This window comes from Lathyrus oleraceus, chromosome 7 (genome assembly GCF_024323335.1).
Source record: "Lathyrus oleraceus cultivar Zhongwan6 chromosome 7, CAAS_Psat_ZW6_1.0, whole genome shotgun sequence".
Lineage (NCBI taxonomy): Eukaryota > Viridiplantae > Streptophyta > Magnoliopsida > Fabales > Fabaceae > Lathyrus > Lathyrus oleraceus.
Window position 1 is genome coordinate 226,203,182 of NC_066585.1, and position 72,089 is coordinate 226,275,270.

Consider the following 72,089-nt stretch of genomic DNA (forward strand, 5'->3'; position numbering starts at 1 on the left):
ACCAGCATTTGGCAAGTTCTGCACAGCTTGTGCCATCGCTTGCATTGCGGCAGCCATTGCAGCGTCATTCCTTCCAGCCATTTCAACTTATCAATACAACACAACTTAAAGTTAGATTGGTAACAATACACAATTATTAGACGGTAACGACACGACAACTGGCCGGACAGACCGACCTGCTCTGATACCACTAATGTAACACCCTTCTAAAATACCCCAAATATTTAATTAAAAACAATAACAACAAATATATATATCAGAGTAAATACGCAAACAAGGGTGTCACATAACAACATTTCACAATTTCACCATAAAAATCAGTCATGCTCATTATTTAGTTCAACACAAACACTTCTTGCAAAATACGCAGCGGATATAAGTCATTCAACATCTGTAATACATTACACAAAAAATTATTCAACAAGTTAAAACATCCCGTCCCGATGTTACATCTATCAGAGCATGACCCACTACATAAACCACACTAGACTCCAAGCACTAGCTTCTACTCACTCACTGCTCGTTACCTGAAAAATAGTGTAAAGGTGAGTTCCTCAATCGATATAACAAATATTATAACTTATCATGTTATGTTAAGTAATCTTACACGTTAATCACCCTAATCATATCATGCATTCAGTAACGGCACATCAACTCAAATATCATACTTAATAACAACGTAAAATGCAACTCAATAACAACATAAAATGCAACTCAAATGAGACTCGACTCGTCATGCATGTGGTACCATTCGGAGTAAAACTCCCAACTTAAAATCATTGCCATTTTAGTGGGCATCAAGGCATAAGCCTTCAACTTTCAACTTAAAATTTGCCAATCCAGGCCAACGTGGTGTGAGCAAAGCTCCATATTTTTGCCAATCCAGGCCAACGTGGTGTGAGCAAAGCTCCGACTTAATGCATATGAATGTATATGGCATGTACGACTTGAAATTTCAACAACATAATAATAACAGCAACACAACAACGTTTTCAACAAAAATCAACTTATAATCAACTTTGGCTCATCAGCCTACAACTCATTATTTTCAACAAAACAACTTATAATCAACTTTGGCTCATCAGCCTACAACTCAGTATTTTCCACAAAAACAACTTATAATCAACTTTTCAACATATTTGTATAAACATTTCACAACATAAACCCAACAAGTTTACTCATCACAATTAACTACAATAGGCCAATCACCAATTGTGTTCTCAACATAAAAATTAACCATTTTTCCACACTGCAACAGTGTTAACCGGTTAACGCCCTGGGTTAACCGGTTAACGCAGGACAAAACACATTTTCTGGCAAAACGCAACAGTGTTAACCGGTTAACGCCCTGGGTTAACCGGTTAACGCAGGCAAAACAACACATTTTCACAAAATATAACAGTGTTAACCGGTTAACGCCCTGGGTTAACCGGTTAACGCAGGCAAAACAGCAGTCCCTGCGCTAACACAAGGCAGAATGCAGAGTTCTCCGCATTTTCCGCCGTTGGAGGACTTCCGGACCTCCGATTCAACTTCCGTAAAAAGCTACGTTATCGGAAAATTACGACACATACAATTATCGATTCAATTTCAGTTTTCCTATACTTATTCGTCACAATTATCTCCGCATCCTAAATCCCAATTAGGGTCAATTCAACGGTTTCTCACTACCCATGACATGTTAATCGATAATACCCATTAAACGACGATAAACCCCCTTTACCTGATTAATCCGGCAAATCTTTGAGCTCCAAGCTTTTCTCTCTTCAACCTTCAGCCCTTGCTCTGTCTCTTTGCCCTTTTCCTCTTTCACGATCGTTCTCTGTTTCACGTGAAATTTTCTTTTCCAAATGAGAATCTTTTTCCTTATTCCAACTTATATATTTTCCAAAATAATAATAATAATCCAAAATTCCAATTATTTAATTAAATTAATAAATAAAATATTAATTTAAATTAAATAAATGTCTTATTTATCTTGGGGTGTTACAGTGATAATCTTAAAAGTCCATCGGTTCTCAATGAATGTATTTTGTTTTTAAATGAGTTTTGGCTGAAAATTATAAAGGAGAATTTGAGGTTAGTTTTATTCAAATGGCAAATTGGTTAAAGGCACAAATTGCACTTGGGGTTACTTTTCCCATTCTTGAAACAAATTGTATATATTTGAATTGACGCATGATTAGCTCAGACGTGATTTACAAGTCAATCATCCAAAAAAGAAAGTTTAATGTGCACTCAAGATACACTCCAAAGGGTTTAATCGTATAATTCGGTTTAGTCGCCTAATTCCTTTTAAGTAGGACGAATGCACAATCGAAGATGTACGGAAAGTGTTGGAGGATCCATGCCTGAAAATTATACATATGGATTATTAGTAATGCCTGAAAATTGGTAGGGCAAGTGTTATGAAAATGATGTAAAAACAGTAAAGGATGTCAATATACTACCATCAACAGCGTGAAGCTAACTGTCATTTGTTTGGTCTTCTAAAGACAACCTTTAGCTAATTTGGAGTACAAGTAGATCAAACAAGTTGTCCTTCTAGTTGTACACATGAATCCACTCAAAGTCAGTGAAGTATCTGAGATAAATCAAATTCAGGTAATAGGCATTCTTATCCACAAATATGGACGTGCCAACCAAGTATAACATATATGTCCTCAATGCATATGCTCTATTCTCCATAACATACTCATCATCACCATCGACCTGCTATAGCACAGTCAGTTGATGTGCATACATCCTCTACAAATCTAGCATGACACTCTCACGTGTTTTCTATCTCTTTTAGGGCATCATCTGGATTAACTCCCAAATATTCTACCATCATCTCCAATGCATCATCTCTGGTAATCCTGGAGTGGTCTAATAATCTTCCTCTAATCGGAAGATGCAACATGCATGACACATCGTCCAGTGTGATGGACATCTCACCATGTGGAAGATGAAAATATGATGTCTCATAGTGTCATCTCTCAATGAACGTATATATCGTACCATGGTTAATAGTAAAATAATTGGTCATGTATAAATCTTGCAGCCCAAATAGATATATCGTATCGTGAAACCACATTTCATCAGGTTGTTGCAGCCTCACAATCTTTAGACCATGGTTGATGCATTTTAAAGCATCGTGGTATTGCAGAAAAATATATTATCGTGAGAATGTTCGAATATCATAACACATTTGTTTCAGAGAATAAATACAAATAGATTTTATCTCTTTGTCCCGCATATGTATGGCAACATGGTCCACATATAGTGACACCTGTGATAAGTTATACACGCCTCCTCTAAATTCCTCAGAAACGAATGCATTGACATTAGGTTCCTCAACCTGGAGGGCCTCAACCTGGATGGGTGGTGCTTTCGAGGCATCAGGAGATGACACGTGTCTCCTCCGGGAAGACGAACCCGGAGATGCTTGAACCCTAGAAGTTTGCACCTCCGCATCAACCAAACTAGAATCGACCGATGGTTGTGAGGGTCAAACTCTTTCCCTGTAAACCGGTGCATGTTGCGACACTCTATTTTGCCTCATTCGATCTTGGTTATCAACCATGTGGCCTATAATTAAATCATATAAATAATACATAATAGAAAATACCCTAGATGAAACCCAACCAAAATCAAGTCTAACAATGCATATACCAAATACAGAAATGCATTTCTGAATTTCTAGAAAATCAAATTTTGAACAAATACGGAAGTGCATTTTCGTATTAACCTACAACTTAGAAAAAATTAAAATGACAAAAATGCAAGAAAATCCAACATTCTCAAAACACATTGATTATCTAAACTACCTATTAGACACATTGTTCAGTAAAACTACACATCTAAACAACCTATTACACAACATAATATTCAATTTCTACAAATGCATGTATAGAGAAATAAAAAAGTTATCAAATATGAGTTTGATGTTGGACTTTTTGATTGATTGGATGTTAGGAGTAAAAACTTAGAAGTGAGTTGAGAGAGTTTGAGAGAACTTGAGAGTTTAAAAGAGTTGGCGAGTTTGAGAGAGTATGGTGGAAATGAGGAAGGGGATGGTATGACTCGTTTTTGATTAAAAACTTGTTTGAATATGCATTTCCATAAGGTATACGCAAATGAATTTATGTATTGATTTTTAGCATAAAATTAGGGTATGACTCACTTACGAATGAAGTGTGTGTGAATGGGGCGTGTCCGAAAGTATATTTCTGTATTCAAAGGGTAGTTTTGATTTTTTACTAAGGTGTGAGAGCAACCCTTTTGATGAGAAAAGTAAACCCCTTGCATTTTTATCACATTAATTTTCAAATGGTTAGTCCATAAAAAGTGGCTAGTATCATTAATGAGTTACATGTATAAAGTATTGACTAAAATTTGTGCGAATAAATTAAAAAATAGTAATTGACAAAATGACTGTTAGACATGACAATAGAGTGGGTAAATACGGTTTTTACCTTCTCCAAACATAAATCCGAATACTTAATCAATATTTGTCACCCGTTTTGATCCTTGTTGGGGATGAAAAATTGAATCCCAAACCTGTGGATTTGGGTTGGGTTGGGTTATTCCTATTCCACTCTCATCTTTTAGGTATAGTCAATTTTTTAATAGAAATAGTATTTTTCCTCAATATTAAATTACATTTAAAAAATCAAAATAATATCAAAATTTTCCAAACATGCATTTTAAATAATAAAGTAAAATACAAAATACAAAAGCGTTGACGATATAACTAATATTCCAAATAGACAAAACTAAATAATTAAGTGCAAATAGATATAAACGAGTCGGGTTTGGGGTGAGCACTAGTGTCTCAATTATCTAACTCATTCTCATATTTTGTAATCGGAAAAAACTCGAAGTCAGTCAAAGTGGGTTTCCCTCGTCAGACACAAGGAGGATTTCAGTGGGTATCCATAAGTTCGGATTTGGATGTCAGGTCTAATGACAATAGACTCTCAATTGACTTTTGTAAGGAAAGACAAATGTTATATGATATTATTGTGACAAGATCCATTTTATAAATTTCTTTTTAACAACTTTTGTGCTTAATGGTGGTGGAGGTCGCTAATGGATAAGAAGAATTTTTTATTCAAAGACTAAGGTGTCAAATAAAGGTTGAAGATGATTTTTTTTTTGGGGGAAAGAGGAGTATGGTATCAAGGTGGTCGAAGAATTTGATTAGTTTTAGAGAATAGATTTTTCTAAACTCAAGTGGTTGGTTTAAGATAATGTTATGAGATTGTCTGGTGATGGAAAAGATACATTATTTTGAAAAGGTATGGGGTTATCACCCCTCTCTATGATGACTTATCGATACATAGTAATGTTTCAATGTTTGAGATTAACATGTTGTGGTGGTGGAGTGGCGATGGAGGTGACGTCAACACCTATTTGCATGGAAGGGGAGGAAAAGCCTAAAGAGTGTTGTTTTGTGCGGGATAAGATTGTTTTGCATGTGAATGTTTTTTATAAATGGATATGGAGTCTTGATCATGTCAAAAGGAATTCAGTCAAAGAAGCATATCAATTATTATCTTTCATGTCTTAGGAAGATCTTTTGGTGCGTAAGCAACTTATTGAAATAACTTTGTTTTCTTAAAAGTTTCTCTTTGTTTGGAAATTTATTAATATCATATTTCTGATTAAGAATAAGGGTTAAATATGCGTTTAGTCTATATAAACAGGCTAACATTCAATTGTAATCTCTCTAAAATTTTCCTTCAAACAATCTTTCTCGTAAACTTTTCGTCCATAAAATAGGTCCCTCCCGTCAATTTCCACTAACGAAGGCTTACGTGGAACATGTTTAATTAACCAACATGGATTATTTTAAACTTATTTGTCCGCATGGATGTTATTTCGATAAGGTTAGATAAATAATTAACCAACATGAATCCAAAAGTCTTAAACCATTCCACAATATTTCTCACAAAATCCCTAAAAAAATCTTCTTCTTCAAGATGTGTAGTCCCTTCCTTCCTTCACAGTTGCATGCTTTTAGTGGTCCTATTTCAAAACCTTATCGTTGTTGTGACCCCTAATTCCTTTTAGATGCAAGCGTTCTTATGGTCCTAATTATTCGCAGCTTGTGGTCCCAAGCATTTCAATTTGATTTATTGCGTAATGTTAGGTAGTAATTTCTATTGCACACCGTATTTGACCTGATTTGATAAACTTTAACCCTAAGTGAATTAACTATACATGACATGGGTAAATTTAAGATTGTTTTCTACATAAAGGGATGTTTTTTAAAATACCTTGACTTAAGATATGAGGGTGGGCATGTTTATGCATATAGTGGTCAAGATCCGGATTATTGGTATTATTTTGAAGTTGTGATTTAGTCAAAGGGGTTAACCCTAAGTTTGATTTTTGAGGTGTTAAAATTTGGTGGAAGAATGATAGTGGTTCTTTGGAAGAAGATTTAAAATCATTTAGGGATGATGAAGATGCTTCTGAGTTAGCTATTTATCCTTTTGGAAATAATTGTAAAGTTGAGATTTATACTGAGCCAAAACCAGTTAGAGGAGAGGCCACATTTATGGATAGGGTTGGAAAGAAAGGAAAGGTGAAACATGTGATGAAGAGGTTGACAATTTAAGTGAATCTAGTGATGATGAATATTTGAAGGGTGTACATTTTGATGACAGTGAGGAGGAGAGGATGAAAGGGTTTGATGAAGGTGGTGATGGTGAACCTAGAATTGAAATGGTTGCTGATAGTGAGACCCCTGGTGTACCACCAAAGAACATATTTATCATACAATAGATGAGTAAGGAACATGTCATTGAAGAGGACTACATGACTGACGAACTTGATAATGGGGAAGATGATAACAGTGAAGGAGAATAGCGATCCAAAACGCAGCGGAAATTAAAAATTTCTCCTTTAGTGATCCTTACGAATGGGCATGATCAGTGATAGAATCGTTACCTCTTGTGGCGATTGAAACCCTTGATGCATATCGAATGAGTGATCACGAATGTTGAATAGTGACAACGCCTCTACTCAGTTCATACGAATGAATTCCTTCAGTCTTAGTGCTAGCTGCTACGAATGAAGGCTTTGAGTGAGAGAAAGAGAGAGAAATGGAATTTTCAGCTAATCCAATGCCTCTGCACAAGGGTTCTATTTATAGAACCACTTGTGTGGGCTCCAAGCTAATAAGCCCACTTAAGTGTATGTATATCTTATGATATACCAAAATCACTTAAGTGCGTGGTACCTTACCATATTTCGTATTCTACTTAAGTGCACCATATCTTACGATGTTCTATAATTCACTTAAGTGCATCGTACCTTATGGTGTTCCTTATTTACTCTATATCTCATTAATCCGTCCTTTTGTGTGTGACCCTGTAGGTTCTCGCGACATTGGTAATTATATTAAATCACGTATTTAACATAATAAACAGTGAGCGGTATCTAGAAACACATCACTGCTACCCAAGACACGAAAATGTCATGTCATCTGACAAATCCTTTTGTGATAATACTTATGTGTACAATTACCCTTTTGCCCTTATGTCTATATTGAACACAAGGCATAGATCGTGTCATCCTTGTCTAGTTTAATATTGGGCCCTTAGACATTTATCATATTACCCAGGATGGGAAAATTCTATCTAGGTCACTCATGTCTGTCAACATGCTTCATGGAGTACCCATCAATTGTCTTTATGGTCATCCATTTACGAACAATGTTTGATCAGAAATAAGGCACTCGACTCTACATCTAGGGTCCATAGTGGTTTCAGGTCGAAGGGTAGTATATACCACTATCACCATGAGAATAACTTATGACACTTTGCATAATATTCTATATAGTATTCTCATAGCGGGTCAATCTAGTATAAATATTACTCTTAATATGCATACCTATGTTTAAGACTTGATAACTCCTTATCCATGACCCATGAGATGTGATCATCAGTCTATATACATAATAGTCTTAATGCTTTAATTTTATCCCACTTTACAACAAAGCTCGACTACTGATACTTTAAGAATAGTGTCCTTATGTTTAATGGGATCTCATGATTAAGTAACACTTGATACATTAAATGGACTAGCTATTCTATAGACTTTATTAAACAAACATAATAAAAAAAAGCCTTTTATTATTAATAAATAATTCAATACAAGTACCAAAAGTATTGGCCTCTAGGGCTTACACCAACAATCTCCCACTAACACTAGAGCCAATCAAGCATACCCCTAATGCCCATAGATCTAGTATGGCCATCATGCTTCTGCTACGCAAGAGGCTTTTCCAGTGGGTCAGCAATATTGTCAAGTGTAGCTACTCTGCACATTTTCACATCTCCTTTATCTATTATCTCTCGAATGAGGTGATAACGCCTAAGTATTTGTTTGGATCGTTGGTGAGATCTAGGCTCCTTAGCTTATGGGATAGCACCATTATTATCATAATAGAGATCAATGGGATCCACAATGCTAGGAACTATGCCAAGTTCACTAATGAACTTTTTGATCCCAACAACTTCCTTTGTTTCACTTGAGGTAACAACATACTCGGTCTCAGTTGTAAAATCAACAACTGTATCTTGCTTTGAACTTTTCCAGCTCACAGCGCTACCATTTAAGAAAAACACATAACCAGATTGCGATTTAAAGTCATCCTTATCTGTCTGGAAGCTAGCATCAGTGTATCCAATTACAACAAGCTCTTCCTGACCTCCATATATCAAGAATGAGTCCTTAGTCCTTAGTCTTTCTCAAATACTTAAGGATATTTTTGACAGCAACCAAATGAGCATCACCGGGATCAAATTGGTACTTACTCGTTGCACTTAAAGCATACGAGACATCTGGTCGAGTACATAACATGGCATACATGATATATCCCATTACATATGCATATGGAATCTTATTCATGCGATCCTTTTCTTCCTTAGTTGAAGGGGATTGTGTTTTTGATAGACATAAGTTATGTTGCATAGGTATGAATCCTTTCTTGGAATCATGCATATTAAAGTGTCTCAGCATTTTGTCTATGTATGTACTCTGACTTAGGCCATACAGTTTTTGTGATCTATCTCTATAGATCCTGATTCCTAATATATAGGCTGCTTGATCGGAAAAATAGCAAGTGTACTATTTTTACCGATGTAGTAATAAGGAGTTTTATTTCCAAGTATCGATCTCAGGGATTGCGTAGGAAATACTTATTTAACTTTGATTCTATCAGAACAAAAAGATAATGGTTTGGTTGTTTTTGGAATTTCAGCAATAAACACAAAAGACAGTAAAAATGTAAGTGATTAAGATAAAACATGCTAGGGTGGGTGGTTGATTTAACCAGTTAAGAATTCAGTCAAGATTTCCTTAATACACATGAAACATCCAATTTCCTAACCTCAGAATGTTCTTCCTTAAGTCCTCAAGGAAGCAACTATTAAACTACCAATTCTTATCAAATGTCCATTCAATAAATCCTTGGTTTTAATCATAAATAAAATCGAGGTTTGCGGTGGTTTACAAAAGTTACTAGTCCTAGATGATGCATTCATAAACCCAATTGTGTGAAAATCCTAACAATCACAATCCTGTTATTGAAAGTCATAGATCAATTTGTATTTGTCCGATACAAAAGCATAATAACATCACACAATTGAATTGAAATAAGTAACATGGTAATAAGGAAATCATTAGTTCAAATTCATAACATACGATCAAATCAGGACCACCCCCTAACATAGGAGGTTTAGCCTCTCATAGTATTAAACGAAATCATAGTATGAAAATTAAACATTACAAAGAACTAGGAGATTTTGATCTTCAATGGTTGAAACCCTTGAATCTCGCCGTCTTCGAATCCTCCGCAGTAGCTATCTTCTCAATGCAGTGTTTTCTTTTGTACGTCAAAAAGTGTTCTCTACTTTCTCTTTCAAGCCTTCTAATAGCTTCAGATGAATCTCTTCCAAGTAAAAGGTCCAAACTACCCTTAATGAGCAGAATAGGTTCACAAAGCGAAAGTTGAGGTTTCCAAGTCGCGCCCAACAACACGGGCCGTGTGTGTACACACGGGTGCCCGTGTGTGCTCTCCAAAATGGGCATCTTCAAATCAAGCTATAGAGGCAACAACACGGGCCGTGTTCCTCCACACGGGTGCCCGTGTTAATGCATTGTTTTAAACAACACGGTCGTGTGTCACCACACGGGTGCCCGTGTTGATCTCTGTTTTTCTTCTCCCATTTTGCTTTGCCTGACCAACAACATGGGCAGTGTTGTAGCACACGGGTGCCCGTGTTGATCCACTGTCTCTTCATATCTTTGCCTTTCTGAGTATCCATAACTTCACTATTAATGCTTTTAAACCTGTGCAATGGCCTGTAACAATAACACTACCAAACGAAGCGTAAAAGAGATCTTTTTGACATAAACTTGTAATCAAATGCAATGCGATACCAAACCAATAAAACATGATAAATAACTCTGAAGCAACTATAAACAAACATAAATCTTACCAAAGTGATGAAAATATGTCGGATTAACGGTGGGAATTCAATGGAAATGGTGACCGATCACAACCCCAAACTTGTCTCATTGCTTGTCCTCAAGTGATGTATTGAGTCCAAACAAAGGTCACCCACGAATTCATTTTCCACAATACAACCTAGTCTTTCACAATTTGTGTTATTCCTTTCCAATCGAGTTTCAGGTCTCTCCGACTCAGGCAGTTTGCCACATTTCCACATCAGAAGCCTCGTCACCTGCAATCTTTTCACACACTCATAATATCTCTCATGGTTAGGGTGTGTACACTCACAACACAGTATGCAATACCAAACTCTTAAATTTGAATACATTCTAATGTCACGACAAGAGCAAATTCCACACACTTTACGAGGTCTTTTTGGGTTGTAACGGGGCTTGGGTACGGTGGGATAAACAAAAAAAATGGATAACAAAGGGGTTTTGAACTCCACAGTCATGTTGTGTGATTTTTATTTCTCTTTTTCTTTTGCATCAAATAAACTCTGGGGGTAAATTTTACTCTTTTGACTCTTTTTCTACTCGAATTTTTGTGAGCATTTTGTAGGTGTGAGAGTCTTAGGTATCAGCAAGTGCGTTTTTCTCTTCTTTTTTTCTTCTGTTGGACATACACTAATATTTTCTTTTTGTATGATCTCTTATTATGCATTTGCCCTCTCTTTCAAGATTTCCACCCCAAACTTAGTTTTATGCACATCATGCAATTCACAACAATCATACCGAGTAATGGAAAAAAATGAATGATTAATAGTTAACAGGGGGTTTATGATGAATAAAATGGCTAAGGCTCAACGGGGTTTACGAAGGGAAACATATAGATAGGGAAAGCAAGAAAGGCCCTGGCTAACAAACAACTTGCCTCAGTGTGTGTTGTCATGCTGTGAAGTGTCAAAAGGACATACGCAAACTCAGAGTGGTAAAGTCATACCTGGATGAACTCTCATGCTGATGTTTAGTGTCTGGCTTTTTATAATCTCACCATGTTGGTTAGCTTTACAAGCTCTGAAGCCTCCTCGTGTTATGTGGTTTCTTTTTTGACTCGGTTCTTCCATGCCGCTCTCTTGGTCCGGTGTCACCAAATTGTGTCCGACTTTATTTTCTCATGGTTGCATCAACTTCCGGGGTGCCTTATCAGCATAAGTTCGAGGAGTGTCTTTCATCCACTACCATTGATTCCGGGATTCGTCCAACCATTTCTCATCACTCTGTACACACAAGTAAACCACAAAAAAAAAAAAACGAAAGCAAAAAAACGATGAAGGAAAACATGAACAAAATGAAAACGAAATAAAACATGAAAGGAAAACCCCCCCACACTTGAACTAAACATTGACCTCAATGTTTAAATCCAGATACAAAGGGGTCTCACAGCGACTACTGTTGTTTTACTGCACTTGTGTGGTTTCCTTCCATTTTGAGGTGTTTGTGACTTTGCCCTTCTAGTTCTCCTCCTCCCTTACAACAAAATTTAGCACACGCAAAGAAAAAGAAAAACAAAATAAATTAGAAATCAAACGCGTGGGTTGCCTCCCACGAAGCGCTTCGTTTAACGTCACATGGCTCGACAGTTCATTTCCCTTATCATGAGGGGTATTTCAGGTTCAAAACCTTGTTGCACATCTTGTCTACAACTCGGACGTTGTCTCTTTTATCAGTATGGACTCCTTTGTGCCACGATTCCTTTTTAACCTTCCTTTCGGTGTTAGGAATCTTTTCGTTTCGGGTGGCTACTGGTAGTGGTGAGACTTTGATAGTATTCAATGTCCTGATTAAGCCTACTTGATACTGAGATTCTGCATCTTCCTCCATCTCCTGGTCTTCAATAGCCTTCAATGTTATTTCCTTGTTGTGAACTTTCAAGGTTAACGTGCACTCATCCATGTTGAGCTTGCATCGACTCGTCTTCATGAAAGGTCGACCCAGAATGATAGGTGCCTCATTGTCTTCAGGTATGTCTAGGATTACAAAATCGACTAGGAAAGTCAAGTCAGCTATTGTTAGCAGCACATCTTCAGCCAGCCCATAAGCATCTTTTCTTGAGTGATCCACAAACTTCAGATTGGTCTTTATATCACTGATATTTTTAATACCCAGCCTGTGATAGATCGATAATGGCATTAGATTCACACTAGCTCCAGAATCTATTAGTACCTTTTTGAAGGTTCTTTCTTTGATTGTGCATGGTATTGTGACGGTTCCTGGATCCTTTTGTTTGTTAGGAATGTTCTGCTCCAGGGAGTTTGGATTATATTGTTCCTTACCAGATACCTGTTCTTCAGTAGTTGGTTTCTTTTCAGCCATTACCTCTTCCACGAATTTCTTGTACATGGGCATCCTTTCAAGTGCTTCAAACGAAGCCATATGACCCTCAATCCTTTTAAACATTGTCATGAATTTCTCCAAGTCTGACTCACTAGGTTCCTTATTTGTCATTCTCTGAGGATAGGGCAACTTAATCACCGGTTTAGTTCCTTTGGTAGTTTCTTCTTTAGTCGGCTCGCTTGGTGATGTAATTTTTTTCTTTTTAGCCGCCTTTTTCTCTGTTGTCGTGACAGTATTAATATTCTCCTGACCTCTCAGATTTTGAACTGTTTCACTTGGTAGGGAACCTGGTGTTTGAGAACTTGCCAGTTGCTGGGATGTCTGCCCCAGCTGAACTTCGAGATTCTTTAGGGATGCGGCGGTGTGTTTCTGATTGTTTCTAGTCTCTTCTTCAAATTGCCCATTTTGAGCTGCCATCTTTTCAATTGCAATCTCCCAATCTGCCTTCTTTGGGACTTGTTGTTGCTGTTGCTGATATTGGTTTTGATATTGACCTTGTACCTGCTGTTGCACATTCCCGTTCTGATCCTTCCATGCAAAGTTGGGATGATTCTTCCACCCCGGGTTGTATGTGTTGGAGTAGGGATTGTTTTGCTTTAAAAACTTGATATCTTCTATCTGCTGTGGTGTTGCAAAAAAATGAACAGTATTGTGTGGTCCATTACAAATGCCACACACATCGTTTGGTGCCTGTTGTACTTGAGCCACCTTCTGAGCACCTATGTTTAGTGCCTTCAACCTTTTCTCTACCTCTGCAGCAACTGCTTCTTCAATTTTCACTTGTTTGTTTGTTTCGAGCTTCAAATCAAGAATTGCGGATTTGCTTGACACTCTATCATACAGCTCCAGATGCTCATTTGAGGCAATTGCTTCAATTATCTTCTTCATACTCGTGGCTGTTGCAAAGTTAGCTGAGCCACCAGCTGCTAAATCAAGGATTTGTCTTGTTTGAATTCGGAGACCATTAACAAACATTTGCATCTGCTCGGTTTCATCCATGTTGTGAGTAGGACAAGCCACTAGGATTCTCTTGAATCTCTTATAGGCATCCCCTAGTGACTCACCCTCCTTCTGCTTGAAGTTTAGGATCTCATATCTTTTTCGCAGTGACACTGATGCAGGAAAATATTCATGCAAGAATGTTGTTTCCATCTCCTCCCATGTAGTGATACTTCCAGCAGGTAAGGAATAGAACCACTCTTCGGCTTCATCTGCTAAAGTGAATGGGAACATACGAAGCCTTATTGCTTCTTTGTTATGTCCAGGCATTTTCTGCGTTGTGCTCATAGTTAAAAACCTTTGGAGATGCTTGTTGGCATCTTCATTCACTCTTCCAGAAAAGGACCGCCTTTCGAGTTGATTAATTGTGTTGGGATGCAGCTGAAATTAGTCTACATTTACCGGTTGGTTTACAATTGTCAGACGACCACCCGGAGTGTTGTTTCCACCATAGTCACCGAGAAGTCTCTCTGGTGGTGGTGGTTCTGCAGCCATGGCCTCAGGAACTGTTTCCGCGTCTGAATCTGAATTCTCTGAGTGCACTAAAACAATTTCCTCCTCTGCTTTCTCTGCTAATTCCAGTTTTTCTCGCTTAGCTTGTCTCAATCTAGCGCGAAGAGTTCTTTCTGGATCTGCGTCAAAAGAAAAATTCGCTAAGGCCTTACCTCGCATAAACAAGTTAGACAAATATTAGAATTGAATAACAAGGTCGTCACAGATAAAATTTTGGTTGACGAGCAACAAAATTTCAATAGAATAAAAATTAAAATAGGTATTTTGGCAATCCCCGGCAACGGCGCCAAAAACTTGATCGGAAAAATAGCAAGTGTACTATTTTTACCGATGTAGTAATAAGGAGTTTTATTTCCAAGTATCGATCTCAGGGATTGCGTAGGAAATACTTATTTAACTTTGATTCTATCAGAACAAAAAGATAATGGTTTGGTTGTTTTTGGAATTTCAGCAATAAACACAAAAGACAGTAAAAATGTAAGTGATTAAGATAAAACATGCTAGGGTGGGTGGTTGATTTAACCAGTTAAGAATTCAGTCAAGATTTCCTTAATACACATGAAACATCCAATTTCCTAACCTCGGAATGTTCTTCCTTAAGTCCTCAAGGAAGAAACTATTAAACTACCAATTCTTATCAAATGTCCATTCAATAAATCCTTGGTTTTAATCATAAATAAAATCGAGGTTTGCGGTGGTTTACAAAAGTTACTAGTCCTAGATGATGCATTCATAAACCCAATTGTGTGAAAACCCTAACAATCACAATCCTGTTATTGAAAGTCATAGATCAATTTGTATTTGTCCGATACAAAAGCATAATAACATCACACAATTGAATTGAAATAAGTAACATGGTAATAAGGAAATCATTAGTTCAAATTCATAACATACGATCAAATCAGAACCACCCCCCTAACATAGGAGGTTTAGCCTCTCATAGTATTAAACGAAATCATAGTATGAAAATTAAACATTACAAAGAACTAGGAGATTTTGATCTTCAATGGTTGAAACCCTTGAATCTCGCCGTCTTCGAATCCTCCGCAGTAGCTATCTTCTCAATGCAGTGTTTTCTTTTGTACGTCAAAAAGTGTTCTCTACTTTCTCTTCCAAGCCTTCTAATAGCTTCAGATGAATCTCTTCCAAGCAAAAGGTCCAAACTACCCTTAATGAGCAGAATAGGTTCACAAAGCGAAAGTTGAGGTTTCCAAGTCGCGCCCAACAACACGGGACGTGTGTGTACACACGGGTGCCCGTGTGTGCTCTCCAAAATGGGCATCTTCAAATCAAGCTACAGAGGCAACAACACGGGCCGTGTTCCTCCACACGGGTGCCCGTGTTAATGCACTGTTTTAAACAACACGGCCGTGTGTCACCACACGGGTGCCAGTGTTGATCTCTGTTTTTCTTCTCCCATTTTGCTTTGCCTGACCAACAACACGGGCAGTGTTGTAGCACACGGGTGCCCGTGTTGACCTGCTGTCTCTTCATATCTTTGCCTTTTTGAGTATCCATAACTTCACTATTAATGCTTTTAAACCTGTGCAATGGCCTGTAACAATAACACTACCAAACGAAGCGTAAAAGAGATCTTTTTGACATAAACTTATAATCAAATGCAATGCGATACCAAACCAACAAAACATGATAAATGACTCTGAAGCAACTATAAACAAACATAAATCTTACCAAAGTGATGAAAATATGTCGGATTAACGGTGGGAATTCAATGGAAATGGTGACCGATCACTGCTTCACCTGGGTCCTTCATAGAAAATCATTTCCCCAACCAAGATTTACTTCTTACAGGGTAGGGACATCGTTTCCAATGAGTAATATGTCATCTACATATAATACCAGGAAGACGATCATGCTCCCACTAATCTTATTGTAGACACAAGGCTCATCTTCATTCTTGATGAATCCATATTGTTTTACTGTTTCGTCAAAATGAAGATTCTAGCTTCTGGAAGCTTGCTTCAATGCATAGATTGATCTTTGTAACTTACATATCTTTTGGGCTTCTTCTGGTATGTCAAATCCTTCAGGTTGTGTCATGTACACATCCTCAAGAAGATTCCCATTAAGGAAAGCAGTTTTGACATTCATCTGCCATATTTCATAATCATGATATGCAGCGATAACAAGTAAAATCCGAACAGATTTAAGCATTGCAAATGGTGAAAAGGTTTCATCATAGTCAACCCCATAAATTTGTTTATATCCTTTTGCAACCAGTCTTACCTTATAGGTATGTACCTTACCATCCATGACAGTCTTCTTTTTGAAGACCTACTTGCATCCTATAGGGTTAACTCCTACAGGAGGCTCTACCAAGGTCCAAACCTGGTTTGTGTACATGAAGTCCATTTCAGATTTCATGGCTTCTAGCCACTTCTCATACTCGGGACCAGTTATGGCCTCTTGGTAGGTCACAGGCTCATCTTGATCCATGAACAATACATCACCTTGATCAGTTATGAGATATCCATATCTCTCAGGTAGGTGATGTATCCTGCTTGACCTACATTGGTCTTGTTCTACTTGAGCAGGTCGCTCTTCCACAACTACTTGTGTTTCCTACTCTAATTCCTCCGTAGGTGTATCAATGCTTTTTTATTCTTGAATTTCTTCAAGCTCTACTTTCCTCCCACTGATTCCTTTGGAAATAAAATCCTTTTCTAGGAAAACTCCAGCTTAGTTGAAATTTTTCATTTCACATAAACTTCGCAACCCCAAATCTTCATGTAAGACATATGTGGTTTCTTACCACTCCATATCTCATATGGTGTCTTCTCAACCTTTTTGGATGGAACACGGTTAAGTGTGTAAGCTGATGTCAATAGTGCATGTCCCCAAAAGGAGTTTGGAAGATCGGCGTGACTCATCATGGATCAGACCATGTCTAACAAGGTTCGATTTCTTCTCTCAGATATACCGCTCCATTGGGGTGTTCCAGGAGGCGTAAGTTGGGATAGGATCCCACACTATTTCAGATGGTCATCAAACTCTAGGCTTAAATACTCACCACCTCGATCTGATTGAAGAGTTTTAATATTCTTACCAATTTGGTTTTGTACTTCATTCTTGAATCCCTTGAACTTTTCAAAGGACTCTGATTTGTGTTTCATTAAATACACATAACCATATCTACTGAAATCATCAGTAAATGTGATGAAGTACTGAAAACCTCCTCTGGATGGTATGTTCATTGGTCCATATACATCAGTATGTATGAGGGCCAAAAGATCATTATCTCTTTCACCTTTTCCTGTGAATGGAGACTTTGTCATCTTTCCAATTAAATAAGATTTGCATGTCTCATATGATTCATAATCAAAAGAGTCTAAGAGTCCATCTTGATGGAGTTTGGAAATGTGTTTCTTATTTATGTGGCCTAATTGACAATGCCAAAGGTAAGTTGGATTTAACTCATTAGGTTTCATCCTTTTAGTATTAATGTTATAAATAGGCATTTCAAGATCAAGGACATATAGTCCACTGTTCATTTGTGCAGTAGCATAGAATATATCATTCAAGTAAATGGAGCAACAATTGTTCTTTATTATAAATGAAAAACCAAACTTGCCTAAACAAGAAACAGAAATAATATTCCTGCTAATTGCAGGTACATAATAACAGTTCTCTAACTGAATTATTAAACCACTAGGTAAAGTCAATACATAAGTTCCTACGGCTAAAGCAGTAACCTTTGCTCCATTGCCAACTCGTAGGTCAACTTCACCTTTTGCCAAATCACTACTCCTTTTTAGCCCTTACACATTGGTACAAATGTGAGAACCGCATCTAGTATCTAATACCCATGATGCAGAAGTAGATAAATTAATTTCAATAACAAAAATACCTGAAGTTGAAGGCTCTACTCCATTCTTCTTATCTTTCAGGTACTTTGGGCAGTTTCTCTTCTAATGTCCAGTCTTACCGCAATGGAAGCAAGTGTCTCCCTTTGCTATGCCTCCACTAGGCTTCAAAGCAGGAGCAATGAGTTTGGGTTTTGCAACTTCCTTGCCTTTCCCTTTATCACCCTGCTTGGTGGGTCTTTTGTTCTGTCTCATTCCATTTCCGATCATCAGAATGGACTTCCCTTTTGACTTCAGATTCTGCGCAGCAATTCTTAACATGGCTAGCAGTTCAGGAAGAGATTTGTCTATATCATTCATATTGAAATTAAGGACAAATTAACTGAATCTATCTGGAAAGGATTGTAAGATCAAATCAGTCGCAAGTTACTTTCTGAGGGGTAAACCCAACCTCTCAAGGTTCTCCACATACCCAATCATCTTGAGCACATGGGGACCTACAGGGGCTCCCTCAACCAACTTGCCTTGAAAAAAGGCTTTTGAAACTGCAAATCTTTCATGCCTTGCCTGCTCTTGATAGAAAATCTTCAGGTGTTCGATCATATCGAATGCTGCCATGTTCTCATGTTACTTTTGCAACTCTGAGTTCATGGTAGCTAGCATGAGGCAAGCAGTTTCATTTGTATCATCGACATGCTTCTTATAAGCATGCATATATTTTTTCCTTAGGTGCATAACTAGGAGGTTCCTCTTCAGGAATAGGTTTCTCCAAGAGATACAACTTTCTATCATGTTTGAGGATAATCCTTAGATTTCGGTGCCAATCCATAAAATTTGTCCCAGACAATTTTTCCTTATCAAGGATTGATCGCAAAATGTTTTTAGAGGTGTTTGTTGTCATGGTAATCTACATGAAAATAATGAAAATATAAGTATTAATAGCATATCTAATTATGCCTTTAATTAAATATGCTCCCACTATTTTACTCAAAACAAATGACCCTCACCATTTGATTCGGAAAATCCCGCTGGAAGATTTTCTAGTGGGTCGAGACCCACATTTCACTTTGTTTTAAGTCCACACAGGTGGATTACATAAAAATAGGTTATTTAGGTAGAAACTCCTTCCAATTGTATTTAATACAACTCTCGAATATTTTAGTTGGGTGAATAACTCCTTATTCCAATCCATCACATGGATCATTTCCAACTCTTGCTTCTAAACGTATATAATCTTATTATAATTTGTTTAGTTAAGTTTGACTCATTGTTTTAGCAATTGGATATTACAATTATCCTATCGGACCTTACAAATATAGAACATGCACCTCGCGTAGCCGAAATCTACATTATTCGATACTAGTCTTGATGAGTGCTAAAACTTGGAAAGCATAAACTTAATATTTAATTTGAGGGAATTTTCAATTATCCTGATCTCACCGACTTATTTATCATATAAATCGTCTCTCACATGCACCAACATACATACAAAATGAAACAGTCATGGCCCCTAGCACAAATATTCTCCCATACCAATAAGAGAACCTAAGCTAACTTAATAACGATCTAAGCTTCTCCAAGAAAGATCTTCAAGGTTGTCCTACTTTGATATTGTATTCTTCTCTTTCTTCATAATATTACATTACATAAAAAAAACTCGTTTTACATACGAGGGAGTGAGATGAGAAAAGAAGTTACATTAAGAGATTAAAAGAGAGGCACGATACGCACGTCGTATTTTAAAATCCCAAAACAAAATAAAGGAAAACTAAGGCCATAACCGATCACCACAAGAAAATAATAATAAACACATTATTATTATTAATTTAAATTATGTTAATTAAATAAACCAAATTAAATTTCGGCGACCGATCACACCACTGAAGGAGAATAGCGATCCAAAACGCAGCAGAAATTAAAAATTTCTCCTTTAGTGATCCTTACGAATGGGCATGATCGATGATAGAATCATTACCTATTGTGGCGATTGAAACCCTTGATGTAGATCGAAGGAGTGATCACGAACATTGAATGGCGACAACGCCTCTACTCAGTCCACACGAATGGATTCCTTTAGTCTCAGTGCTAGCTGCTACGAATGAAGGCTTTAGGTGAGTGAGTGAGAGAGAGAGAGAGAGAGAGAGAGAGAGAGAGAGAGAAGCGAAATTTTCAGCTAATTCAATGCTTCTACACAAGGGTTCTATTTATAGAACCACTTGTGTGGGCCGCAAGCTAAAAAGTCCACTTAAGTGTATGTGGCCCATATCTTATGATATACCAAAATCACTTAAGCGCATGGTACCTTATCATATTTCGTATTCTACTTAAGTGCATTGTACCTTACGATGTTCTATAATTCACTTAAGTGCATTATACCTTATGGTGTTCCTTATTTACTCTATCTCTCATCAATCCGTCCTTTTGTGTGTGACCCTGTAGGTTCTCGTGATATTGGTAATTATATTAAATAACGTATTTAACATAATAAACAGTGAGTGGTATCTAGCAACACATCACTGCTACCCAATACACGAAAATGTCATGTGATATGAAAAATCCTTTTGTGATAATGCTTATGTGTACAATTACCCTTTTGCGCTTATGTATATATTCAACACAAGGCATAGACCGTGTCATCCTTGTCCAGTTCAATATTGGGCCCTTAGACATTTATCTTGTTACGCAGGATTGACAAATTCCATCTAGGTCACTCATGACCTCAGCATGCTTCGTGGAGTACCCATCAACTGTCTTTATGGTCATCCAGTTACGGATAATGTTTGATCAGCAATAAGGCACTCGACTCTACATCTAGGGTCCATAGTGGTTTTAGGTCGAAGGGTGGTATACACCACTATCACCATGAGAATAACTTATGACACTTTGCATAACATTCTATATAGTATTCTCATAGCGGGTCAATCCAGTATAAATATTACTCTTAATATTCATACCTTTGTTTAAGACTTGATAACTCCTTATCCATGATCCATGAGATGTGATCATCAGTCTATATACATAATAGTCTTAATGCTTTAATGTTATCTCACTTTACAACAAAGCTTGACTACAGATACTTTAAGAATAATTTCCTTATGTTTAACGGACTAGCTATTCTAGGGACTTTATTAAACAGACATAATAAAGAAAAAGCCTTTTATTATTAATAAATATTTCGATACAAGTACCAAAAGTATTGGCCTATAGGGTTTACACCAACAAATAGTCGTGATGAAAGACCTGATGTAATTAGGTTCAATGAAGAAGATGCTCTTAGTAAGGATTTTACTTTCAAGGTTGGACTGTAGTTTTCTTCATTGAAACAGTTTAAGAATGCTATACTAGAGCATAATGTTCTAAATGGCAGGGATGCGAGGTTGGAAAAAATGATGCCAATAGATGTAGGGTGGTATGTAAGGATAAAAAACATGTAATTATATTTTCTTGTGCAATAGAGTTTTAACATCCACAACATTTTGGATAAAAACATTGTTTCATAAGTACAAGTGTGGAAGACAGCTTTTCAATAAAAGTGGCAAAGTTGAGTGGGTTGCAAAGGTTATTGTTGATGGGTTGAAGAATAACACAAAAATGAAGTTAAATGAGGTGGTAACAGATGTTAGACTTAGGTATGTAACTGAAATCCCAAGATGTAGAGCTTTCAAGGTAAGGCAGGTTGCTAGACAAGTTGTAGAAGGAGACTCTAACAAATAGTTTAGCTTGTTATGGTCTTATGGTGCTGAGTTGAAGATGGGTTCAAAAGGAAAAACTTTTAAGGTCAACATTGAATATCCAACCACATGGTTGCAAACAAGATTTACAAGGTGCTACATATGTTTTGATGGGACCAAGAAGGCTTTGACAAAAGCATGTTGACCATTTATTGTTTTAGATGGATGTCATCTGAAACATAAGTATGTTGGTATATTATTGATCGTTGTTGGGAGAGATCCTATTGATCAGTATTTTCCTATTGCTTTTGGATTTGTTGAGAATGAAACAAGAGATTCATGGAGCTGGTTCATTAGGTTTCTTCTTGAAGACATTGGAGAAAACATATGGTGTTTCATATTTGACCAGCAAAAGGTATGTTTGATTCACATTAACTATGTTTCATATCTGCATATTGTTATGATTTTTTAAGCTAAATGAACTTGTTTTTTTTTTGTTGCAAAGGGCCTGTTTCAAGTGTTTGAAGAGGAGTGCCCAAGTATTGAACATAGATTTTGTCTAAGGCACTTATATTCCAACTTCAAGAAGAAGTTTGGAGGAGAAACATTGTCTATGGATCTTGAAACTTATTTTGAGCATCATGAATCCAAGATGCTTCAAATCAAGGAGGTCAGTTTGGAAGCATATGAATGGTTATAGAGTATTCCCAAAAATAAATGGTGTAATAATGCCTTTCCTTTTTTCTCTAAGTGTGATGTGTTAATGAACAATCTAAGTGAATCTTTTAATGCAACAATTTTGTTACAAATAGACAAACCAATAATAACCATGTTTGAGTGAATAACGAATTATCTGATGGGAAGGTTTTCCACCCTTAGAGAAAAGGTAGATGAGTATAAGGGAGATATAATGACCAAACCATTAAGGAGATTAGATAGATAAATTGAAAAAAATGTTAGTTGGAAAACAACTTATGCAGGTAGGCTAACTTCTCCAGTTACACATGTCCTGTTTACTGATAGTTTTGTAGTAGACTTGGAAAAACATACATGTCCATGCAATTACTGGGATTTTGTGGGCATACCATCTAGACATGGTGTGACTGTAATCCATAGGAAAGTTTACAACCCCATGAAGTATGTGCATAAATGCTATCGCAAGAGCACATATGAAAAATGTTATAACAGAGTGATCACCCCCTTAAATGGCCAAAACAAATGGCCTAAAACATATGATCATGTGATATTATCTCCCATGTTTAAAGGGGCCCAGGTAGGCCAAATAAACTATGCATGAGAGAACCAGATGAGGTAAACTAAAAACAAAATGGAAAAGGACAAAGACCAGTTATAGGTGCAAAACCTACTTTGAATTAGGACACAACAAAAGGACGTGTAAGAAAAATAAGCAAATTGTGTTTGTTCCAACTGAAAATGCAACACAAGATATGCCTACACAGGCCAGTCAGACTTCCAAAGTCCAAATGACACAAAAAAAGGGTAATGTTATAACTGTATCTTATGCTTGTGTGTAAATGTCTTTATTTTTAATTGTATCCCTAACAGTGTATTTATTTCTACCAGGGGATGCCTAAGGGGTCTATGAAAAGTATCACTACTCAGACTACAACAAAGGGTAGAAAGGTTCAGACAAAGAAAGAAAGGTGGAATCAACTTTCAATAATGGACCAATAATCAATGAGGAATCAATTGTCAATGAGGAACCAAACAATCAACGAGGAACCACCTGTCAATGAGGAACCAACAATCAATGAGGAATCAACAAAAGCTACAGGTTTGGAAATGTATTATGAATGTGATGCTGATACTTTGACATCATTGCTAAGTGATGAAGATGTTTTGGACATTTAACCTTTAAGCATTGACACATCACCTATCAAGCAAAATGCATCAAAGTCAAATGATGTCAGGATTTTCTTTGTTAAAAAACCAAAAGTATGTAAAAACAATGCTTTCAATCCACCAGGAATTTCTTCACATAAGCCAAGTTCAAGTGATCATGTGAGTGTATATACATTTTGTGTGCATAATCCTTGTTTATTGATCTTACTTATGCATATTCATTATTATTCCAGATCAAAAGATTTATACCAAAGAAAAGAGTGAAGAATAATGTCGATGTGACAGGTGCAAACAGAAAAAAGTGACACGCTGAGGACCCTAAAAACAAGGAACATATTTGGCATTGGTAAAAAGCCTGATGATCCATTAATGATCACTGAAGAGGAACCCCTAAAAGGTGTCAATCGTGGTGATAGAGGATCAATGCGGGGAATAGATTAGCAATGGGCTAACTCAATGAAGAGTATTTGAAGATCCATTTGAAGATGTTTATGTTTTGTTTCATTATTGTCACCATGTTGTGAAGATATTTATGTTGATATTTATGTTTGTGTTTTGAAGATCATTTATTGGTTTTTATGTAATGACCACCATGTCGTGGAGACATATGTATTGTAATACAATGACCACTATGTTAGGGAGACATATGTATTTTAATGTAGGGATCACCATGTTTTGAAGCCATATTTATGCTGACATTTTGAATGGTGAAGACATTTGTGTTTTAACATTTCTGGCCAAATATTTGTTTGGCCATACTATGTAAAATATGTCAAAATAATGCCAAATTATAGGTCATACTTTGTCCAAATTATAAGCCAAACTAATGCCAACATATAGGCCCCCTTATGTCCAAAATATATACTATACTATGTCAAAATAACATAAACAATTGAATTGAATAAACTTACATAACTGAATAACATTTCACAAACAAATGAACATTACATAAACTATTGAAGGACTTTTCATAATCAATTCAACAACATTACACAAACTATTATAAAAAAATTCATAAGAAATTCAACAACATTACATAATTGAGCAATACATTTCAATATATCCTTCAACATTTACACTTCAAGAACAAGTACATGTTAAGCATAAAAAAATACAAGATATATCGCCTTCAATTTTCCATAAAATATCTCCGACTTGATCTTCATCTTCAATTTCTTATTCATCTTTTTTGAAGATTCATACAACTCCTTCAACATTTCAACTGCTTGCATCTCCATCTTGCTCTCATATTTGCTCAAATCTTCATCTACACGTTCATAAGCATATTTTTCCTTGTGTTATATATTCATCCTATATGAATAAATTGTAAGTTTCCTCAGTTTTCCAAAATGGACACCTCCAGAAAATTCTCCCTTTATTATGTTCGTTCTTGCACTAGTATGATATCATACGAGCATTACACTCACACCTTCTCCTTGAACGGTTGCTAACACTTGTGAAATAATAAGAAAGTGATTTGCTTCACCTTGATAAAGAGGACATTTCATGAGTTATTTTTTATCGATTTTGTGGGGAAAAAGAATGGAACGGCGCCATGAAGTGAAGAAGAAGAAGAAGAATGAGAGGATGACCTGGAGTGATGATGAAGAAGAATGGGACGAATTGCAGTGAAGAAGAAAAAGTTTGTGCAATTAGGGTTCTAAATTTCACACATTTAAATAACAAAAATAATTAAATAAAAAAATCCATCGTATCATAAAAAAAATCCATTTGGACCTCCATGTATGTAACTGTTAAGTCAATTTGACGGGAGGGACGAAAGTTATGGACATAAAAGTTTACAAGGACCATTGTTTGAAGAATTTTTTTGTAGGGACTAAAATTAAATATTAACATATTTATGAGGACCCCTGACATATTTAACCCTAAGAATAATTTAGTTAGACTTAACATTTTAGCTTATAACACTCAGACATATTTAGAAGGATGCAATTATAATTATAAGAAAACTCTAATAATTTTTCTTCCCACTTTGAAGATTTTTTTGAGAGATGTGTTCAGCAACAATCAAGTGGTTATATGTTTCTTTTGCCCTACCTAATAAGGGGTTTTCTTAATTCACCATATATGCTTCTTATGCACCACGCGAAATTCCAAAAATTTCCCCAGTTTTCAGAGATGCATCTCCACACACACCAAATGGTCAATTAACATTAAAATATTCCGGAGATGCATCTCCGGAATATTTTGGAGGTTAAATCGTGTCAGACTCTTCTCTTTCCTCATTTCACATTACTCAAAATTCAACTCAACTTTAACTCTCAAATTTCTTCTCTACACAAAGTCAAGTTTCATTCAGGAAGGCTCAAGGGAACATCAATCTTCATCTGTAACATCATCCATTTTCATCAAAAACATCAGTTTCTTCTAAGGTATTTGAGTTAGCGATAAATGTTTGAGTTTTGGTGTAAATGAGTAGAAATCAATGATTAGGGTTAGAAATGAGTAGAAATCACATTTAAGATAGTTTAGTCATATTGTATTAGTTGCTTGTTGGTTGAAATTGATGATCAAAACAAATTGTTTAGCTTCATTGTGGTACATTACGCCATTGACGCGACATCTGAGTTGTAGAAAATTTCGGAGATGGATCTCTGGAATTTTTCAGCGGTTTAGTTTTCTAGCAACTGTTGATGCATCTCCGTAATTTTTCAGCGATTTAGTTTCCCAGAAACCGGATATACATCTCCGGAAATTACTTAGTCTTTTTTTTCTTACTTGTGTTGTTTGTCTGCACTAATGGTCTTCCTTACTTTAACTTACATGCATAATGGTTGATAGACGTGATAGATTGAGGCATGAGGGTTACTCAACACGCATCCGTTCGGCGAGAGAAGAGTCAACAAGTTCTGGATGCTCTTGGTCTCTCTGGTCAGGCAGAGCCGTCTACTTCTGGGGCTCATGCTTCTACTCATGTCACTTCATCTTCTTCTTCCTATATGAGACAGGATTCACCATCCAACACATCACTCCCTCATCCCATTGCAGGCGTTAGGTTTCACCAGTGCCACTTCCTATTGTAGATGCTTCTGATCCACTCCCACCTCCTATTGTTGATCTAGTATCAACTCCAGAGGGTGCGGCTCCTATGGATGTTGAGCCAGAGGCTTTTGGAGGTGGTCCAGTTGATTTGGCATGACTGCCTCTGTATCCAGACCATACTGCCAGGCATATATGGGACAGAGAGGTAGCATTAGTTGGATTTTTTATTTATTTTTACGTTAATTCTAATTTCTGACATTGATTATTTTTTACACTGGTTATTTATGACAAATTTCAGGAGCGTGATCCACATAAGTTTCTTAACCACAGGAGGAAGATTGATGCATTGCCTCATCCGAACGAGGAATCGTTTCAGTCAATTTTGTCCTTATCTGGCCTGTGGGACTTGTGCATGACCAGTTATATTACAGTCAGCCATTGGATGCTTAATACATTCGTGGAGAGATGGCACTCAGAAACATCATCGTTTCATCTCTCGCTTGGTGAGATGTCGATCACACTCGACGACGTCTCGTGTTTGCTACATCTTCCAATCAAGGAAAGATTCCTAGATCATGGGAGGATTAGCAAAGATGAGGCACTCGAGATGATGGTAGAGTATCTGGGGTTTGATCCATGGAGGAGATGGATGAGTTAGATAAGATCAGGGGTGTTCATGCTAGATTTGTATAACTGAAAAAGGTATATGAGGATGCGTTCCTAAATGCACAACAAGGTGATGGTGATGATGAGCATGTGGCGCTCCACATATCGCATGCATTGAGAATATACCTGCTTTATTTGGTTGGCACTACGATTTTTGTGGACAAGAGTGCCACCTATTCAGACGTCGTCTACCTACATTACTTTGTAGATTTCAAGCGGATTCATGAGTACAACTGGGGTGCGACTTGTTTGGTCTAATTGTATTCGAAGCTGAGAGAGAGTTGTATGTAGAAGACAGAACAGATCACAGGCAGTGTCACACTACTGATGATAATAATTATTTGTCTTTTAATGTTTCTTTGCCATTTTCATTTCATGTTTGCAAAGTCATTATTGATGATTCGTGTGTTCCAAACTTTTCATTTCAGGGTTGGATCCTCCAGCACTTCCCGCACATCTCTGGTTGGGCGAGTGTACCTGATTACACTAGGGATATGCCGCGTCCTATTGCTTTAATCCCGCTCAGATGGAACCAAGTGACCGGGCCCTGTAGAGTCTATCTTTGACCGTTTGGTTGCTGAGGACATGCAGTTCAATAATTATATTGATCACCGTGAGACACGACCATTTGATGAGATAATGATATACTCTGGATGGTTGGCATGCAAATCATATCTCATTGTTCCTCATCTTTCCGAGTGCGTCATACGATAGTTCGAATATACCCAGACCATTCCCAGACACTCTGTTGTCTCTACTCCTCTTGCCTTGACACACATACAGATAAATGACATGTTTGATAATTATGAGTAAGGGTGGAAAAACGGGTCCGGTCTGTTGGGCATGCCCGTTTTTCCCGCACTTTAGTGTGGGGCGTGCCAAGAATTTAGGTTCTCACCCTCTAATGTGCCCGCTCTGCCCCGTCCAGTTTTTCTCGCGAGCTTTTGCAAGCACGTGCATTTGTATAAATTTTTGCATTTTTAGGCTTAAAGAGTGCAGTTCCCGCGGGCTTTCCCCGCCCCATCCTCACCTTTTTGCAGGGCGAATCTAAGTTTTAGGCCTACATCCTTAACAATGACCGCCCCGCCCCGTTTTTTGCGGGCTTTTGTGGGGCGGGCCTAAACGGGACGGACATTCCCGTTTGTCACCCCTAATTATGAGAGTCATCTGGTACCAGAGGAGACACGTGCTACCATAGTTGAGAGCGACTAGAGCTACGTCGAAGGGTACATCAGATGGTTCTTTAGGGTGTCACATCTGTATGTGGTACAGGTTGCTCCAGGAGACTCGCCAGGACCAGCTCATTAGGAGATAGTAGAGGAAGAGCATGCACAACTAGATCATGTCGAGGATGTCTTGCCTAGGTGTCATTGCATAGTGGAGATTATGCAGACAAGAATTGACAAGGGTATCTTCTATAATGGGTATGATGTGAGGTAAGTCCTATATGCCGTCATGACGGAGGCACGGGGGAATTGATGTACCGGAGACAACGATGAGGGACATGTGAGAATGATGGCCGAGGAGGTAGAGTTGGCAGAGGAGGTAGATGAGAGGTTATCAGACACACACAACAGTCTCTTATTATATAGTTGTAGTACTATGGTTTGTACTTTATTTTGACGGTCTTACTACTTTATTGATCTCTGTTGTACGACATTTTCAACATTTATTGATATTTTATTTTTGTATGACATCTTTGGTCCATATGAAATTATGTACGTATCTGAACACAGATAAACAACATATAACATGAAACACCTGTTCTGATACGTTTCAGATGTATCTCCAGAATATTCACAGAGATGCATCTCAGGTACAATTCAAACGTAAATGACTTATGAGTGAGATGTATTGAATGTTTTAAATTATTCTGAAGATCCATCTCCAAAATATTTCGTTTATTTAAAAATTAATACATTCGAAGATACATCTCCATAATATTTCATTTATTTAAAAATTAATACATGATGCATCTCCAAAAAAAAATTAGGAGCATTTAAATAATTTCGCGCGATGACTAAGAAGTATTATAGGTGCATTAAGAAATGTTCTTCTAATAATATGTAACTCTAAACCCATCAATTATGTGAGCCTCACTTAGTGCATTTGAATGGAAAGAAAGAACTCCGGATCAAAGACTTTGTCGGATGAGAAGTTGTTCATAAAATTAAAAAATTTGAGCTCATTGATCATTACTATTTCATTCATCAGAAATGCTAACAAAACACAAAAACAAACGACAAGTGGTGGATCTTAATAGATGCGGAAGAAAGCCATAACATCCTTCATCTTCATATATAGCCTAGTGATTAAGTAAGGAGTTCGACTCCTGATTTCACTAATTTTGTATATTTTTTTAAAACATTTATTACTGGAAGTAGAACCTTCATACACAAAATTTATCACCACATCAACTAACAATTTATAACAATTATATAATTCACCTCTTCACTCTCATACTATGCTTGGTTATAAACATAATAATAGTATCAATGGGATTGCTTATTTAAACTTTGGCATTTATCCCACAAAAGCGGTACATATTTTAAAAGAAAAATTTAGGTTTTTCAAAAACAAAAAAACATTTCTGATTCAATTACTTCAAAGTTCTGCAGGAATCAACAAGGATTGGCTTTCAACCTTTAACCAGGTGGCCAACTCATCTGTCTCCCACCTAGAACATGCAAGTGCAAATGATACACACTTTGGCCTGATCAGAAAAAGAAAAAGAGATCAGTGTGACAGAGAAAATAAGGTACCATATCATTATTAGCAAGAGAAAAGGTTTTGAGAAGAGAAAGAACCTACAGGCACTGGCACCACTGTTAATAACAACACGAAATCCATCGGCGATACCTTCTTTCTCAGCTACTATTTTCGCTGCATAGAGAAGCTGACCGAGTATCTCCCCATGTCTAGCATCAGCCTGCAAGCAGATTTATTTTTGTGCGTCAGATCAAAATGCTTCCTGCTATTACTATGCAAAATAACTTGGTCAAAGCGAATAAAATAAATCTCACAATCAGCTAGAAAGTTAAGAATTATGTTCTCTTACACTCTTTTTACCATAAATAAATAGGTATATTTGAAAACTAAAAGCCTTGAGTTAATGTACTTATAGAACTAGATGATTGGTGACCTTCCCAAGCTCTGTTAATCCATCTCTGAATTTTGGAATGATCAGAACATGAACCGGAGCCTGTGGACTGATGTCCCGAAAGGCGAGGACCTTTTCGTCTTCATATACAATACTAGAAGGGATTTCCTTATTTATAATCTTGTCAAATCTGCAGAGAAAAATAAAATAGAATCATTGTGTGTGTCTGTGTTAAAACTTAGAAAAATAGAATCATTTTGGAAATTTCTATCTCGCTATTAGATTAATGCTCCTTTTTGATAAAATATAAAGCTTAGTGCCAGTGCCCCCTTTTATTTCGGTTTTAACAATGATAATGTTATTCCGTGCAAAAAAGAAGTATTAAATCTTTTAATGTTCATTGATTTTGAAGCATTCCCATGTTTGCTAGTGATAATAGATTTTGAAGACAAAACATATTTCAGAACGATAAGCATTCAATGACAATAGCGGGATCATGTTAAAAGACAATACATTGTTGGAGCTCCACTATCAGCATTAATAGCAGCTGCTCTGGCTGCTGCCTGTTCATTGTTTGCAGCACTGGCACTAAAACGCAACCTATAATAAATAAGCAAAATGTCAACAAACATTTCAATTCACAATAAGTCAATAACTAAAGCTACTCCAAATAAGAGGAAGACAAAAAATAATGGCAACCAAATAGCATATAACTTCAAAACAGATTCTGGTTTCAACAAGCTGTACCAAAATCAAAAACTTGGTGTCAGATGACAATAGACAGGACATAGATGAACAAGTTTTTGAAATAGCATTACATTTTAGCTTATTCATCCAGTAGTTAGATCACCATGTTTGTTAACGACTTAATTTCAAAAAAATAGATCAGCCTGTCTGGTATCAACTTATTTTAGGTTTTTTACTTAATCAGTAGTTAAAATGGAAGAACAAAATGATTTAGTTTTGGGCCTAGGGTCTTTTAGTACAGACTAAGAAGTTGGAGCATTAGTAAGTAGTATTGTAGTAGTACTAGTATGTATAATCAAGCTACTCACGAGCCCATATGATTTGGGCGGAATGAAGAATTTGCCTTGTTCCGTTCTAAAATTTTCAAACAATGGAATGAAATCTTCATTCCACTCCGCTTCATTCCACTCCGCCCCTTTCATTTTATGATATCCAGACATAGTCTTTAGTGAAGGCGATTCTCTAGTTATAACTCCTTTTCCTCCATGGGGAGATTTGCTGTGAACTCAATTGAAATGAGTATTTGTTGCTACCTATCTGTGTTATTTGCTTTCTCTCCAGGCTTTTCATCAGGGTTTTAAAACAACGGGTATTTCGTGGTGAGATCATCATGATGGGGGCGGGCAACACGGGATGCTGGTATTGTTGGCAGAGAAGGACTTTTAAGGAGAAAGGACAGAGCTATAATGAGATAGCATCAAAGATGAGTGAGGTGGTGAACATTAACAAGTCATGCAACGAGACGCGAAGGAAGATGTCAAGCCTATTGGTCTGGAAGTAACTGTTTTGGGTGTTAGATCCCTTTGAAGAAGTGGGATATGTGCTTATAATCTTGTTAAAAAATGGAAACTTCTTTTGCTCCAAAACAATTTGCGAAAAGACTATGGACTCTACATGTAGTGATTTAAGGTTAATGACAAACGGTACTTCATAGTTCATACCAAACAACAAGTATTCCTAGTTAATATCAAGGCTTTAAAATATGCGGTTGCAATTGCTGTTGGTTTACACTGCCAAGAGCCCTGGTTATTATTGTTGTTTCTTAACAAGTTTCATTGGGAAATTCATCCGTTTGCAAAACTTCCATTTTTCACATTTGATTGTTAAGCAGTTCTTAATAGTTCGGTGTATAAACAAAGTTTCAAAACACATAATATTAACAACAACAACAACAACAACAAAAAGTTACCTACGACATTGGATAGGAAGAACAGAGTTGGAGAAATTGTAGCTGTTCGCTTTTACAAGAAAAGCTCTTGTAGACACCAATTGCGAGTAGTTTCTGCCATTATTAAAAAAAAAACACTTCAAAATTCCATACACACATATGAATGAAGAATGAATAGCGATTGAAGTACCTGATAAGAGAGAAAGGAACCGTCGCTGCCATGGTTCCGAGAATCAAGTTACTGAGAAATCTGTTAAATTGAGATGAGATTCATTAATTTTCTCTGTAAAACTAAAATCATTTACCCTTTTTGGAGTGCGAATTCTATGTAGACACCCCTTTCGAGTAGCTTTGTAAAAGAAGAAATCTTAGCCGTTGAAAATGGTGGGCCATGCTGTGATTGATAGCCTATCACATTTATTCACGTTCTAAATGTTTTCTTTTTTTTGTCTATAAATAAATAAACCACACGACTTAAAAAAATTAGTGCAAAGAAGAATAAGAAAAAAATGGCAAATTTTGTTTTGCAGGTTCCAATTCCTTTGAGGAGTTTTCATGTGTCTGCTTCATCCAACTCCAACGGTGCATCACTCATTCTCTTTCTGTCTATCGATTAATTTTTTTAATTTTTAAAATATTTTAAATTAATAATTTTATAATTTAGGGGCTGTTTCTGGAAGCAGTTCTTCTGATAAGGGTGTGGGTCCAGTGATAATTGAGCTTCCTTTAGATAAGATAAGAAGACCTTTGATGAGGACTAGATCAAATGATCAAACCAAAGTTCAAGAACTGATGGATAGTATTACTCAGATTGGTCTTCAAGTGCCTGTAAACAAACACTTACTCTCTTCTGCAAAATTATATATTCTAAATCTATGAATGGCTTTTGGAATTTACGTCTTCCTCAGCTGCTAATTGAAGTTCCTTTTAAGTGATGCAGATCGATGTGCTCGAGGTGGATGGAAACTATTATGGTATGTGCTGTTTTCAATTGTGTATAGCATCTTAGCAATATATGATTTCCAAGATCCATGGTTGCATTGGAATCATAATGGATATATCATGTTACTTTGTTGGTTGTAGGTTTCTCCGGCTGTCACCGGTATGAGGCTCACCAACGACTTGGACTCCCTACCATACGCTGTAAAATTCGGCGTGGTACAAAAGAGACTCTAAGGCATCATATGCGCTAAAATGTATGATCATTTTATATCATTCAGATTTGGTACATGCCAATTACAATTAGTGGTTCTATTCCATGTAATGACAGGAGTCTCTGTTGCTTCCCAAGGCATAATAGTGATCCCTGTTTGATCATATTATAGATGATACATCGTGTGTGTATGTATACATATATGAAGATGCAAATGTTTCTTGTTGATGATGATCAATAGTACACTCCATTGTTACTACTAAAAGAATGCATTTTGTAATCGAATTTCTCTTGCTCCTTGTGTTAGTTATGTATGGCGTATATCTGTTATTCCTGAAGTTCATTGTAAGAATGCAATTTTCTAGCCAACTTTCTCTCCAGACATCCAAAAGAGGTGAAAAGGAAAGAGAAAATAAAAATCACCAACGAGTATATATCTAGAATAAGCTTTAATTAAGGCTCAAGGGTCTCCTTAGATTAACTTATTTGAATTTATTTATCATTTTCTATAATTTTAGCTTATGCAAGTTTATACATAAATGCTTATATTAACAATCCTAATGGCAAAATGATATGGCCTAAAAGAAATACACTCTCACTCACCACTAACTATGAAAGACCTAGAAATCCTACTTGTCTATTTGGCAACTACTTCTGTGAGCATTTAGTGGTAAATAAGTTCTTAAATGAATGTATAAGTGGATTAGTTAAAAGAGTTGAGATCTAAATTAAAAGTTTTGGTCACCAATATACAACATAGAAATTGACAAGGGTATAAGATGTCTAAAGTGCATTTTGTTATATTAACTTTAACTCAATAATTCAAAATAAAAGGTATGTGTTTAAAACTTTTACTCTTTTAACAAAGTTATGTTTAAAAGAAATGCTCGTAATTAATGACAACGCATATATGATGAATAATCAGATCATTCAATTCAATCATGCACATCCAAAAACTCAGGAAAAGAAAGCACAACACCCATTAGTTGACAGGAGTAAGTATAGGAAATAGCCCATAACTTGGTTCTTCGATAACATTCAACAAAGTTTCTACAGTAAACTGAAGGACTGATTTTCAGAAAATAGATAGTAGAAGATTAACTGAAATTTAAAATAATACTAGAAAAGTTAGCCAGTAATGGTAGACTTCACAAAAACACATAACTTAACCCAAGTGGCTCATGTCGGATGTTTGATCTGCTTTCCTTGCTTCTTTTTTCGTTGAACCAAGGTCCTTCCTCCACTTTTTGGCCCACCATTCAGTGACTACTCGATTATCCCTGCTCACAGCTTTTAGACTCATAGCCATAGCTGTACCTTTATCACCATGTCCTGATTTGGCATAACCACATACTGCTGGCATCAGTGTATCTGCCGCATCTTTTATTTCACTCTTTAGAACACTTTGTGCATCAAAGCCATAGAGCTTATAAAACTCAGAATAAGCAGGTGGACAATCTCTTACTAATCCAACACCCTGCATAACCAACTCAATCCGCTTTTTATATATACTATTAACTTCCTGACCCGCCGGAAACTTCCCCCAATCCCTCTGACTAGAATCAACGATCATAATCCTCTGAACTGTCGGAGGCAACACATCAAGCCTCAGAGCCAGATTTGATGCCAGCATATCAGTCCTCTTCCCAAGCACCTGAGCAAGCCAGTATGTCTGTGCCAGTCCAAATGGAAGAGGAGCAATCCTACAAATCTCCTCTTTCTGCTTAAGAATCTCATTCTGCATTGTCTTTGTTGTAATAGTATGAAGGGTGTTAAGCCAGGAAGTACAAATACGGTTCATATTATTCTCATTAGTAGAAAATGTCTGACCCTTATTGAGGTGAAACAGCCCAAACAACGCAAGAACATTGAAGCAAATCACATTAATCGGTTTTCCAGAATGTTTCTCCCAGGCCATACAATCCTCCACATCCTCTTTCTTCGCAGAAGAAACCATCCAGCAATACTGTACAGCCATTCTCGAGGTTGGATGGGGCAAAATACCACAACCTACCCCATAAGCTCTAGTCCAGGCAGCTAAAGCTGAGCAGGAGCAAGGAACGAGATTCAGTCCAGCGAGTTGTCGCATAGTGTATTCATTTATCTTCAAACCCAAACGATCACTGGTGACATCATTAACATTCTTCTTCCAAGCAACATCAGTAACAGACATATTGTCTAGTACATTCAAAATTCCCATATCACGTACATCAAAGTTCATCTGAGCTTTCTCACTAACAAACATGTAAACATTATCAACAACATTCTTTGGATCAGCCACCCCACCTGCAGGACCTACACCCCAGTCAGCAAAGAGAGATTTCCCAGGCGTAGAGTCAAATGTTGCAATCTCAGCAAGCACAGTGGCAGCAGGAGTGTTCTGCTGCATGAGCTCTTTCATACGATCATATGGCATTCGAGTCATTTGCCAATATTTGGTAATCAGTTCAGGATGGGGTTTTGAACGACCAGTGCCAGGTGCGACAGGATTAATGCCTAACCCGGAAGGAATGATAAGCCACTGATGAGGCTTGAGGTACTCAACTTTACCGATTTGAACCTCCAGTTCCGCTTCAGCACTAATAGTAATCTGATGTAAAGCTTCCTCCATAGTGTCCCAATCATATTCCTCGTCGCACAATTCATCACAAATAACAGCTCCAACTTGAGAAGCCTTGTCAGTAGCTAGCATTCGGTCAATTAGATTGACAGACTTATTCCTACCGTTGGACATTGTTTCTATTAAGGAACGTGGTAGACGAGATTGAATGAGTGAACAAACTGAAATGGCGAGATTTTAAAGACATGAAGAGCAAAACATAGTACAGTAGAAGATTGTGCAAACCCCGAAACAAGAGAAAGGAATTAAATGAAAGGAATGATTACGGAAAGAGTTCCAAGAACAAAAGCAGCGCAGGAGCAGTTGAAGAGTAATGGTCGTGGTTGATACAATGCATCTGTTAACTAGGTTCTCTTATTCATTTCACACTATTTAAATAGAATAATTAATTTTATGTGTAAAATAAATTATAGTTAATTTTATCTTTAATGCTGACTTCTGCAACTTAAAAAATTCATTTATAGAAAATTTATATTGAAAAAAAATAATTAAATAATTAATTTTATATATTTATTAAAAATTAATGTATAATTTTCAGAATGATTTTTTTCATCTAGTTCTTAATTTATGTCATAGGGACACAAGTTAACACTATCCTAATTTTATAAAGGCCTTAAAATTACACCAGGATCCTTTAAGTTATTTATTTTAATATATTGGTCTTTTTTAAGTTTTTTTTTCTACAAATTAGTTGTTTAAGTTTCTTAACGTCTACACGGTTGAGCTTTTTTTTTATGATTTCGTTCCAAAAATGCATAGTTGTCATTAATGTTGCTTATATGGTTGTAACGTTGTTGAGATGACTATAACGTTGCTGAGATGTAATTGTGTTTTAATTTAACTTTAAGTAATTAGACAAAATCGTTTAAGTATTAAACAACATCCCTAAACTTAATCCCTAAATCTCAATCTGAGAAAGGGAAATAGCAGCAAACGAAGAAGGGAGATGAAACCCTAAACGTGAAGGAGGAGAGCTACGAACGGAGAAGAAGGATTCGAAGGAGACGAACGCATAAGTGAAGCATTGAACGTTGAGGTATGTGTCGTTTTTCATATCGAACATGTTTTTGCTTTATTGAAGTCTGGAGTTTTGTATGTGGTCCCTTATAGTTATATTGATTTCTACAACGTACAACTCTCTTCCCAAAATGGATGTTTTTATGTTGATTTTCATCATGGGGGATAATTTGATGATATGGGTACATATGTATGAGAGGTAGTGTCAAATCGGAAGTGTGATGTTGATAGATGGAGTTATTTTGAAACTTTGGGTGTTGTTAAAGAAATGGGGTAACCTTGGGTACTTGAAATGTGTTATGATTTTGTGGGGACATTAAATGAGATAGTAAATGACTTTGGTGCAATAGAACTGCTAAAGTGGTCCAAGATTAATGGAAAGGTAGACCTATATGGGCACAAACTGAAGCATAAAATTAACAACATCAAATTGGACACAAACATAACTTTTAAAAGTGCTTACTTCAACACCAAATATGGGCACAAACTAAACATCATTATTAAAGAAAGTCATTACAACATAACATTAACAAATTGACTTATACACTAACATCAACATAAACCATAACCACCACTTACTGATCAAAATACACATCAAATTACAAAAATCATAACTAAAATCATCATGACAAAGACTAGCATCTTCAACATGTTCTTCATCATTTTGAATGTGTTGATTCCTGCATCCTTTTCCTCGCATTTTGAATATTTTAAAGATTGAGATTAATGTATTTTTGTTTGCTTTTCACCATTACACTATTTTTCAATCCACTCAAAATAGTTGCAATCACATTTTGAACCTTCACTTCGTTAACATATAACCGTTAGCATTATCAAATAAGACATAGAAGAAGATAACAATAAACATACCAGAAAGTATCTGCAACCCCAAAATAGCTTCCCAAAGTTTCGTTCATTCTTCCTAATTATTCGTATCACTGCTTTGGCTCCACAAGGACACCTTGGTTCGATTTCGCCATGAGTTTCACTCGAAATGAAGGAATGATAGTTTGGACTTCGTGAATTTGACTCATTCGTACTGTATGACGCCATTATTGGAGAAATGAAAAGATAAATTCGATTGGGAGAAGATGAAAATAATTCTAGGATTTTGATGGAGAAGAAAGTGATTTTGTCTAATTACTTTTTTTTTTGCCAATTTTTTGTTGTCTAATTACTTAAAATTAAATTAAAAACAATTACATCTCAGCAACGTTAATGACAACTATGCATTTTTGAAACTGAATCATTAAAAAAAGTCAACAGTGTAGACGTCATGTAACTTAAAGGACTAACTTGTAGCAAAAAAGTCTTAAAAGATCAACATATTACAATTAAATAACTTAAAGCATGATTGGTGTAATTTTGTCTTTTATAAATGCCCCTGACACTCTTTAAGGATTTCATATTAAGAAATTATTCTTTAAAATAGTTAAAAAGTTCAATTTTCAATGCATTGATTACACAAAATTTTATAAAAACTTAATATTTAAAGTTATTAAAGAATGCTCTGGAGGCACTCGTTAGCATTTCCCTAAATTTGTTTTTGTTAATCAGATTTCTTCTTCTTCTAAACTCCTTTATGTTATTTTACTCACAATTTCTCTCTTTCATTTCTCCGTAATTTGTCTTTTATTGTTCCAACCATTTGCAAGAACATCTTAAAAGTCCATTTCTTAGTAAGACTATAGTTTCAAGAAAGAAAAAGAAATGAATTTTGCTTCAAATTGTAAGATCTATTCATAACCTTATGATTTCTATTGATATAGAAATCAAGAACAAAACTCTTTACTAATTCTTATGAGTCGATAACCCATGAACTAGTATCCCTTAAACGCATATCAAAATTCAATTAGAGAATAAAAACAGGAGCATATCTGAATTTGTCATTGGGAATCAGTGAAGGTTTGTGGGTATTTGATCTTCCAATTTGTAGAGTTTCCTTATGGCTCCTTGAATCTCCTCAGATGGAGATGAAGAGAGAATTTTACCGATGAGTCATTTTCACGTTGTCTACAAATAAGGATCGTAACCCTTATAAATAACCTTAGGGTTACTTCTTAGTTTTCAATATTCTAATTTAGCCCCTCATCAAATTAGACATTGACTTATGATATCTACACAATAATCTCATATTTCATGACATTTATGTTTTAGCCACATACTTAATAATAATTAGACCACTACGGTTTTGGCTATTTAAATGATGATCCTAACACATACAATATTACATTTGTGGCCCGAAAATTCTAACAATCTCCAACTAGTCACATATGTAACTTTACACATCTGTTACACTTTATGAGCTCAAAATTTGTCATTATATTCTTTAAGCATATCCAAAGGATCTCGTCCATTAATCATGTCAGTATACATAATCAAAGTGATTTTTTTCATATCAATCATAACTAAACCCTTCAATAATCACTAATAGTGACACAACTAAATGACATAGATCCATCATGAAATGTGCAGCATAAAAATCACATGAAATTGGTCTGTAGATGTCGATTTTCAATTGGTCATACTTTACTTTAGTAAGACCATTCAATAAATTTATTGTACAGAATATAAACTACTGAATATCAAACTTTATTAATTGGAAAATATCAAAAATCATAGTATGCATGCATAATACCAAACACAAAACATAAAATTCATAATTGACTAACTCCCACTAAATCAAATATTCCTCTAACAGTAAAACACCCATGCGAGCAATGTACTCATGAAAGACCTAGGATGGAAGACCTTTTGTAAGAGGATCTTCCATCATGGAGTTTGTCCCCAAGTGTTCTATATAAATTTATTCACTTTGTACCATTTCCTTAACAACTAGGAACTTGATGTCAATATGTTTTGACTTAGTCGAACTCCTATTATTGTAGGAATACAGGACGACTAATTTGTTGTCACAATATAACTTAAGTGGCCTTTCAATTCCTTCCATAATTCGCAGCCCAGTGACAAGATTCCTCAGCCAAATACCATGGTTATATGCCTCATAACATGCTATAAACTTTGTTGACATGGTGGATGAAGCCGTAACTGTTTGCTTAGCGTTGCACCAAGAAACTGCACCACCGGTCAACACGTAGATATAGCCTGAAGTGGATCTTTTACTATCTTGGCATCCAACAAAATCTGAGTCAGAGTATCTAGTGATCTCTAACTGGTCTAACCTCTTATGTGTGAGCATATAGTCTTTTGTTCTCTTTAAATACCTCATAACATTTTTGGCTGCTTTCCAATGATCCATTTCTGGATTGCTCAAATATCTTCCTAACATCCCAACTATGAATGCAATATTCGGACGTGTACACACTTGGGCATACATCAGACTCCTTACAGCTGACACGTAAGGAATCTTTTGCATTTGTTGAATTTCTAAGTTTTCTTTTGGGCACTGATTGAGACTGATTTTATCCCCCTTAGCAATTAGAGTATCTCCTGATTTACATTCCTGTATGCTAAACCTTTTAAGTACCTTTTTGATATAGCCCCTTTGTGATAATCCTATAATACCTCGAGATCGGTCCCGATGTATTTGAATTCCTAATACAAAGAATGCGTCATGATAACACCAAAAAACATAGTTTATTTTGATCCGATTTGCACATGTTTCAGTATTATTTTGTTACATTTTGTAGTTTTATGCTGGTAGTTTATGCATGTTTCAGGTACCTCACGAGTAAGAGTCGATTTATGAAGAAACCATACAAAAACGACGAAAAACAGAGAAAATGGGAAAAATATACTGGTGGCCACCTACATGGCGCCTGCCATGACTAGGCAGACATGGAGCCCACCAGAGAGGAAAGAGGAATGCAGAAGATGCAGTCAAAGGCTTGTGGCGACCTCCATAAGCCTCAAGGCTTTCGCCATGCACATCAAAAAGGCCAAAAACACAACTTTGAACTTGTGGCGACCGCCATGAAGTTCGGTCCCTAAAAAGTCGCAACAAAAAGAACTAGTCTTTCCCTATTCTCCCATATTTTTCTCCCACGAAGTTTACACGACCAGGACTTAATTAATCACCTATTAGACTATAAATTGTTAGTTTTTAGAAGTTTTAGGCATCCAAGTTTATACGCATACATTTTATTTCTTTGTTTTAAGCAGAAAATACATTCAAAGGTGATAAAGCTCTCGCATTGGGGGACTATCACACCATACTTTTTAGGATTTTTATTGTAAGCTTGGATCAGAGTAATTGTGCCGACATTAGAAGTTATTTTTCGTTCAATTCAGTATTCTCGAAGTTATTTCTGCATTAATTTCAGTTTTACAGGTTCTTTATATAACTGCTTTAATTTAATTCGCTTTGTTTGCAATTTATTTACTTGTAATGTCACTGTCAATTTCTATTACCATGAATTGCATGTTTATGTTTAATACCATGTCCGACTAAATTGCTTTGAGTTTAGTATGTGAGGATCGTCTCTCCGACGGGACTCGGTAATAAGTCGGCATAAACCTTTTTATAAAGTATTTTTCTGGTTTTGATTTTTAATTTTAATTCTGAAAAGTTTTGCACGAGAGTGAAAAAATTAAGGTTTCGAGTCAATACCCACGAGAGTGTGAGACTTGAACTGGATAGTAAAAATTATGCATTAATCCTAAATACAGCGAGATCGCTTTAGGATTAATTAAAACTTATTGATTTTCAAAAAGTATTTCATGATTCAAATGGGCTAGCAAGAGCAAACATATGGTCTAGAAATTTAGCTAGAGTCAACAACACGAGAGTGTGAGATAAATGTTTTTGAATTAATATTTTTCTACTGAAAAGCGATTTAATACATTAACACACGCCAATAAATTATTGAGCTCTCGAGGTACATCGAGATCCACGTTCTGGTCTATCCTTTCTATTATATTTTCTAAACTTTATTTTAATTTTAGTATTAATTTTCCCCTAAATCAAATTTTCATATGCCATAGATTTACATAGCATCAATAGATAACGATAAGTTTGATAATTGGTCCTTGTAGATTCAATATCTTTTAAAACTATACGACACAATTGTGCACTTGCAGTTAGATATTTTGATAGACTCATTAAGTCACGATCACATCACCAAAATCTTTCATCTCGAATGTTCTTGATAGAAATTTCTTAGTTTCGTGCATCATGCATATATCATTGGAGGCAAGCAATATGTCATCAACATATAGGACCAGAAAAATGTATTTGCTCCCACTGAATTTATGATACACACAATCTTAAAAAAGATTCACCTTAAAATCAAATGAGAGAATTACTTCATGAAACTTGTGCTACTACGTACGAGATGCCTATTTTAGTCCATAAATAGATTTTGTTAATTTGCAAACCATATTCTTTGAGTCTCCAGACACAAAGTTTTTTGGTTGCATCATATAGATCATTTTATCAACGTTGCCATTGAGGAAAGTTGTCTTAACATCCATTTGATGGAGTTCCAAATCATAATGTGCAACAAGAGCCATGATTGTACTAAAAGAGTCTTTCGATGAAATCAGAGAGAAAGTATCTTTAAAGTCAATCCTTTCCTTTTGAGTATAACCCTTAGTCATAAGACAAGCTTTATACCTTTCCACATTACCGTTAGAGTCCCTCTTAGTCTTAAAAATCCATTTGCAACCAATGGGTTTCACACCTTCTAGTAACGGGACAAGTTCCCAAACTTTATTGTCTTGCATGGACTTATACTCTTCTTTCATTACTTCAATCCATTTTTTCGAGTTGGAATCTTATATGGCTTGACGAAAGTTGATTGGATCATCTTCCATCGTACCGTTATTTTCCTCATGTTCTTGGAGAAAGACTATGTAATAATCTGGAATAACATTTCTCCTTTCTCTAACTTGATCTCCGCAAAGGATTAGTTCTTATAACACTTGTTCGTGAGGATTTTGAGTTTGTTCTTCATGAATTACCAAATCATCTTGAGTAGGAGGAAAGTCAACAATGTCTCGTGGTTGTTCCATATTTGCTTGATCAAAAGCAATTGTATGAATCGGTTCTAGAATCGTTATCGATTCTTCCTCTAAAACAAATTCTCTAACCTTATTCTCCCCCCCAAACTCAATATCCTCAAAGAATGTGGTTGTTCCCGTCTTAAAATTTTCAGACAACATGCGTTTATCCCTGGTTCTGATTTGTTGAGTGGCTTCTGTTCATTTTCGAATAGGTATCATTTATGGTTCACCGGCGTTTGGGTGTCACACATTCATAACACACATGACCTGCTCCATAACATGAGTTTCAACAGTAAATTTCAATACACACATTTGTAATAAGGATGTTTACACGACATCTCACTTATCTGAATCATACATGGGATGTTTACACGACATCCTTCTCATCTGATCGGTATTATGTATTCACATAATAAGACATTCATAACTTGCCACTGCATGCTCACTTCCATTTTAAAGTATCATCACAGCGGAATTATCATCGCAATTATGGAAGATAAAGCAAGTAATAACATCTAGTCTCAACTTCAATTTTAATAACAAAATAAGAGAGTTGTAATCAATCAACTCAACATATTAAGAGTTCTCAACAACAAAATTAGTCTTATGACTTCAACATAATCAAACATAAGGAATAAAATAAGTGTTTAACCCAACCCGATGTTACATGATCATAGCAAGGTACCACTAGTAAAAGGGACAAAATAAAGAAGTAATCCAGGAGCCACCTTCCACTTACTTCAGCAATACTACTCTTGAGTATCTACACGATGCCCATGTAAAGACAACATTCAAACAGAAGAGGTGAGAATTCATTTCAATAATAACGATATAAAATGAAGAATAGAGTACAACATCTACACAATCATGCACAACAATATATCACATTCTTACATCCAAATCATAATCAACATCATACACGACAACATCTCAATTATCATCAACATCATACAAAACCATATCTCAATTATCATTAACATCATATGCAACAACATCTCATCCAACAACATATCAACAACAACCAATACAAGTGCAACACTTATGCAATATACTCAACACCGACTCGATATGCATGTGGTACCAAATACGAACACACAAGTTCATCTCACTTCATGATCTCCACCATATGATTGATTCCCTCTGATCTTGGAATCAGAGCACACAAAAATCGTTACCATCACCATAGGTAACGCTTCACTAATCCCCCATAATAGGAATTAGCTACTCGCACCTGATCCATCATAACGGGATCGAGGCTCACCAAAACTCGTTACCACCAACATATGTAACGCTTCACTAATCCCCTATAATAAAAATTAGCTACTCGCACCCAATCCATCACCATAGAATCGAGGCTCACCAAAATTAGACCTAAGCACGTACACCAAGATGCACGACTCTCAAATAACATGCATTAATACAACAAGGTTCACCTAAATGATCCCCACACACATCTCATTATGTATGCATCACACCATTCATCATGCAACAACCAATTCATGTTACCACATGAATAGTATCAATAAACAACAGCAATTCGTCAACATCTTGACATCATCGGCATAACAATATAATCATCACACAATGATATTACAACAATGCAACGATTCATCAACCAAACATATAAACCAATACATTTATTAACATATTAGGCATATGAATATTATTAAAATATTTCAACAATCACTACCATGTTATAGGTCTGAGCTTTAGCTTTCTAACGCTTCAAACGCCATAAAAATCGGACTTACGAAATGAAAGTTATAACCAAAATCGTCGGGATGTGTCAACAATTCCTTAACCGAACGTATGAACAAAAACTTCACCAACATAGTAGGCATAGGAATAATACTCAATCAATTCACTTATCACCATCATATTATGTCTCTTAGAGTCAGTTTTCTAATTCTTCAAACCCCAACCAAAAATGATTCACGAGTTGAAAGTTACGATCAAAACCGTGCACGAAGGCGTTACTAAAAAGTTATTTTCTAAAATTTCCAACACAATTTTCATCTTCTTCAACCCCAAAAACATCCATGAAATAATCACCAAAATTATTTTATTCATGAAACAATGTTATAGCCCTCTATTTCAGATATCCAACGCTTCAAACGACACTCGATTTGGACTTACGGATCAAAAGTTATGACCAAAACAATTTCGACCGGAAAACATTAAAAAAAGCTCACGATTGTGACGGACAAAATGCGGAATTTTCTGCGTCTTTCATCGTTGGAGGTCTTCCGGACCTCCGATTTCGATTCCGTAAAAAGCCGAACACTCAGAAAATTACAACTCATGCAATACTCTAATTATTTAAAGTTAATTTACAGTTTTAACACAATTAAATCATTTAATCACAATTTTAAGATTATGCCTAAAACCTTCAAAATTATAACAATGGTGAATATAAGTTCAATCATAAAAACAGAAAACTACACACATATAAGACACACGAAATTCATCATATAATCATCATAACATCCAAATTCAAAATTATGAATCAAAACAGCCAACCTTAAGGAGGTTAAGGGTTCCTTCATTCTATCATTCTATCATACCCTTTACTATTGGAACAAGTTCTCACCCTTACCTTAGATTTTTCATGCACACTTCAAGTTCTAATAATGGAGTTTTCCTTTAGCACTAACCATTGTCTCTTCTCACCACAAAATTATATTTGACGTAAAACCCTCCAAACTCTCTTACTAACCTTTTAATCATTAACCTAATCTCCCCTCAATTAGGAACTTCCACCATTGCCCTCACTTATCATCTTATTTACCACCATACCTTTCTTGCCTCTAATACAAATAATATTCTTCTTTTTCTCCCTATTATTTTTACTCTTTTATTTTATTCCAACTAATTAAATAAAATAGTTATGGGCTAATTATTAAAAATTCTCATTATCCCTATTAAATAAGTAAAATAACTAAGTTTTATTATTTAATTAAGATGCTCATATTCTAGTTATTTTATTATTTATTTAATTAATTCGAATAAAATACTATTTATTTCAATCATTAATTAAAAATATAATTAATTATCAACAACTATATCAAACTCTTACTCCCTCCATACTTTTATTTCAAGGATATCTATCCCCACAATCATACACAATTTATTTAAAACATTCATTAATCATATAAAAATTTAAATAACTCAAATTAATTAATTAATTAAATTCGGGGTGTTACATTTGATCCGGTGGTCATTTCTGATTGTTTCGACTTTTTTTTGCTGGTTTGTTATAGTGGGAGAGATTGGTTTTGTTTTCAATTGTTTCATTTTGAACTTGATGGTTGTTGTTCTCAAGCTACAATTCGCTAGTGTTGGCGGTGGATTCTTGATTTTAATATCCGGTTCTTTCTAGATCCGATGAAAACTGCAATTTTTAAGGTATTTGGATTTGGACACCACAATGGTGTTTTTGTAGTGGTTAAAGCCTCATCGCGATTGCAAGGTTCTTTCGTCGTCCGTTAGGATGCCTTTGAACTTGCTTGCCACAATCTGCTTTGAGTAGGCTTGAAAGAGCTATTGAGCTCGTTGTGGTTTATTTCACAAAGGTTACTGATATTGTCCATGTTGGTGGTCGGAACCCTCACCATTTTTCATAAATTGGATTTGATTAGTCAAGCTTGTCTCTTGTTCGTTTAAAATATTTGTGACTTTTTACACACTTCTTTTTTGCAACTTGGTTTCGAGTACCACGTTGAATTCGCCGAATTATGCTTTGTGTGTATTTATAAGCTTTGCATTAGGTTATTTAATGAATTTTTGTCCTGTTTGTTTATTTACCTACACTTTTGTTTTTCTCAGTTTGATTACTATTTAGGATTGATTGATATGTGCTTGTTGGGTTAGATTTATGTCTACCGAAATAGTACATTTTCTTTGACTTAAAATAAATAAATAGAAAAGTTTGAAAAACATTAATGAAATGACAATCTTATCCCTAGAGAATATAGATTGTATGAAGTGAAATAGCAGGGGTTTGAGAAAAGGGGTTTTAAGAACCCAACTCAGCCAAACAAAACTCCCATTTCTTCTCCTCCTTCATCTTTCTGTGCGAAAAAAAGCAATGGAAGGAGCGTCGTACGCACGCATGCCGAGGGTGAAAATCCGCGAGCTAAAAGATGATTACATGAAGTTCGAGCTTCGCGACACCGACGCTAGTGTGGCAAACGCGCTTCGGCGCGTGATGATATCGGAGGTTCCGACCATCGCAATCGACCTAGTGGAAATCGAGGTCAACTCCTCCGTTCTCAACGACGAGTTCATTGCTCACAGACTCGGTCTTATTCCACTCACAAGCGAACGTGCTATGGCCATGCGGTTCTCGCGTGACTGTGATGCGTGTGATGGTGATGGACAGTGTGAGTATTGTTCCGTTGAGTTTCATCTTAGGGTTAAGTGTATTACTGATCAGACACTTGATGTTACGAGTAAGGATCTTTATAGCTCTGATCATACTGTTGTTCCTGTTGATTTCTCTGGTGGTGACCCTTCTTCCGTTGAATCTGCTGATGGAAGGTTCGGTTCCTCCTTCTTTTTTTCTTTTAAACCCTAATTTTTTCAAACTGGGGATTTGTCATTTGTCATTTTTTTTTCAAATGGGTCTATGTTTTTTTTCAAATGGGTCTTATAAAACCCTTAAGTATTTTGATGTTCTAGTTAATGCCAGAGGGTTTTAGTTTTGGGTTTAATTGGAGGATATTTGTGATTTGAGTTTTTGTGTGTGTTCAATGTAGGGGGATTATAATTGTGAAGTTGAGGCGAGGTCAGGAGCTGAGGCTGAGAGCAATTGCTAGGAAGGGGATTGGTAAGGATCATGCGAAATGGTCTCCAGCAGCAACTGTTACTTTCATGTATGAACCAGAGATTCACATTAATGAAGATTTGATGGAGTCTTTGTCACTTGAGGAGAAAAAAGAGTGGATTGATAGTAGTCCTACCCGTGTGTTTGACATTGATCCTGTCACACAACAGGTTTGCCTTTTCTCCCATGTCTTCTTGTGATTTTGCTTATGAGCATTTCACTTATTCCATCAGTAATGCCACATTACTGTTTCCTGATACTTGTGCTCTTTAATTTTTTAGCTTTCCAAATATTCACCTGCATGTCTTCTCAATACTTTAATGTTTGTTTTTATCATTGGTTTGTGTATTTTTGTCCTCTTTCCGTGTTCAGTGATGGGTTTCTGTGATTTAATGTTTGAATGATGCTACTTGTGAGCAAAGTAAGTGTAACCTTTACTTTCTGACGATCTTCACTTCACACTACCATTCTAGAAATTGCTAACAAGTTATGTTGTACTTGATCCCATAGTTATCAATCCCAAATAGAGGCATGGAGTGGGTGGCCCTTAAATTGCTATATTGGGCTGTCGAATGGCCTTATATCAAAGATTATAGATTCAATGTTGTCAAAAAAAATTGTAGATTCAACATAAATAATAAATTGCGTGTATACACGTGTGTGTAGGATCTTGAGTAGATCAAAAAATGATGAAGATGAAATACCACAGTGCCTCTATAAAAGGGAAGCAAAGCAAACAAAATAAGCCGGTTTGTTTTTAAATGAGCTTGATGACCCAATAACAAATAAATGTAGTAAAAATATTTAAAATACTTGACATTGAAAGGGTGTATAAGTTCCCGATGCTATTAAAATACTTAACAGAACTACTCAGGCGTCATCCATATAACAGGATTCTGATAAAAAAGGCATATAATATAATAGGATTCATAATTAATATATATGTCTGTGAACACATGTCATAGGTAGGATCTTGAACTAGGCAACCTTGGATTAGAGGATAAGAAAAGAATAGAGCTGCATACCGTGACAAAGGGGATCATACAGATGCCTTAGCAGCAGACATGGAAGTAAGTGTGTGGTTGAGATCATGTAGTAGGGGTCACCAGTGACTAATGGTTGCTAGAAACACAGAAAAATAAGCAAAATGGGCTTTACTTTCCATGAACCATTAGTGGTGCAAATAACTGTAAATGAATACAATTTTGACCTAAATCCATACCGCAACTATAATATGATGGGCATGACCTAAAACTATTCAATGACCCAAGTTTGGTAGTGGCCACGACCTGCAACACGCCACAACACCGTTTTAGTGCCTGATTAAAAATTGTTTTATCTCAGCAAAGACATAATTTAAGATATCAATGTTAACTGGGAAAGTAAAAGCAGTGCTTGAACGAATGTGAGGGATTTACAAATCACTATACTTGGCAGGTTCTGAGCTACCTATTTCACAATGATTCTTAGGATTTAAAGGAAGTTACAATAAATGTTATTAATATCCAGATTTAAAATATTGTTTGTGATGGTTGTTTAGCATTCTTAATTGATATCTGATCAATGCTGACTGTCAACTATAAGTGTTGTAAATACCCTTTATCTTGTGCGTTTTTTTGATAATTAGTTCTTAAAATCCATTGTTAATTTTTATTGGTTTGTTTCTTACTATAAATCCTTCATTGGTGTATTTATCGTACTGAACTTTTTGTACCGATTAGGTGTCGGTGGTTGACGCTGAGGCATACAGTTACGATGATGAGGTGATTAAGAAAGCGGAAGCAATGGGAAAGCCTGGTCTTGTCGAAATCACTGCAAAGCAAGATAGCTTCATTTTCACAGTCGAATCTACTGGAGCAGTTAAAGCTTCTCAACTATTGCTAAATGCCATTGAAATTGTGAAGCAGAAGCTGGATGCTGTGAGGCTCTCTGAAGATACAGTGGAGGCTGATGATCAATTTGGGGAACTAGGTGCACATATGCGAGGAGGATGATTTAGTAGGATTTCAGACATGTTTCCCTCAGAACTTGTTTGTTGCATTGCATGTCGTTTTTAACTCAACACGTGCAATATGTACTTAACTTTTTGAACCAAATATGCTAATTTGCTAAACTTAGAAGCAGTGGTTAGCTTAACTCTTTGAACTAAATATGCACACATACTCACATGATTGAGATTATTAACTCAATTTGGCTATAACTAAGTTGAAGCTTTGGGTTACTGAAGTCACTTGAACTGTTTATATACAATCTTAATCCGATAGATTTTATTTAACTTAAAGCATAGAGCAACTCCAATAGGTTCATGCTCCATTAGAACATTTTCTGGGGGAACATAATACTAACAGATTTATTTTTTCTATACCCAAAAATATTAGCATTAGATGTAGAGTGACTACTAGTCCATTTAGATTTCTTTCATAGTTGTATCTAAATCAATTAGGTTGTAACTTGTAGTCTATCAGAGGAAAAAGTTTTTTAAATGGCTGTGGTACCGAATGGCTCGTAAGAATAAGTGTAACTATATGCCTTAGTGTCGGTCAGAGGTAACTTGCCACCCCGCACTTATACAATTTTTCGTATTTTTGAAAAATCTCGCATTTGTATTGGACTTTTTTGAAAATATTTCGGTGAAGAAATATCAAAAATTTCCAAAAATTCAATATTTTTCTAAGAAATTTTAAACCTATATTAAAAATTGTCAAAATTTTCAGAAAAAAAATCAAAACTTATGCAAATTTCACATTTTTCGGATACATGAAATTTTAAAGTTTCCGGTATACCAGAAACTTTGCCTGTACTTCAAATTTCCGGTAGCAGATAAATATTTTATTTGTGTAGTCTAGAGCCGGTAGAGTCTTCTATAGATTCGTGTACATATTTTACGCAGTTCTTCACCACTTATGCAATATGTTTTCTATGTAACAAGTTTAATTTAAATATTTTTCCGCCTTTATAAGATATTGATAGTATATTTTTTATATGATGTAAATGACAAATATTTAAGTCTCAGTCAGAAGTATTAGCATGAACACTAAATATTACAAACAACATGGTATTATTGTTGTGACTATTCGTTCTGATACTGCAAATGGCAAGCGAGGTAGGAAAGATAATCTGGTTATGGATTGTGAAAGAGGAGGAAATTATAAAAGGAATAATGCATCTGAAAGTAGTAAATTTTCAGAGGGCATTTATAGTACGAAAGTGAAATGTCCTTTTAGGCTGGAGATCTGCGCCGAGAGGTAGCGGTTGGAAGGTGATAGTTAGGTGTGGATTGCACAATCATAAACTATCTAAGGATTTAGAAGGTTATGACATATTGGGTCGTCTAAAAGTTCATGAAAGACAGTTTGTAAATGACATGACGAAGTACAACATGACTCAATGATACATAATTGCTGCTTTGAAAGACAAAGATCCAAAAAACCTCACCAGTGTTACCCAAGTGTATAAAGGTAAAACTACATACAATGCGTACAAGAGATGTTCACTGACGGAAACGCAAATGTTGTTGAGTCTTATTCATAGCGAAAAATACATGTCTTGGACTAGAAATAGGGAATACTTAAATGTTATTGTTGATATCTTCTGGACACATCCTGATTTAGTGAAGTTGTTGAATATGTTTTATTTGGTGTTGATTTTTTATTGTACATACAAGACAAATAGGTAATGTGCATCGTGATCATGCTTTGATATCTTTTCGACATACTTTGATTTACCATATTTTTGATTATGTGCATCATGATCATGCAGGTACCGACTACCACTACTTGAGATTGTTGGTGTTACGTCAACAAAATTGACGTTTTCGGTAGGCTTTGCCTATTTGGAACATGAAAGGGAGGAGAACTTCAAATGGACACTAGAGAAGCTCAAAGAGCTATTCTCTTCCGATAAATTGCTACTGAAGGTTGTGTTGACAGACCAGAAACTTGCATTGATGAATGCCAGGGAAGTTGTGTTTTCAAATTCAACTCATTTGTTGTGTTCATTCCATATTTCAGAAAACGTTAGCACGAAATATAAAGAGTATGTTAAATCAGAAAGACAAAAACATGTCATGGATCTATTGAACAACATCATGTATGCTAATAGAGAAACTGAGTTTGTCGTACACTTGAAGAACTTTGAGACTGTTTGTGCTGATATTCTTTTATTTGTTGAGTATGTGAGTGAAGCATGGTTGACACCTTATAAAGAAAGGTTTGTTGTTGTTTGGACTAACATAGTCACTCATTTAGGGAACACAACAACGAACAGGTACGCTGGCGTCATTTTGATGTTATTACATTACTAAACATCATTTAACATATATTTCTAGTTATGATTTTTAGGGTGGAGTCTACTCATTGGAGACTAAAAAACATGTTGACTACAAGCTGGAGAGATTTATGACGAAGTTGGGATGCAGTGAACACCATGTTGAAGTTGCAACTAGGTTCAATTAGGGTCTCATTTCAAAAAATTATTGTCAACATTGAGCATCAATATAACACTCCATTCTATACCAACTTGCATGATTTTATTTCAAGACAGTGTATACAACACATTGGAAACTAGAAAGGATAAAATTTGTTGGTGCAAGCAAAGATACTTGTGGTTGCTTCATTAGAACAACACATGGGTTACCATATGCATGTCAACTTGTCGGTTTCCAAATACAAGACAATCCTCTTCTTTTAGAACTAATTCATGTTTTTTTTGGAAGAAATTACATATTTAAGAGCATGATCTCTTTGTAGTTTGACTCCCTTGCGATCCCTCACCATACTCCCACTGTGAAAGATCACGATGCACATCACTCTCTTAACTCTTTTTACTCCTTTTATTCCCCCGCTTTGACTTATACTTCACCGACGATGGACACATAGAAATTATGGATGAATGTGTTAGTTCCCGAACCTTTTTCTTCAACACCCCTGGCCTACAATATCCAAAATACTAAAAATATGTCTTCAACTCTTCACACACTAAGTCAACCGTCAAGTATGTTGGGTCAAAGTCAACCGTCCACTGTATCTTCGAGGCATCTTTACTTGTCTCAGTTTAGTGTTTTCTTTCATCCATACATTTATGACATTGTTGATGTGGATGACAATTGAAATTATGGTTTTCAGACTATTGCAGCTTTACTTGGATGAGTCGAAGAGTCATGAACTTTGATTCAGACGTAGTTAGATACTCAAATTCATCAACACTCTCAATTATTTTCCAGTTTATTCCATGATACGATCTCTGAAGTTAGAAATACATTACGAGTAGAACACTTTGGTGTGCAGGATACTGATAAATGGATGACAATTCCTGATATGGGTTACCTTATTGCTTGTAGATACATTGTCGTATTTGTCTCTATGTCAAAGAGACTTAAGATTATCTTTTCCCTCTTACCTTAGTTCCACCCATGTATACAAGCAAACATAAAATCATTATTGTTGATTTTGTCAATAGCAATCATTGGGTTCGGGTAAAGTTGAAACCTGATAGTCCATTACCATCTGTCACTGACCATTGGAGTCAAAACTGTACTCAAGATGGCAAAGCATTAGAATCAGTATATGCAGGACGAATTAGACACTAGGAAGATGAAGTTAGGAAGTCATCCTAATTTATTTTGTAATATAGTATGTAACACAGTTTTTATTATATGCATATATTATACGTGGTGATTTTTTTTATCGGTACATTTATGCACATTTTTATGGAAAATACCAAAAAATTTAAGTATTTTTAAAAATTCTGGCACATACCAAAAATTTTAAAATTTCTGAAATCTTGTGACATTTCAAAAATTTTTCATAATTTTCGATTTACCTCCATCGAAAATTTTATAATTTTCGATAAAAACACTTCAGACATATATCAAAAATTTACAATTTCCGATATGTTTTTTTCAAAAATTCTAAATTCACGATGTATGTCTCTTTATTGCGGTAAAAAAAAAGTATAAATTTCAAAAAAAAAATCGGTACGGACTACACATTTCCAGTAAAAACCTATAAATTTTAAAAATTTCTGAAATTTATAAAAGGGTATAATAGTAAAAATGTGTTTTAAATGGAGGGTGTTAGATATAATTGTGAACTGACAAGTTAAAACCACGTAGGTTGTTAAAGAGTTATAGTCTTGGAGTAAGAAAAATGTAAATAAAACCTATTAAAACTATTTCCCATTTAAATTGTAAGGATTTAGCAATGTAGTCTCAAACTAATATTAATTTAGAGTGCGACCTAGAAATAACTGTTAAGTCCTCAAAATTATTAGACTTAGCAATATAGCCCCTTTAAATTTACGAAACATGTAGTCTATTAAATTGGAAAGAAAAAAAAATTAAAAAGTTATAAGACTTATACGTTGTCTTGAATGTTGGGTTCTCTTCTAAGCATCAAGAGAAAATTATAAGAATCTATCAGTATGCGGACGCAACTGAATTTAGGGACTTTGGTTGACAGAGAAGCTGTTCCTCAGCTAGTCCCCGAGTATTTTATCATCCACCTCCCCCTTGTATTGGTCTTCTTATTATATATAAAATGGCTTGAATTTCTTCCTTAAAACAAGATTATTGTGCTAAATGGCAATCTTACATAAGTTGTTCACGCAAATATCTTCCAATAAGTTGTTGTTTGTTACTGAAGTGACATTTTTGTTATAAACAGAATATATTTGCATTGCTAAAATGATTTATAAAGTTTTTATACCTGTTCTGGGAAATAAAGTTTAAAAGAGAACGCACACTAAGGTCCAGAAGAACTCGACGCTGAGATTTGCAGAAACCAGATGTCAAGATTTGGGTAAATGAGCAAAAGCAGGAAGAAAAAAAACATGGTTCTAATTAACTCAGCAGGGACTTCATATGGCATTGATTTAAACTATCTAAGGATTACAAAAGGAGAGGCTTCAGTGTGATATACATTTCGAAAATTTTGTGGGAACCTGATGAATGATTTATGTTACGGACAACTGATCACTACTAGAAAGAGGTGAATAATTTACCGGATCATATTGGGTATTTCAAACAACTTACTACTTGTATGCTAATGGACCAGATCTAGATACTGCAAATCTAGGAAGTGGACTGGGTCCAGTACTACCAGAAGCTGAGCCCTCAACAGATCTAACCTTATTTCGGCTTGCACCATAATCCAATGGCCCAGAACGACGGGTGTTCCTTAAGCTGCTAATATCAGCCTCATAGATGTGCTCTTGGCTATGTGATGATGATCCTTTAAAGTATCCTGAATCATTGCCATAATACGGAGATGTGGAGTCCCCGCGAGGATGCCTCGTGACAGGAGAAGCATGGGCTAACGATATAGCAGGTGAATGTCGCGGTGAGGCGTTCAGTATTGCCAATGGAGTCGATGGAGTATCAGCATAGTATTGACTGTAGACTGAGCGAAGAATGGCATAAGGAACATGAGTTTCCAGCGAACTTCGTGGAAGGTATGGTGAAATCTCACAAAGTTGGTCTAGGAAGATAAGTTGTGCTACAAGATGAGATCTGTGCATAAAATCAAAATATAAAACATCTTAGAAAACTTCAAAAGGAAAGACTAGTGATTCGGATAAACCAGAGCACTGATGCAGAGCCATAGGTGAATTCTGCCTCAAATAAAAAGTATTCAAGCAAAATCGAATATAGGTACCTCTGTGTTTCACTCCAAGAATCCAGTATCATCTCTGCAGAGAGTTTCACAAATAACTGCAGTGTGGAATTGATGCTTGCTTCAGCTGACATATGATTTGATAATTCAGGATCCATTTCCTCACTGGCATGCCCATTGTTTAAAGACTGCCGATGCTGATGTTCACGTTCCAATCTAACAAACTCACTTCCAGCAATCACTGCAGAAATGCATCTGCCCAGTATTACATGGTTAGAGAGAGAAATGATACCAAATATAATTGCACTATGGAATCAAAATACTAATAAATAAATTATTTCCAACTCCGATATAATTACTAGATAGTGGTGAATCCAATGACACGTGCGAAATTATAAGCATGCAGAAATAAGTTTCAAATCATTGTTAAGTATTAAGCTCCATCATGTTCAAAGACTAGAGAAATTTAGTCAAAAACATAACTACACTGACCTTGCCAAGCAATGGATGTTATTACTAAACCCCTCAGTGTCAACATTAAATGCCGTGGTGGACCATATATTAGATGTCATGAATGTTGCAAATAAGTATGGTAACAAGCTCCATGAACCATCACTTGCACCACCAACATCCTCTAAAATTGATCTTACCCAAATGGAATCATGGTCACTTACAACACCTGCAGTATTTGCCACTGTTCTCATTCTCCTGATCTCTTCCTTTTCTGGTACTCCGTCAGGTAGATGTTTAACCACCCCAGTTAACAGTGAATATATCAAGGGGGCGCCTTCTTCGAGTATGGCACCAGAAGCCTCAGATAGTAGCCTATCAAAAGCCAGGGCCAGACCAGCTTGAATACAAAAACCTATCACAGTTTCCAGATCAACTATTTGCTTCATAGAAGCTTCTCTTTCAATTCTATCACCAGCATGAAGACTAGAAGCAACTGCTTCTAGCACATCACGATTTGATCGCAATGAGGTGTCGATGCAATTTAAAAGTGCAGCAGTGTGCTCTTTAAGCATTCTATCTAGCCTGTCTACTCCATAGCCACCAAAAATACGTACAAAAGCCTGCAGCTCACTTAGATCTGTGACTGATTCTGCAAAGTATCCACCAACAGGCCTTGTACTCCTGAAGCATTTATGAATTGGAACAAACAATATCCCAGCACCGGATACATCCTTGATTATATTTTCGATATACCAATTGCACACAGATTCAGTGGCCGATCCTGTATGTTGGTCTATTGGCTTCTCAAACAAATGCAGAGAAGAAACTGGTCCTGAAAAGGCTTCTAAAAGCAAAACTTCACGAATACCCTGTGTAATGTCCATGCTGATGTGCTGCTCTGCAAGATGCACAATGCTAACATGTCTCCGAATCAGTGATTCCAGAACAGAAGGCCGTTGAAGATCATTATCTGTTTTCAAAACACCAAGCAACCTTCTTCTGAAATTACCAAGAACGCATTCTCTCATGTACTGCACAAATAGTTTGAGGTGTTAAAGTAATAACAGTAGAATTGATGTTTGGTTCTTAAACAGCGCAGTTAGATAGGGTGGGAGTGACATATGGGTTGATCCATTACTAGCTGAACCAGTGTCGGATTCGGATCCTCTATGTAAGGGATGGTAGTCAAGAGTGAAGTGCAGAATCGATTACAATAATAAAATCAATAACTTCAAATAAGTACAATAGAGTGAAAGATAATCACTTTGACCTCCAAACTTCAGGGAATGTAACTCCAAATGGATATTAGTTATAATGTAATAAATACAAGCAACTATTTATTTCTTAATTTATTACAACTTCAATCTAGATAATTTTTATATGCAAGTTTAGCACATGCACTTGTAAGCTATGAAGCACGGACACCTCTAAGAGTAGGTGTGTTGTAGTGTCCGACACTTATATGACACATGTACGACACGTGTAAAAAAAAGTCAGACAAGTGTCGGAAAAGTCAAATAAATGTTCCCAAAAAAATGGTTTTTTCTTTGCTTCGAGACTCTTTGAATCGGTGTCCGACACCCATATGACACTCATAAAACAAGTGTTGGACAATTCAAACAAGTTTTTCAAAAAAAGTTGTGTTTTTCTTTGCTTCAACACACCTTATACATTTTTGGGACAAATCTCACACATTTAAAAGGGTTAAACATGGACTGAAGCAATATTATCAATGAAGAATTGAAGACATTAATTTTGATTAGAATATTTTCTAACTCTTTTAGTAAAAGATGGATAAATGAAGCTCAAATACTATCACATATGTAGCGGTGTTGGTGTCCTATGTTTTTGAGATTATCGGTGTCGGAGTGTCCGTGTAGTATCCTGTCCCGGTATCCGTGTCATACTCCGATATATATTTTGTAAGTCTGTTTATAGATATAACTTCATTTTCTCTTTAAAAAAAGCCAGAATTAGCATCCATGTCATTAAAAGATGGGGGAGGTGGGGTCCAAAACATATGGCAATCTGACCAAATATTGAGACCCATTACAATTCATTGCACTACAGAATATAATTTTTTTTTAGAAGATAAAGATGCACCCTAACCTCTCTCAGAACAAAGACATGGTTTAAAACACATATGGGCTCCATATCATTTAAAACTGAGCACAAATTGGTCAACCTTTGCATTGCAGCTTCTAACCTGTCATTAGAAAAAGGAGGGACATTAAAAAGCAATGATTACGTGATTACACATACATTTAGCACAGGATGAGTATGACATACATTTTGATCGAACTATTATTTTCAGGAAAGCTTTCATGTCCAGGTAAAGGAAAGCCAGCAGTCCCTTTTGGAGATTTATATGATGGAATAGACACTCTTGATGCATAATTAAGATATGAAGCTGCTTGCTCTGGAAGAAGCTGATGAAACCTCAGTGTTAGTTTTTAGAAATAGAGCTTAATGGTATAACATAAGTATTTACCTGATTTTCTAGGGCACCAAATCCTCCTTCAGAATCAAGAATATTTATTAATCCTTCCAATCCCCCCATGATAGATTCAATCAGAGATTCGACATAGAGAACAGCATCCCTGCCAAACTTTGTAACCTGCTTGGAAATTCAAAATAGAATAACTATCTATATTTTGTATTTCTCATATTTTCTATAACATCCAATGATCAATCAGGCAGCAGTGAAAGAGCCAATATGACATATGGGTCGAAATAAGGCTTCATTCTTCAACAAGGTAGTGCAATTCATTATACTTCTTATGTGATAATTTCGGATTGGCAATGATATCAAAACACAATGATTATGTACTTTAAATTCAACATTTCACACACTCTCAATTGAAAGGGAAAAAATGGTACAAAAGTTGTATGAAGCCTTAAATGCAAATCATCCAATTTTAACATATCCATGTGTACCATGAATTCTGTTTTTCTAATATCATAATTCATCATTTTTCTTAAATAAAAAAATATACACCAAAATGAAAAATTTCAAATATTTTGCAGGTTAGATTTTCATGTAAGCTAAACAAAGCAGCAAAGCACCACAACAAAAAGGAAGCAAAGTATAGCTCCATCACAGTGTGGAGTTGGTGGCTTTAGAACTTTAGTCGGCACATGACAATTCACAGTATAAAACAGCAGGGTAGATTTGTTTTTACCTCTTCTGGAACAACGGGAGATGCACACTCTGGAAAACTACTAGCAATCCCAAGCCATGCACAGCAATGTTGAGGACGCCCTTCTGGACCAAACATAGTGTTTCTAAAAACCTATTACAGGAGCATTATTTGGCTTTAAAATGAAGAGAAATGATAAACAGGCTTCAGAATTTGAAACATAAGTGTCAAGTCATAGCAAAGAACTAGCTATTGTCATTCTAGAGAAACTGGATTAGGTGAGGGTGGAACAGGGCACTCACAGCTGTGAGGTGCTGGTGGTAAAAGTACAGCTTCCTAAGACTACCATGCTTTGAAAGTAGGGATTCCAATTCATCCACGCATCTGCATCAAGATCATGACACTGTTATATATACTATCCAAAATGGAAGTACTATCCGAAGTAGATTAGAAAAATATCATGTTATACCTCCCCAAAACAAAAACCTCAGCTCTCTTAGAGTAAAAAATTAAGTATTTAATTATTGAACTACTCAACAGTATTAGAATAGCATATTAAAGCTATTGAATTAGGAGAGACTAACAGACATTTAGGTTAAACCGTGTGTTTTAAAAGCACTACGGAGACTTTATTATATATAGAGAGACTACAACTAATTACATGATATAGTCGATGTGGGACTATTCTATATACAAATATTCTAACACTATGTATTTACAAATATCAACACTCCCCCTCAAGCTTGAGCATATAAGTCAAATGCACCAAGCTTGTTACATATATAATTAGTTCGGGGACTTCTTAGAGATTTTGTAAACACGTCTGACAATTGATCATTAGAATTGACAAAGCTTGTGACGATGTCACCTGACTCGATCTTCTCTCTAACAAAGTGACATTCTATCTCAATATGTTTGGTCCTCTCATGGAAGACTGGATTTGAAGCAATGTGCAATGCAGCTTGATTATCACAAATAAGTGTCATTGGTCTTGCTTCTTCAATTTGAAGTTCCTTGAGCAACTGCTTTAACCAAATAAGTTCACATGTTGCCATTGCCATGGCCCTATACTCTGCCTCAGCGCTTGATCTTGCAACTACGTTTTGTTTCTTACTTTTCCAGGATATAAGATTTCCTCCAACAAGTACACAATACCCAGAGGTGGATCGTCTATCAATGGGTGACCCTGCCCAATCAGCATCAGAGTATCCAATTATCTGAGTATGTCCTTTATCTTCATACACTAAACCTTTTCCTGGAGCACATTTGATGTATCTCAGAATCCGGATAACAGCATCCATGTGTTCTTGACAAGGGGAATTTAAGAACTGATTTACCACACTAACCGCAAAAGAAATGTCTGGACGTGTGACTGTGAGATAATTCAACTTTCCAACCAATCTCCTATACCTTCCTGAGTCAGATAGAGGCTCCCCCTGATTGGGTAGTAGTTTGACACTTGGATCCATAGGAGTATCAGTTGGTTTGGCATTCAACAAACCTGTTTCTTCCAAAATATCCATAGCATATTTCCGCTGAGAAATCACCAAACCATCTTTAGATTGGGCTACCTCAATACCCAAGAAATAGCGGAGTTTACCAAGGTCTTTTGTCTGAAATTGATTCGAGAGATGTTGTTTTAACTGGAGTATACCCTGCTGATCACTACCAGTTATGACAATATCATCTACGTACACAATAAGATAAATACATCCTTGGGCTGAGTGACGATAAAAAACAGAATGGTCAACTTCACTACGGACCATACCAAACTGTTGTACTACAGCACTGAATCTGCCGAACCAAGCTCTCGGAGATTGCTTAAGACCATAAAGAGACCTGTGTAACCTACACACCATATTCAATGACTCCCCCTGAGCAACAAATCCAGGTGGTTGCTCCATATATACTTCCTCTTCAAGATCACCATGTAAAAAAGCATTTTTGATGTCAAGTTGATGAAGAGGTCAATGCCGAATGGCTGCAATGGCTAGAAGAAGTCTAACAGATGCCATCTTGGCTACAGGCGAGAAGGTATCACTATAATCCAATCCAAAAATCTGAGTGTATCCTTTGGCTACCAAGCGAGCTTTAAATCGATCAATCTTACCATCTGGACCAACCTTCACTGTATAAAGCCAAAGACAACCTACTAAAGATTTCCCAGGGGGTAGAGGAACCAGTTCCCAGGTACCACTGCTTTGAAGAGCACACATTTCATCAATCATTGCTTGTCTCCACTCAGGGTGAGATAATGCTTCACCTGGAGTTTTAGGAATAGAAACAGAAGACAAAGAAGACAAACAAGTATACTGCAAAGGGGAAAGACGATGATAACATAAATCAATATAATGTGGAGATGGATTTCGTGTTTGACGTATACCTTTTCGAAGGGCAATCGGAAGATCAGACTCAGGTTGCAGGATCGGATCCGGTGATGGCGGAGGCGTCGGAGGAGAGTCTGCAATGACCTCAGGGACATGTATGACCTCAGGGACGGGGACGACAGACGTTGGACGACGACGCTGATATGTTTGAAGTGGTCGAGAAGTAGGGGGGTCAGGAGCCATAGACTGGTGGGGGATAATGGTAGGCGGGACATTAATAACTGTCGGAAAAGGTGTGGAAGTACTTTCTTGAAGAGGTTCCGGAGATACTGGGTTGGACCCGAAATATGGAACAGACTCGAAGAAGGTAACATCGGCCGATATGAGGTATCGTTGTAGAGTATGAGAATAACAACGATAACCCTTTTGGGAACGATGATAACCAAGAAAGACACACTTTAGTGATCGAGCTGCTAGTTTATCAAGACCAGGGGAGAGATTGTGTACAAAACACGTTGACCCGAATACTCGAGGAGGAATTGGGTGGAGAGGAGAATTTGAAAATAGGATTGAATGAGGGATTTTATTATTAAGGACAGATGAGGGCATGCGATTTATGAGGTAACATGTTGTGAGCACCGCATCCCCCCAAAAACGGAGAGGAACATTACCATGGATTAGTAGGGTCCGAGTGGTTTCTACAAGATGCCGATTTTTGCGTTCGGCTACCCCGTTTTGTTGGGGTGTATGAGGGCAAGATGTTTGGTGCAGAATACCATTGGATGACATAAAAGTTTGAAACTGTTGGGATAAATATTCACGTGCATCGTCACTTCTTAAGGTACGAATAGACAAACCAAATTGGGTTCTTATTTCTCGATAAAATTGTTCAAAAATAGAAAACAATTCAGATCTGTTCTTCATTAAAAATAGCCATGTGCAACGTGAAAAATCATCAATAAAAGTTACAAAATATCTAGACTCAAAAGTCGACACGGTACGCGAGGGACCCCAAACATCGGAGTGAACTAAAGCAAAAGGGGACGCAGCCCGTTTATTGACTCGATCAGGAAAGTGACTACGAGTATGTTTCCCTAACTGACAAGACTCACAATGTAAAGTGGACAATTTAGATAGACTAGGCACCAACTTTTGTAGCTTGGGAAGACCTTGGATGACCTAACTGTGCATAATGAGTGGAGAATCTGTGGTGGAGCATGTGGTAGATGACATATAGAAGTAGTAGAGGCCTTGAGACTCACATCCGACGCCAATCGTCTGTCCCGAACTCCGATCCTGCAGAGTAACATTACTATTAGTAAAGGTGATAGAACAATTTAGAGAACGAGTTAAACGACTGACTGACAGTAAATTAAATGGACAATTAGGTACATATAGGACAGAAGTCACAGAGAGAGATGGTAAAATTTGAACAGTACCAATCCCTTGGGATCGGGTTTGAGAACCATTTGCGGAAGTTATACTCGGTAAGAAACCAGAGGTAGAGAGGGAAGAAAAAAGACCTTTATTACCGGTAACATGATCAGACGCACCAGAATCGAGGACCCAAGGACCAATAGGAGATGATTGAGAGAAGCAAACAGATGAATTACCGGTGTGTGCAACCACCGAAGCCGTGGAACCAGAGGTCTGATTATTCTGACACCACTTGAGAAAATCCTCGTAGCTTGGCGTAGGGCTCTGAAGGGAAGGTGAAGTTTGCATAGTATCTGGATTATCAATTTGAGCTGCATTTACCTGGCGTGGAGGTTTGCCATGTAACTTCCAGCAACGGTCGATAGTATGTCCAAGCCGGTTACAATGGTCACACTTGGGACGAGGTTTGGAGTTGGATGATCCTCCTCGAAGGCGATTCTGATTGTTGCCAAGAGATGCAAGGGCAGCAGTGTCACCCGGTGTCGGAGCAACAATAGATGGAGGGGAAACCGGACCAAATGCATGAGGTGTAGCCAAACGCAACAGTTGTTCACTAACTGCATCGTAGTTAGGAACAATAGTACCTGATAAAATCTGATTACGAACAGACTCGAGTTCTGGTGGTAGTCCCTTAAGTGCCATGACCATGAAAAATTTGCTTTGTTGTTCGGAATGAGCTGTTGCATCTTTTGCATAAGGCATGAGAGTTTCGAAACTCGCTTTCAAGGATCAAGCTTACTCAGATAGGCTTGCATATCCATATTTTGCAACTTCAGTGTGTCGAGTTTGAGGATGACGCTGTATAGACAATGAACGTCGTTGGAGAAGACTTTCTTAGCCTTTTCCCAAACCTCATTGCAAGTGGAGAAGGCTTGATACTGCGCTTGGAGGTTGGGTGCGATGGAAGCACGAGCCCATACGTTGTAGTTGGCTGATCCGATTAGTTTTTCACATGGGATAAGCGGAACTTTAGTAAACGAGATGGAATCAACATCTCCCATGGCTTAAAGAAACAAAATCAGGAATGTGGAGACCAGATCTGTGAGCAATGGAGGGAGCCGAGTGGGACGGTTGGGAAAAACGGCCGGATCGGGCGGCAAGGTGGTTTTACCTGAGAATTTTGAGAAGTTAGAGGCAAACCAGAGAAGTTAGAGGCAAAACCGGAGAAGTTAGAGGCAAACCGGAGTGATGACACGGTTTGAGGGGAAAAAAAATTATCACCGGAAGACAGTGGGTCAACCAGGTAAAGCACGGCAAAAAGTTGTCTCTTAATAGGCTCTAGATACCATATTGAATTAGGAGAGACTAACAGACATTTAGGTTAAACCGTGTGTTTTAAAAGCACTACGGAGACTTTATTATATATAGAGAGACTACAACTAATTACATGATATAGTCGATGTGGGACTATTCTATATACAAATATTCTAACACTATGTATTTACAAATATCAACAAAAGCAAATCAAAATCAAGGAAAAAAACCTGGACCAATTGTAAGCAGCATTCCCCTCCGATAGTAAGCCTTCTTTGCCGGTGGAAACTGTAGCTTTCTCCAAGTGCCTAATGTTTATAGATGAACGCGAAGACGTGACCATCAGCAAAATTGATAGCCAGTCCTTTCGAAAATCCTGAAGATATAAGATCATTAAATGTAAACTTCACGCAAACATTACATTGTTAATAACTGAAACAATAAAGATAGCAGGATGGAGAAAAGTTAAGATTCTGACACTAAAAGAGCTCTAGTGATCAAACAATCTTTTACATGCATAAGCACATTAGCTGGACTTTGCAACTTTAGCATTAATTAATCTCTACCATACCAATGATTTTATTAGCCAAAATGTCAAGCACAATTTTAATGAATAGCACTACTTCTACATAAAAGTGGTAACTTGGATAATTGTAATATGTTTGGAAGGCATAAACTTTCCATATTCAAGATCTTAGAAAAAAGGCTGAATGGATGACCATACCGACAGATCACAAGTGATAGCAGATATATTTTCACTCTGAGGTTTTGGCAAGTGTTCAAGGTGGTGGACAATCTGCTGAAGAAGTCCTTTCAAGCTAGCATCTATGTCAAGAGCCACCATTCCAGGGGTTCCCAGCAAAAATCGGATTCTTCCGGCACTGGATGAAAGATAAGACAATGAGTAACCTCGAATCGCTGCAATAAAATGAAACAACTGTTAGCTTACACATATCTTACTAATATCTTGATCCCTATAGCATGGGTAGTAATACATAATATATATCTTTATCAACGTATCACTTGTTAGAGATGTGCTTTTAACATTCTTTGACAGTGGTTACAAGTAGCAATTAAATATCATATCCCTCATTTATGGAAGAAATTAATACACAAAGTCTAACCTGCAATGTATTTCCGGACCAAGCAACACAAATGGTCCATTCCATCCAACAGAAACCCAATGGTTGGGTCATTTGGGTCCTGTCAACATGATCATAAATTAAAGTCTGGTCAACCACCTTATTAATAGATTCAAACAGTATACTAAAAGAAAATTCAAAAACACATAAGAGTTTTTCATCCAATGACAGCACTTTTTCAGTTTTCTCCTTCCTCACATGTAGTTCATACTCTCATGCCGTTTCCCTTCTTATCTCCCCCATGACCTTCATTTTTAGCTATTTTAGAACATTCCCGCCCGTTACCTCGGCATTTTCACATAGTATAGGGTACTTTTATACGTTACCACCAGTTGCCACATTTGCTTATGAAACAAGAGCAGCTTATCCCGAGGAGAACTGAGCATAAGTCTGATTTCTTAGGGTAGTCACTCAAAAGTTATATCGAGGCAGAAGAAAAAGAGCTAAGTTATTCTCTCTAGCTTGGGAATCTGTCTTAACCAGGGAAGTGAACAGCTTCACATCTTGCTGGGTGTGTGCCCGGCTAAAGGAAGATCATCTTTCTTCATTGCTAGGATCAACGGCAAAGATCCCCCTAAAATCAGATTTAGGGCTTGAGCCTCGGGGTCTTGGGATAAATCCCCAGTAAGATCGGAGTCTTTCATTCCTCCTCCCTTCAGTCCAGTTTGAACCCGTCCCAGCAACGAAGACCTTCCTACTTACTGCAAGGTGAGGCTCTGCCCTTCCCCTAGAATCCACTCCTGGTCGGAGGAGGAGCAGCTAGTCCAACTTCTTGAGCAGCCGAGATATTGAACAACAGATAGAGTTTTATAAATTCATTGAACTTTGTCTGTCCCAGCCCACATGGCACAGCCAACACGAAAAAATATAATAAAAACTAATCTTGAAATGAAAACAGTAGCATACTAATAAATAGTTTTAGAAAGCTCTAATTTGGTAATTTAGGGCCCGTTTGTTTTGGCTATTTTTAAAAATGATTTTTATAGTGTAACATAATTTTGTTTAAAAAAAATTTACAAAGAAACTTTTCATAAAAGCTTCAAATGAAAATTTGATTTGAATAGTTATTCTTAAAATGTGATTTTAGATATTTCCTCATTTTATTGAAACTTTTTTTAGATATTAAAATTTCAAAAAATCACTTAATTTTGAAGCTATTTCAAATAGCTTTTCATAAAAATCATTTTTGAAATACAACTTTTGAAAAAATTGCGATTTCAACTATGTTTTGATCTTCAATAATGTATGTTCATGTTATAGGACATCAAAATTAGTCATTCAATTTAGAAAAAATAAATATAAAAAACTTATAATATTTTGAAAAACGGTTTCATAAAATCCATTTTTTAAAATACAAAGAAAAAATCTATTTTTCTAAAGCAAAAACAAACAGACCCTTAATTACAGAAGAGCATCAGTTAGATCATAAAAAGCTAACGAAAATAAGTGCTTACAATGTCCACTGGCACCACACGAGCAGTTTTAGATTTTGATGATGCAACCCCAACATGTTGGAAGTACCAGATCACTTCACATTGTGCTAAAGCCAAGGCAGAAAACACCATCTGGAAAGATACATCCTCTCATAAACATGTTGTTGAAAACTTAAAGATGCATGAAAATATAGATTAAAACAAAAATAAACAGCCAACACCAAAGCTACAGAAGTATAGGTCAACCACCCATGAAAGAGAGACATAAACAGCTTATTTGCAGCTTATAGCACTGGTGCTTATCAAAATAAACGCTTATGAATAAGCTTGTATACGTTATTTTTATAGTAAAAGAGAAAATAATTTACATGGTTTTTATATATGGTATAAATTATTCTCATAAGCTATTTTGAAGAACTTACAAAAATAAGCTAAAAAAAGTTTATAAAAAATGTTATAAGTTGTTTTGATAAGGTCTCCCAAACAATGTCACAAAACTTATGTCGGTAGATAAGCTCGAATAAGTCAATTCAAACAGGCCCATAATTTGATATCTAGCTATCTGAAGACAAGTTTAAGAATATATATGAAGCATATTAATTAAATTAGCACACTAACATTACCTTTAACTATTAGGTTCGTGATTTGGGATCAATCATTCAAATAAACAAACCTCTCTAACAAGCCATTTGGGATCACAATTTTATTCAGTTTGGTTCATTTATTAAATATGAGCATGAGCATAATATCAGACTTGTTTAGCTCTCAAATAACTTGGTTAAGATTAAAGGAGTATTTTTGTTACATAATCTTAAATATATATTGGGTATATGAGTGGATGAAAGTCAATTTTATTTGGGGACGCATTTTGTTTATTTAAAAGCTTCTTATCACAAGTAAACATTGGACTTAACAAACTACACACTAACAAAATATAAGAATTAAATGTGTGCTCTTCATGACAAGAATATGAAGGGCGTCATAACAGTATTTACAAGATATAAGAATGCCAATTTTAACTGAAAATCGCCTCAGGACCATCATTAAGTCCAAAAAGCAGTAACAGCTATAAGGTACAAAAAGAAGGAGACCTGTCTTCACCATCAGACTACAAACAAAAGTTTCAGCAGCAAACTAGAAATTGAAACCATGTATGCATGTATGCATTAAAGCAATAAAATTTAAATTAAAAAATTCCAAAATTCCAAAATTAAATAAGTATTTATAAAATATTGGGTTAGGAACAATAAACCACTTGGTTGTTTAAGTTAATAAACAGTTACTCCTAAACCACCCTTCGAACAACATTAGCTAATTGCTTGATCATATGTTGTTAAACTATAAAACAAAAACAAGACTTCCTTTAAGTAATTTTGCTTAATAAAACAAAACCACAGAAGACACTTAATAATATGTACTTGTGTACAAGCAAACCTATAAAATTTATAAGTGAAAGCATAAGAAAAATTTCAGCAACAAGTGTCGGATACAGCATGTTTTTATGGTTCAAAAATATGCCAAAAGAAAGGTACCTGAATGTTGGGGGCCAATAGACTGGGCTGATCAGTAAAAAACAACACCATTCTCCCTATTTCTTGTTTCAGCAAAATTCTCCTTTCCCGATGTATGGCATCACAAGATAATAATGCTTGTTCATGCACTTCACTGAAAAATTCAATCACTTCTGAGATTACCACTGTCAATTGTAATAATATATAACAGAATATAATATATCATGCACATTTTACAAAAAATAAAATGTATAAGACCAAAGGTCCACCTTACAATTTGTGGACTAGATCTAACTCAACCCTAAAAACTAACTCAAGAGGTAAGGATTATCCAAGCCTTATAAGGACTAATTTAGCTATATCTCTAGTCAATGAGGGGTCTCAGCAATACTGATGCAGCCTTTCATGGCATAAAACAATTCAGTTTACATAGTATTTAATTTGTTTTTGTTTCTTAGTGTAGAAAGCATAACTGCTTTCAGAATCATTGGCAGATAATTTAGATTTCAGTCACAAAACCACTGAAAATGCTAAACTGAATAACCATGGACAAGTTCTTAGATTTGCCTATCTTGGCCTCACTTGTCTCTGTAATACACTAAAACATAATATATTTAAATAGGAATTCTCAATATACCTTATCATTTTCTCAACCTGCTTTGCAACATTATATTCCATATCTGCCTCTTTCTGCTTTGTGCGTCCAGATTTTGCCATCTTCTTAGATTCTAATATTCGAGGTAGAACGTACAGCTGATATTCCTCATGCAAAAGTATGTACTGTATGTTGATGATTAGAAATTTGTCAACTACCACAGATAAAAGACACTGCTCAAAAATAGACAGGCAAAATTTACCTCATCTCTGAATAATGTGAGGACTAAATTCTCCTTCAATACAACCTGAAATTCCATGAGCAAACTTAACATGATTAATAATTAACATTCCATAACTATAATGATGATCCACAAAATTATCAGGAAGTTTGAAGCTTGGAATTATTAATAATCCACAAAAGTTTTACATAAAATCATTTATTAACCATCACAATATTTGGATGACTAGTGGGAAAGAGTATCATCTTTATCTCAAAAAAAATAAAATTCGAATCGTGCTCTAGTTAAACCACTTGGTAGAAGTATAGCACGCCACAAGAAATAGAAAATTATATACTATTTGCTTTATTTCACAATTGATGGTATACTATACATCAACCTCCACGCCTCTGAACTGCTTACCCGAGCACTTGTCTTAACACCATAAAATATTACATTTATATTCCTGAATAAAGCTGAGCTATTCTATAGCACTCTCGTAAAACAATCCCCTCTCAGCAACATTAAGCTCAACTTAACTCTTTTGAAGAATTAGATTAACCTGTTAATGATTTTTTACTTGGAGCTCAAAGCATGCTTCTTCCTCAAAGATATCTTATCTCTTGCAGAGCTCCAATTCCATATTCTGTCATTTCCATTTATGGTTCATTCATTTTCATTTTCTGTCTTGCCCATATTACATTGACGTGCACCTCAAGACATGAAAGAACAGTTATCTAGTTTGATGTATTTACACTTCAAATCATCAGTACATGCATAACGAGAGCAAAGCTGCATAAGAAATAGAAACACATATGAACACCTCCCTTTCCCATATCTCTATCAGCCACTAATACTCTCCCATATCTCTATCAGCCACTAATACTAGTATTTATGCTTGGGCATATTTACTGTTTATACTTTTCAGAGAAAATGCTACCAAACATTGTATTAAGGCTATCTTGCATCAATAATTGATCTACAGCTGTTTTTGCCTCAGCAAATAAACATATCAAATAAGTTGCAAATAAGGAAAGAAAAAATCAAATATAAATTTCTTATATGGATAGATGGTTTAAGTTATATGAGCATGGATCATACCAAAGCAATATCAATACTAGTGACACGACGCAGCTCATCAGGGCAGACAAGATACCCAAATAACACCCATTCTCGATATGCGGTTACATTTGCAAGATCTTGTGCTCTCTGCAGCGTTGAGTGAAAGAAGCAACTCAGTATTTTACAGTTATTTATTTTTGATGTTAATATCAATATGTTTAAAACAAAAATTAACATTACCAGCGGATGAGCAGAATTTGTGAGTATGTCTGGATACCGAGGATGATATGGACTTAAAAATCCTTCATTTCTAAGTTTCTTTGTGTCTGTTGATAGAAATATAATAGGGCCTACAGCCTCCAATACCTGAAAACAATATCAAAACTTTAACGACAGGACATTAATTTGCCAAATACAGTCACTCACCAAGAAACAACATTAACTAAGAAAATCCATTCATTACACAAGATATCATAAGAAAACCATTCATGCATCTTCATCAGATAGATTAAGCTCTTTGGATGGTTCATGGTTGGTCTGTAAAGTGGTATCTGAGGCTTTATGACAAAGTGGTCCATAAATGTATCCTTGCTTCCCCATTCTTCTAATAAAAAGTTGAATTTCAGCAAAAGATAGATATGCCCGAGCAATATTCATTTTTTAAGCCTGAGGGCTCTTGTGTGAAGGGTTATGTTAAAGATAATAGGAAAACAATTCATGCATCTTCGCCCAACAGCTTAAACTATTGGCATAGTTGATGAATAACATTTACCTAAAAGGATAACACATTTAACATAAAAAGCAGAGATAAGATGTTCAATCCTGTGTCACATTACAGGACAGTTTTTATTCATTTGAAAAGATTATTAATAAGAGGCTGTAGTGATTCACTATGAAGCTTATGTCGTTAGTTGGAGAAACATGAATGGTTTTATGTATCTCTGAGACTAAGAGTTCCTAGTTGACTATTTGCAAGTAATAAAGGGTTCCTGCATAGATGGCTGTACTCCAACCAATCACACCATCCATGACAAACAAAACAAACACTTAGTTCTTTCCCAAAGTAAATAAGTTATATAACTTGATTATTCGATATTTAGTATTTTCCTGAGCAAAGATATCAAAGTACCACAAACTCGGTCATCTCCATTAAAAAGTTTTCCTTTTCACAAGCTTACACAAGATTTAACACCAACAAATGTAACTCAGAAAAAGTAAACATGAAAGTAAAATTTTTGTTAAGTTTGATCATGACAAACAAGTTACATCTGCTCATTATTAGGAAGAAAAATAACTAGCTATAAAACTAAAAGAATCTACTCTGCCTTTATCATATGAACTCGCAATTATTTATATCATATGAACTCGCAATTATTTATATCATATGAACTCGCAATTATTTATATCATACTGACAAATACAAGAATGTGACTAACCTCTCCAATACGAGGGCTCACAAAATTTAGGTCTTCCTGTAAGCCTTTTAGTGGTGGATCATAAGAGTCTATGAACTGTACCAAGCTGTAAAATAGAGAAAGAAACATAAAAGGATTAAAATGATGAATATTGTTTTCAACCAAAAAAAGTGACTGGTAAATTATCATAAAAGAATCTCATTAACACTAGCATAAAATCCATTTTTTTATCATATATATCATTTTCATCCCTAAGGCAATTAATTTTTCAATTTTAACCTTCAAACTTCAACTGCTCAACAATCAATCACATCCCTCCATTTGGCTATAACTCTGTTCACGAAAATTGTTTACTTGACTTGTAATAGTATGTAAACTCTAATTGTATAATGATGTGATTAAAGATAGAAGTTGTATAGTGGACTGGGCTTCATAATAATAATATATGATTAAACTAATATAAACCACACCTAAGATTTTGTACTAAATTGTCATATACTATATTTTCATA

General features: G+C 36.0%; 5 protein-coding genes across 8 annotated transcripts in view; 2 read left to right on the forward strand and 3 right to left on the reverse strand.

The window, feature by feature from the left end:
• The window catches only part of LOC127100354 (uncharacterized), a gene marked incomplete at its 3' end in the record, with an annotated part of 795 nt that extends 714 nt beyond the window's left edge, over positions 1-81 (reverse strand). The window contains exon 1 of the mRNA XM_051037488.1: positions 1-81. This exon is cut by the window's left edge and continues 714 nt beyond it. Within this exon, the coding sequence (XP_050893445.1) occupies positions 1-81 (81 nt within the window).
• Positions 82-29,872: 29,791 nt separating this feature from the next.
• On the reverse strand, positions 29,873-32,776 carry LOC127100355 (14 kDa zinc-binding protein). Its single transcript, XM_051037489.1, has 6 exons — positions 32,591-32,776; positions 32,422-32,514; positions 30,999-31,085; positions 30,528-30,675; positions 30,197-30,314; positions 29,873-30,098 (listed from the first exon to the last, which is right to left on the reverse strand). The coding sequence occupies exons 1-6, from the start codon at positions 32,620-32,622 to the stop codon at positions 30,031-30,033; spliced, it is 546 nt and encodes a 181-aa protein (XP_050893446.1). The 5' UTR covers positions 32,623-32,776; the 3' UTR covers positions 29,873-30,030.
• Positions 32,777-32,830: 54 nt separating this feature from the next.
• LOC127100356 (sulfiredoxin, chloroplastic/mitochondrial) lies at positions 32,831-33,846 on the forward strand. The gene is made up of 4 exons (XM_051037490.1): positions 32,831-32,982; positions 33,065-33,228; positions 33,341-33,374; positions 33,484-33,846. Exons 1-4 carry the CDS (start codon positions 32,910-32,912, stop codon positions 33,591-33,593), a joined length of 381 nt encoding a protein of 126 aa, XP_050893447.1. The 5' UTR covers positions 32,831-32,909; the 3' UTR covers positions 33,594-33,846.
• Positions 33,847-47,161: 13,315 nt separating this feature from the next.
• Positions 47,162-50,209, forward strand: LOC127100357 (DNA-directed RNA polymerases II, IV and V subunit 3). The gene is made up of 3 exons (XM_051037492.1): positions 47,162-47,693; positions 47,912-48,149; positions 49,701-50,209. Exons 1-3 carry the CDS (start codon positions 47,242-47,244, stop codon positions 49,971-49,973), a joined length of 963 nt encoding a protein of 320 aa, XP_050893449.1. The 5' UTR covers positions 47,162-47,241; the 3' UTR covers positions 49,974-50,209.
• Positions 50,210-54,808: 4,599 nt separating this feature from the next.
• LOC127100358 (protein NAP1) overlaps positions 54,809-72,089 on the reverse strand; it is a 22,240-nt gene continuing 4,959 nt past the window's right edge. For 2 of the 4 annotated variants that reach the window (XM_051037493.1, XM_051037495.1), the window contains 17 exons: positions 71,600-71,684; positions 70,203-70,529; positions 69,144-69,188; positions 68,924-69,066; positions 68,308-68,440; positions 66,797-66,907; positions 65,325-65,403; positions 64,925-65,118; positions 64,431-64,576; positions 59,485-59,566; positions 59,225-59,335; positions 58,534-58,659; positions 58,332-58,471; positions 58,152-58,248; positions 56,082-57,073; positions 55,632-55,844; positions 54,809-55,486 (listed from right to left, as the gene is read on the reverse strand). In XM_051037493.1, the coding sequence (XP_050893450.1) occupies positions 55,009-55,486; positions 55,632-55,844; positions 56,082-57,073; positions 58,152-58,248; positions 58,332-58,471; positions 58,534-58,659; positions 59,225-59,335; positions 59,485-59,566; positions 64,431-64,576; positions 64,925-65,118; positions 65,325-65,403; positions 66,797-66,907; positions 68,308-68,440; positions 68,924-69,066; positions 69,144-69,188; positions 70,203-70,529; positions 71,600-71,684 (3,502 nt within the window). In that variant the 3' untranslated portion in view covers positions 54,809-55,008. Of the gene's footprint in view, positions 55,487-55,631; positions 55,845-56,081; positions 57,074-58,151; positions 58,249-58,331; positions 58,472-58,533; positions 58,660-59,224; positions 59,336-59,484; positions 59,567-64,430; positions 64,577-64,924; positions 65,119-65,324; positions 65,404-66,796; positions 66,908-68,307; positions 68,441-68,923; positions 69,067-69,143; positions 69,189-70,202; positions 70,530-71,599; positions 71,685-72,089 lie in introns of those variants that run through there. The other 2 variants (XM_051037494.1, XM_051037496.1) reach the window with 2 other exon arrangements.

What these genes read in the sequence shown, in the direction of transcription:
- LOC127100356 (XM_051037490.1), top strand. Translation starts at nt 32,910, where the DNA reads ATGGCAAATTTTGTTTTGCAGGTTCCAATTCCTTTGAGGAGTTTTCAT. An exon ending in TGCTTCATCCAACTCCAACG is followed by an intron (nt 32,983 to 33,064) that starts GTGCATCACTCA and finishes TTTATAATTTAG; the next exon opens with GGGCTGTTTCTGGAAGCAGT. An exon ending in AGATTGGTCTTCAAGTGCCT is followed by an intron (nt 33,229 to 33,340) that starts GTAAACAAACAC and finishes TAAGTGATGCAG; the next exon opens with ATCGATGTGCTCGAGGTGGA.
- LOC127100357 (XM_051037492.1), top strand. Translation starts at nt 47,242, where the DNA reads ATGGAAGGAGCGTCGTACGCACGCATGCCGAGGGTGAAAATCCGCGAG. An exon ending in GTTGAATCTGCTGATGGAAG is followed by an intron (nt 47,694 to 47,911) that starts GTTCGGTTCCTC and finishes TGTTCAATGTAG; the next exon opens with GGGGATTATAATTGTGAAGT. An exon ending in TTGATCCTGTCACACAACAG is followed by an intron (nt 48,150 to 49,700) that starts GTTTGCCTTTTC and finishes TGTACCGATTAG; the next exon opens with GTGTCGGTGGTTGACGCTGA.
- LOC127100355 (XM_051037489.1), bottom strand. Translation starts at nt 32,622, where the DNA reads ATGGCAGCGACGGTTCCTTTCTCTCTTATCAG. An exon ending in GTTCCTTTCTCTCTTATCAG is followed by an intron (nt 32,515 to 32,590) that starts GTACTTCAATCG and finishes TAATAATGGCAG; the next exon opens with AAACTACTCGCAATTGGTGT. An exon ending in TAACAGTGGTGCCAGTGCCT is followed by an intron (nt 30,099 to 30,196) that starts GTAGGTTCTTTC and finishes TTTTCTGATCAG; the next exon opens with GCCAAAGTGTGTATCATTTG.